The following is a 70123-nucleotide window of genomic DNA, read 5'->3' on the forward strand; positions in this document are numbered from 1 at the left end:
ATTCGTTTCGTCCATTGATTTAATCTAGTTAGATACCTTAACGATCATCAATTTGGATAAAAATTTGCAAAAATGATCTATATATTATGACCTAAAAACTAAATAGTCGAGATACCGAAATGCTATCGAAAAGTGAGTCCCACAAAATATCTCTTAAAATGGCAAAAAAATTAATCCCTTAGTGAAAAGAGCCCTATATACACACACGCGCACGCGGGTGCATACAGATACATTTACGTGGAAACACGTCTACCCTCACTCTTTTGGTTTGTGGATTATTACTTAGAAGAGATTTGAAGGTGCACGTTTACAAATTTGTGCAATTTATACCTTAATTAGTTGATTGATTCGAAGTACGGCATTGACAATCACTCAGATAATGCATCGTATTACAATTAAACTTGTATAAGATGTGAACTTAAGTTTGTTGAACAAAACCCTTGCCATCTATAAATGGAACAATTTTAGAAATGAATAGATTGAAACCGAATCTGCATTCCCCTAAAAAAGAGACAATGATATTTCATCCTTAGTATCGTAGTAGCCGGCAAGCAATTGAACGTTTTGTTTTCTATGAGGTTCTAGATTCGACTGGTACTGGCTCCTATCTCTTATAAAAAACAGAGACAATAATTTCTATACAGAGTTGAAAATAGTATTAGCAATAATAGGTGAAAAAAATCAAAATAGCTGCAGTAAATCATTTTCATATAAATCGGTGGCATACCCAACTACCAAGATTAATTGATAACTGAAATAGTAAATAACTAATTAGCAAAATTAGTAATTAAGAGCCATCAACAGTGTTTAATTGGGACAACTGATCTGCTCCCGACGTAAAGACATGTGAGTGATTTAATTAGCTCTGTCAACATTAATTTTACAGATGCATGGTTAATTAGTATTTATTCTTGGGAAAAATTTAGTTATACTGATGGGTTAAGATCCTATCTATCGATCCAAAGGTGTGAATTCCATTTGCCATCTAATCTTCGGGCAAGTTCTTCATTCTTTGGGCAAAACGTCAAAAGAAGGGCTTGACTTCTCACTCGGGTTGGTTGTGATTAAGAAAGGACGCTTTTGAATGTATATATAGACCATTTTTCAAAAAAATACTCTAAAAGTTTAACCCATAATTTCCACTCGATCAAATTTTGAATGTGAAGAAACTCGAGCTCATAATTAAGTGTCCGGCCCCTCAATCAAAATTATGTTTAATTGATCTATGTTCCGTGGCCGAGAGATTTATAACATAATTTTTAGCTTAGTTTTAGGTTTTGTTTCAAAATCTAAACTTGTCCGAAACTTATTCAGAGCCCTAAAAGTTAAACTCAAGCTCTAGCACTTCTTTACCCAAGTTCTTAACGTCAATCACATATAAATAGCAACTAATTAATTATTGCTAGATGGATCATCCAGCCAACATTATAATTTTCAGACCTCTTCAATTTTATATGAAATCTAGGGATTCTGCATAACTTGTTCCATAGTTTTATTTTTAAATTGATTATTGATCTAAATTATTGGAATTTCACTTGTGTTTAAGTTTTACTTATTGCTATGCATCTTATCAGTTCCTTCCTTGAGCTCAAGTATTTTAAGCTTTTATCATATTACTACCTACTCCACTAAGTCCATACCTATATATTCCATACCTAATTTGTTGCATGTATACTGTTTTCATGTATATCGGATCGATCCCCTTCTGTATATTCTCTTAATGTTTGGCAGCTTGTAGATTGAACTAATTCTATATAAAGGAAGAATAATTCCTACTCACCCACTGAAGCAATATAAATTATACACACCTATATAGTTTATATAAAGCTTCTTTGATTCTGAAACCCCCTTTGCTACCCATATCCATACGGCATGTGAACAGCTCAATTCTACATTCCCAATTAACCAAAAAGAACTAGCTAGGGCTAGCTAGGGTTTTACTGAAAGTTGGTAAATTATTGTGAAGCCACTGAAGCAATATAAATTATACATATATATATATATATATATATATATATATATATACACGGAGCTGTTCCAAAGAGGACATCCGCACTGTTGCTAAAGTGCGAACGTCGACGCAGCAGCCTCGATCAAGCTTTGACGGCACGACGCCACTTGCCGGACGAAGGCCAAGGATAGGATGGACTGGTCTGCAGTTGGGTGGAGTCGCCGGCGATGAGGTAGCAGCTCTGCCCAGAAAGTTGTAGTTGCAGGTCGAGTCGCTGCCCATAACCTGCAACCTCGACCTCCTCCGACATCGATCGCTGCCTAGAACCATCTGGGATGCCTTCGGCTTCCGTCCGCCAAGCTCCGAGCAACCATCGCAGACTGGAACACAACTGCTGCGTTGCAGTTCGCACTTTACATCCGCTTCAGAACCGGCCTCCATATATATATATATATATATATATATAAACTATAAAGCTTCTTCGATTTTGACCACTTTGCTGCCCATATCCATACGGCATGTGAACAGCCCAATTCTACATTCCCAAGTAACCAAAAAGCGCTAGCTACGGCTAGCTAGGGTTTTACTGAAAGTTGGTCAATTATTGTGAAGAATAATAGTTGTGTACTTGTGTTCGATCAGGTTTCTTTGACCAATTGTCGAGAGGGAATATTATTGTTGATTTGAAATCCAAACGTGTATATATTATGATATGGTTTTCACTTTTCTAGCCAGACCCAAAAATAAGAAATTACCAAATGAAGCAAAAGTAAATCACCAGGGTAGGCCTCCCACAAATGACTTTTAATATTTGTATACCAATATATTGAAAGATCGGGAAGAAAGACCCATGCCAATTTCGATGTACCCAACCACCAAAATTTCATAGATCAGTAAAGACAGCACCTCCACCCCATTGACCATTTTGAACAGAGCTCCGAAGAGGAAAGAAACCATCCATCTGAAATGGGTTGCACAAAGTTTTCTTCGATCCAGACCATGAGCTCAGTACATATGTTCACCATAGCCCAACCATGTCAAATAAAGTGAATTGGATTGGATTAGCACTGGTTTGGCATTCCAATCCTTCTTCTTTGGAATTATACAAACTAAAAATAAATAAAATAAAATTCTCCTCTGGAAAATAATCAATTTGAACTTGTCTTTCAGGGCAAGCCTCAAGAGAGACCCAGAGAAACTGAGTCCCAAGGTGCATAGTAACTCAGGCCCAATCCTCTATGTATCAGTGGTCTCATATATTTTTCTCAGGTCCACTAACTGAGCCTGAAGAAAATACTTCTGGGCCAGACCTCTTTCATATCTGTTCTTTATTTCACAAGTCATCCTCAAGCGAAAGTATACAGTCGGTCCTCCAGACCTGAGCTTGATGCTCACGAAAATAGACATTCTGATCTCACCGGCCGGCAGTACTATATTATAGTTCCCATATCCGAAGACATTTTGGTAAACAACAGAGTTTAATTTCTAAGAGAAATCATTCTCAAAACCAAAAACTATGAAAAGTCGTCCAACCAAATTCTATATTCTAAGCCAGCAGTAGCACAACCCCATTCCTTTTTCTCCAAGATAAATAGTCAAATTAATATAAATATGATTCATGCTACATCAGTAGCTAACAGATAGGGTCAAATTTCAATATAGAACAACAGTAGACTTGACAGGTTACCCCCTTTGCAAGATCAACATTTGACCAGAATCGAAGCTTGAAAGATCGAAAATTTTGTAATGGATAATGTTATGGAGCTGTCTATAAGTAGCAAAAAATTCAGTTTTTAACCATCATCAATCATCCAAGTAATCTTCTCAGTTTTCTTGAGTATGGAAGACTATGTAGTATTAAGTTCTGTTTCACTGTTCCTGCTGCTATGTGGTGGTGTTAAAGCTTTCTACTCCATTTGGTGGAAACCCAAATTGCTAGAGAGGCGATTGAAGCAACAAGGAATTAGAGGCACTCCTTACACGCCCCTCATTGGGGACATGAAAGAGTTTGTGAGGCAGATAAAGGAAGCATGGTCCAAGCCAATGAGTCTAAATCACCAGATTGTTCCACGTGTCGACCCGTTTACCCTAGATACTGTGCAGAAATATGGTATGCACCCCTTGTTACTTCCGGTTATGTTTTCTGTGTTGATATTGTGCTTGTAAAGCTTATATTTCGTGTTGTGTTTTGAAACATGTACAGGGAAGATATCGATGTGTTGGGTTGGGACTACACCAAGACTGATCATCATGGACACTGAGATAGTGAAAGAAGTTCTGTCTAACAAGCTAGGTCACTTCCATAAGCCACCCCTAAACCCTCAAATTCTGATTCTAACAAAGGGTCTGTCAACTCTACATGGTGAGAAATGGGCTAAACACAGAAGGATAATCAATCCTGCTTTCCACCTAGAAAAGCTGAAGGTTCGCTGCATCGCTAGCTAATTCCCTATATTGCTCATTTCAGTCATATATGACATTTACTTTTACTGATTTAATTCTCCACTGCTCAGTTACGTACTTATTATCAGTCTGTTTCTTATGTAGGATATGATACCTGTATTTGCAGTCAGCTGCGGTGAAATGATAGAACAGTGGAAGAGGGAGAATCCTTTTCTTCAAGGAAGTTGTGAAATGGATATCTGGCCTGAACTTCAGAAACTAACTGCAGATGTTATTTCTAGAGCAGCATTTGGAAGCACCTATGAAGAAGGGAGGAAGGTCTTCGAGCTTCAAAGAGAGCTCTTAACGCTAACCGTTGAAGCAATGCAAACCTTATATATCCCGGGTTTCAGGTACATTGCCATATTGAAAGAAAATTTAGCATATTTCATGCTTTCATATCTACTCTTGAGAGAACTACTTGATATCTTAACAACTGTTGAGTGCAGATTTATTCCAACAAAGAAGAATCAGAGGAGAAAGAAATTGCACAATGAGATCACATTGATGCTACGAAATATTATCCAGAACAAAATGAATGCCATAAGAGCCGGAGAATCAAGTGTTGATGACTTGCTAGGCCTGCTGTTGCAGTCTAATAGACAGACACATTTATCAGAAAATATAAGTAGCAGAACAACAAGCAAGGAGATGATGACAATTGAAGATGTGGTTGAGGAATGCAAGATGTTCTACCTTGCTGGCCAAGAAACAACCTCAAGCTTGTTAACATGGACCATGATTGTCTTGGCTATGCACCCAGACTGGCAAGAAAAGGCAAGAGAAGAAGTCCTAAGAGTCTGTGGAAAAAAGGAACCCAATTTTGAAGCTCTAAGCCACCTCAAGATCGTGAGTATTTCGCTCCAAGTTTTTAAAGCTAAACTATTCAAGTAGCTCGTTCCCCTGAGTAACTGAACAAATTCTCTTGCAGGTAACCATGATACTTAATGAAGTCCTAAGGTTGTATCCACCTGCAATTGCTTCATATCAACATGCTTACAAGGAAACCATAGTAGGAGACATTGTCGTTCCAGCAGGAGTTGATCTAAATCTGCCTACACTGCTCATTCACCATGATCCTGAACTTTGGGGAGATGATGCAGGAGAATTCAAACCAGAGAGATTTTCCGAAGGAGTTTCAAAGGCATCAAAGAACCAGCAGCAAGCGTTCTTTCCATTTGGGTGGGGTCCGAGGATCTGTATCGGGCAAAATATGGCCATGATAGAAGCCAAAGTTGCTTTGGCTATGATTCTACAACAATTCTCCTTCGAGCTATCACCTTCCTACACTCATGCCCCTTATACTCTAACCATTCTCCAACCACAACATGGAGCTCAAGTCACACTACACCAACTCTAGATTGCATTGGCCTGCAAGGCTGCAATGTCTAAAATTCAATCAAGAAATAATGTGATTTTGAATCACAATCTATGTTCGCTGCATTTCTGTAGTGCATTTATAATGAACAAGTCCAGTCTTTAGACACTGGGCTGGTTCGTTAAGTTCAGTGTATTTCTTCTTTAATTGGCCACTGTGTGTAGAATCAATTAAGCACCTTGAGTTATATTATTAGCAATCAGAGATGCCTTGGAATAAACAAAACATCAGTTTACCAGTGAAAACATTTCTGTAGTTCAAATGTATAAATGTCACATATCACATCATGTTGAAGCTACAATTGACATTTGTATTAAAAAATGAACATTTATTGAGTAATCTGATTTGTATCTCAGTCTGTATAAAACAGAATAGAGAATAAGTTGCAATAGGTTCATTTCACATGACTGTCAAAAAATAAACTCTTATGCAAGTTATTGGCTGGTATACTCAAAAATTTCTTATCTCGCCACTGAAATTTGTCATCTATTTCCTCTGATAGTATTAATTAAGACTCAAAATTTCCTCAAAAGCATACCGGGTTACCAGAGACCAAAACTGTATTGCAAATGAGCAGTACCATCATAAATCCTCTAAACTGTTCAAAACGGAGTCAATATCTGGGGTCACAACAGCTCGCTTATTGAGCTCCCCAATAGTGCAACACTTCTTCTCTGTGGTATTAATAGCCACAACATCCTGGGCAAAATCACAGTTCATTCCTGTAGAGACCTGCATCCATGCAAAAGGTAAGAGGTATGCTAGTTAGAAATTTGATATCTTCCTTTCGGGTGACTGAAAAGAATTTATTACAGGTGTGTAATAGTTAATGAGCCCAAGTAATTCAAAAGTAGATATAGCATCAAAAGATAAGAGGGAAAAAAAGAAAAAAAGACGACATTCCATTTTGTATCATTATTATGAAATGTACTCACATCATAGAGGGTGTCTCCTAGCTTCAGCTTGATAGCACCACTTCTGTACACCAGCATCTTACCCATGAAGCCAGCTGGTAACTCACCCAAAGAACAAGGCTTCTCTGTATTATGTGCTCCTCCTGGTGCCCCTGAGCTACTGGTTACCTGTTGGCCTGCTGGTTGCTTTAAAATAGGCAAGGTCGGTGGTAGATGAAGAAAGAACATACTTGTTGCTCTATTTTCCTCCTGCCAACAAACCCTCAAAAGTAAATCAAACTGATTTAAGCATGCATATACTGTTGGCATTTTAATCTTCAGATCAACCAACCTTTAGATCAAGATCATCTGCCGCTGGTGTTGCATTTTCATCATAAATTGATTCCTCTGAACCATCCCCAAATTCTTGCTGGTTAAGAATTGCTGCACAATGTAGAACATTAGGTGCATTCACATGTAACACAAGTCACGTTTCACCATGATAGAAGATGACACAGGACTCAGATTGCAAACAAAAATATATGAATCAAGCTACAAAGTTTCATATTAAGAAATTAGTCAAGTCACGTTTCACTCTAATATAGAGATGAGTTAACACTATCTGAAATTCATATCCTAATCTCACTGGAAAATCTATGCAACCTAATCCTCAGATTTGTTGCAAACATACCAGGATCTTCATAAGATGGCTGCCTCAGAGGAAGAGATATAGGGTAATGACCGTAGATATCCTGGAATAACATCATCCCAAATTTAAAAATAACCGAAGTCATACATAAACATACAGACCTACAAAGTAAACACAAAAAATCCAACATTTGGCTTTCATGTATAGGGTTGCAATGTAACTTACAAATGGTGACTTGTATTCTTTCTCCTCTTGAATGACCGGGTTAGAACCACCACCTGCAGAAACACCATCAAGAGTGATGTTGCTAGAAGCATCCCCATTAACAGCCATAAACTAAACTACTACACTGAAGATGATCATACCATTAGCACCCCTGGGAGCCCCATATGATCTTTTGGTCGATGATGATTGACCCCCAGAACCAAATGCAACTTCCACAGGCTTCTCTGCAAATTAACACCATTGTTGTCATTGATTGAATCACAGCTTCCATATTATCCGATTTAAGTTGGTAAATTCCACCCTATTTGATTTGAATTTGATTGGATTAAATTGCAAGAGTTGGATGACTAGTAAATTTAAATTCCAAATCGAAATCCAAGAGTCTCAAAGCAAAGTGAGAAAACCCTTTACCTTTCTTTTCGTTTTTCGGCTTTACCCTCAAAGATTGTTCCTTTTTAAGACACAACATACCAAAGATCAGATGTTGGGATCAAAACTTGAGATCATGTCAATGCAAACCAATCAATCAATCAATCAGTGTCATAATACATACATGGAAACGTCTGAGCAGCTCCCTCTCCTTTTCAGCATGACTAGCTTGCTCTTCCTCCTCCGGGTCGCTACAGAGAGATTAAGAACAACATACCAAATTAACCATAAAAGAAAAAGATAATCAATACTAAAATACATTGGTTTGAACCTACGGTTTAACTTCAGCCTTCGGGCGAGATCCTTTTGGCGTGAACCTCCTCTGCATCAAAACAAAGCAAATCAGAAATACTGTAATAAACTACAGGTTCACATTTAACAAAGGCAGTGCATCAAACCTTTCTGGGAGCAGGAGCACCAGATTGTGGCGCTTGGCTCATTATTATAGTACAATCTTCAGTGAACATAAACAAACAACAAAAATATTGTTAGCCCACGATTGCAAACTAGTTAAGAATGTAAAACCATGAAGATGATGGACGATGATGATGGTAGAGGGTAACCTGAGAGTGAGGCGGTGGAGAGGAAACAGGGAAGGACCGGGGAGGCTAGTGAACCCAAAACCCCTATGTACCTTTCAAGAAGCTGAGATTTTATACCCGGTATCAATTCAATAACATTTGAACAGTAATGCTGCCCTATATATACATATTATGCTGCTTTTGTTCTCTGTGCCTTCACGTGGACGCTATACGCACGGAAACCCTTTGGAAGCAAGGTTTTCGTAATTTATACAGCGTTTCTGTCGCAATTTCTCAACATCTAATTTAGGACACTGTAGTCATCGGCCAGTAATTTAAGAGCCCAAATGTATGAAAAGGCCCAAGTAGATTAGAATTTTACTGTTTGTTTAGTCCAAAGTATCACGTGTCTGCGATCGATCCCGGTTAAAAGTTTATCCTAAACTACAAACTAGTAGTAGTCCGAGATTGCCTGATACAGTTTTTTTAACTTCCGAGAGAAATTTCCAAACCCTGTAATTGGGATGTAAAAGAGAAGTTGTGCTATTTCACTGGTTTTCTACTAAACTTAGAAGAGAAAGGAGCACAGAAAGTAAATGCAGAAGCAGCCCTTACTTCAGAGCATGCTCTACCATATGCTTTCGGTCTTCCATCGAAAACCAAAGCGTTCTTTCAACTCTAAAGAATTCAACAAGGTGATGAGAGTAACAGGACTATGTTTTCCATTTAACAAACTACCATGTACTTTACGGAACCAAAACCTAACTTGGATGTTCATTCCTCCCCTTGGTCCCAGAGTAAACTGGGATTGAAAACATTAACACATCAAACCAGTTGTGCAAGTGGCAAACATGAAGATCTTCTTGTTCCTAATTTCTTCCTTGCACGGTCGCAATTAGTTGAGCCATAACAGCAGCATATTGGACGGCAGTGTGTTGTGAAGTATACTGGTCTCCAAGGCCAAACTCACCAAAGTTTGGTTCCATATGCACAAAGTGGCCTGGTAATGCTCTTTTCAACACAGCCTGATCCCATATAGTCATAAACTCTTCCATGATTTGCCTTGCCTTTTCCATTGAAGAAATGGGTAGGTACTCCACCTGTAGAACCGAAGTAACTTCAATCAAAAACGATTTGGCAGTATAGCACAATGACAACACATGAATATCTTCAGCGACATTAACAACTGACAGAAAGAAAAGTACGGGGACAAAAGAAAAAGGCGATATTAAGCACCGACAATCTCAAGAGTGGAAAAGTTCTTCAAATCTAATGTTGCTAGATAGAGTGGAAAGTAAATGGAATCCCATGCAAAGCCAATAATTTTGAAAGCAGAAAACATGTTTTGTTCATAAGGTTCCAGCTGGTATTCTGCAATGAGTTGGTCAATAGGGAGACTGAGAAATAGATCCAATTGGTATTCTGTGAAGTGCATGCCTAATATAATCAATAAGAAACCAACTTTCATATATTAGCTAAAATTGGTATACAAAGTCCATCAGCATGTATTCCAATCTTCAGTGCAAACTTTAACTATGTACCCCCCCACAAAGATCATCAAGCATTACTGTAAGTGCTTGACAAACATTCTGGTGAATACTGCCAATAGGTTCATTGTACTATGATAGCTCTGCTTTTGGCATATTATTCTCATCTTCTCGTGGTAAGAAATAAGAAAACATTTGTTTCAAAAAAAGAAATAAGAAAACATCCAGAGGTTCTAGAACACAGGAACAAGCACTCAAATTAAAATAATGAAGTTTGTGAATGGAGTGCATTACCTCCATAACTATTCCTCTCAAATTCTCAGACTGATTCGGAAGGACTTTCCCCACTCTCAATTGGAAGTCCCCTAGTTGATATTGAAATCCCTACACACAATTACACCATAGAATCATATAAACCAATTTTCTCTCCTTGGACGTCAACATTCAAATATCATACATTCGATTACACTAAAGCTGAAAGTGAAAAGGAGAGAACCTCAAAATTAAGCGAGACCCTCTGTTTGTAAGACTGCAGTTTCTCCATAATCATTGTAATCGTAGAATCAGCTTCAAGAACTATGCGAAGCGGTCGGATTATAAGGTAGTACTTATTTGGCTGCTCTGGCAGTGCAATCCCCAAGAAATCACGCGGGTATTCCCCACCAAAGCCTGCTCTGGTAGCATACATATACAATCGTATCAGAATCAATGTTTTACAAAGTAACAAAAGCCATATTATAAATTTGGAAAGAGAAAAAAAAAACAAAAACATCCAAGATGAGAAATCTACCTCGAAGCAGGGGTTTGTAGAAAGTGATGGTGGCTTTCCACCTGCCTTCCTTAATCCCATTGATGCTCTCCACAACCTGCGTGACTTCGTTGATGATCTGACTGTTCACCGTCGTCCCTGCATTGGGTTGCCAATGCAAAACCCTAATTGCACCATAAACCATCAAATGTTAAAAGCAACAGAGAATACTTCAGACCCTGCACTAGGGGTTTTCAAAGCTTTATTCTTTACCATTTTAGCGGCATCGTCTTCGATTTCAACTGTTCTGGCTTAGGGCTCAGATTCTCTGTGATTCATTGATAAAGACGATTAAAGATTTAGCCTTTTCACTTGATAAACTCTTAAAAATTTGAAACGAGCTAACTAATTGAATGTAAAAAATCAGCAGAAAATTACTGAAACAAAATCACATCTATTGAGAATCCAACCAGGCATCAGGTACAAACAGTTTTAACTTCGATTCAAAAAGTGTTTATATGAATTTCGATGGAGGAGAAATCCCTAAGTTAGAGCTAAGCCCTAATCTGAGTAAAAATTCCAACTTTGAAGCGAAAATCTAAGACAAATCAGAGTTATAACCAACCAGGATTTGAAAGGAGGGAAGGAGAGAGATACCTGGAGAGAGGGCAATCAACTCAGGCTCAGCTAGTGTGATTTTTAGGGGCTGTTTCGCGGCCCGAGGGAGATGCTGCTCTATGGTCTGTCCATACACAAGAGTAAACTCCCTTTAAACGGTAAAAGTGTCTTTATCAAAATAGAGAGAAATTTGGGGGACCAATGATTAGAAAACGCCAAAACAAACACGATTATTAGATAAGTAAGCTAACCAAACTATGGCCGATATTATAAATTTTAAGTTTGACCGTAAAACAATTCACTATTTTACAAAAAAAACTTTTGATTCAAAATTTATTTGATTTGAATTTTTGTTCATAACAATGACTCATATAAAGTTGTTTGTGTGTAGCCATGCAAGAATATTGAATGAATGAAACATAAATTATCACATTAAGCGTTGGTTAAAGCGATGATGAATTGGGTTAAGATTATATCAGGTTAGAAGTTCAATCGTCTTTAAATATAACAAAAGAAAACGTACAAACACAGCAACAACATATAAAATATGGTCATAAGAACATTTGTTCAATGTAATTAACCCCCTATTCCACTAATAATGTAATATAAGTTGAATATCTCTTAATAGGATATGAATATGATTTGAAATGAACATTATGTTATCAAACAAATCATTTTAAAAGTCTAGTTAACGAAATTAATGAATTAAATAAACTACTTAGATGTTTTAATGTTCGACACAAATAGCAAACGCGCGAATAAAAAAGTGTAATCATTTTCTATTCGCGCGCTTTTGAGATAATATCGAAATCTGAAAAAAATATTTCTCCTTTTTTTTGGCCAAAACAAATTGAAAATATTTCCCCAAATAATTTCTCACATTTAACTTAGAGCTTTATACCTTACCAAAGAAAAACCCCTTTTCTTTTTTGGTCGGTTGGCAAACAAAGCTTAAAAGGAAGAAACTTTAAACGGGAATGGAGGGTCTTCTTCTCTGAGAGCCTCTGCGTCTCTCTCAAACCACCACCACCACATTCTCTTCTCCGATTTCAATTTCCTACAATTCACGGCGGTCTCTCTCTATCCGGCTAGTTAACGGAGACGTAGACGGAGTTAGGGTTTCGTTTTTGAATGAGCTGTGTGCTTCGCTGATTTGGGAAATCAATGGCGTCAGTTTATATACCGGTGCAGAATTCGGAGGAGGAGGTTAGGGTTGCTCTCGATCAGCTTCCTAGGGACGCTTCGGATATCCTCGATATCCTCAAGGCCGAGCAAGCCCCTCTCGATCTCTGGCTCATTATCGCGGTTCGTGTTTTTTGTTTTTGCTTCTGTTAAATCTTAATACTCATTCTGTATGAGAAAAAATTGAAACTTCAATTCAGTGCATAATCGTTTGGTTTATGAGCAATTTCGTTTCGATTCTGGCTCGAATTGAAGTTAATGGTGATATGGAGGTGATAAGCTACTTACTTTTGAATTTGTAATGCTGCAGAGAGAGTATTTCAAGCAAGGGAAACTAGAACAGTTTCGCCAGATTTTGGAGGAGGGGTCTAGTCCTGGTAATCACACTTTTTCGACACTCTCGTATGCCTTTTTATTTATTTATTTATTTATTATTATTATTACTTGCTTTTGGTGCTCAGGTGGTGTTATTGTTTGCATTGGTGCAGAGATTGATGAGTATTATGCGGATGTTCGGTACGAGAGGATTGCTATTTTGAATGCATTGGGGGCCTATTACAGCTACCTTGGAAAGATTGAGACGAAACAGAGAGAAAAGGAGGAGCATTTCATTTTAGCCACACAGTTTTACAATAAAGCATCGAGAATAGACATTCATGAGCCTTCTACATGGGTTGGGAAAGGTAGGTATAGTTAGAGTGGTTGTTATATTTTTCTTACTGGATATGGCTCATGTCGGTAACTACAACGTCCAAAAGGAATTGTCCTCTGCTGGAGTTTGGCTTGAACTGTGTTTTGCATATGTTCTCGGGTGCCCTGAGTCGCTAGCCAAGTAGTTGATCTATAGAGTGCTTACTGTGGCAAATAAGAGTTTTCAGGGACTGGCCTTATGTTCTTGTTTTGTTGCAGTTGTGAACTATGGAATCCAAAAGATTTTGTGTCATTTTGTCTTTATGGCAAATAAAGTTGCTTCTTGTTCTCAATTTGTATTCTGAGTCTTTCTGGTGTCAGTCTCTTATACATCTATTGCTTACTTATACTATTACTTGTCAAGCATTCTCAATGAGTGCCGCAAAAGGATCTATGTTGCTGAATTCATGTGGGGAAATTGTTTGCTGTCTATGCTTTACTAGACAATACTTGTTAAGATTCTCTAAACTTTATCACTGTTTCTGCTCACAGGTCAGCTTTTACTGGCCAAGGGTGAAGTAGATCAGGCATTTAATGCGTTCAAGATTGTATTAGATGGAGACCGTGATAACGTCCCTTCCCTTTTGGGTCAGGTTTGTACTTGATCTCTCTGCTAAAGAATAGTGTAGTGCTTGCCATTTTAGGATCACATGCACGAAGATGTCATCGATATTTCAACATATGAAAAACAAAATAGACGATATTAGTTTTGTTCACGTGTTGCTCCTCTGTCTGCACAGAACCAGTATTCCTTCTGTTGAACAATTATGTCTGCTACTTATAAGAATGTTTTTTGAATCCTTTTAAATATGGGATTTTCAACGGGTGTCCAATGGGGTGATGTCCTGTATTTCTATGAGCTATGACTGTGGCAATTGGCTCTCTAAAAGTCTTTGGAAATGGAATGTTAGCAAGAGTTGAGGGAGAGTGGAAATTTAGTGGTAGGCACTATGGAAATACACTTACGGGGAACTAATTAAAATATTGCAGACCTGGTTAACTCGCCCAGAGCAAGAGAGACCAAATTGGGGTTGACTATTATTAGTTATGCTGCATTTGCTTCAAATTAGTTGCCCTTGATATCTGCAGGCATGCGTTGAGTTTAATCGTGGCCAGTATTCTGATTCATTGGAGCTGTACAAGGTTTGTATTCATCCTCCTATTTATTAACCTGTACAACCCAACAAATTCACTCTTTCTTAGCCTCAAGGTTTATTCTCTTCTAGAAAATTTTCTTTTAGTCAGATAGTTTGTTGTTTTAACTGTGAAGTTCCATGCAGAGAGCCCTGCAAGTGAATCCCAATTGTCCTGCGGCTGTGAGACTTGGCATTGGTCTCTGTCGTTACAAAATGGGTCAATTTGAAAAAGCTTGGCAGGCATTTCAGCGGGTTTTACAGGCAAGTGATAGCTCAATGATGAATCTGCATTTGTACCTGCCACAGTTCTTCTAACTTCATGAACTTATTATACTTGCAGTTAGATCCTGAAAATGTTGAGGCTCTTGTTGCTCTTGCAATTTTGGATTTGCATACTAATGCAGGTACAACTATTAAAGTCAGCATTTTATATTATACTTATCGAATTCTGTTATTTATTTTGATTATTGTTATTGTATGTCCATACTTCTGGCCCTTGGGAAGTCTAATATCTGGCTGTATTATTTGATAGCTGCTGGAATAAGGAAAGGAATGGAAAAAATGCAGAGAGCTTTTGAGCTATACCCTTATTGTGCAATGGCCTTAAACTATCTGGCAAACCATTTTTTCTACACTGGTCAGCACTTTTTAGTTGAGCAACTTACTGAGACTGCACTTGCTGTCACCAACCATGGACCAACAAAGTCGCATTCCTACTACAATTTAGCACGATCTTACCATAGCAAGGTAAAAAGATTATGCTTCTTTTATATGACGATGTCATGATAATGAAGGGTTCTTTACATTGTCTCTTTTATATTGGTAAAGAAATTTTAAAGCAGAGGAAAGAATCTTTTTTTTTTTTGGGGGACGTCAATGTGTGTGGGGGCAAATGGAGTTATATCTTATGCACCATTAGTTCTACATGTTGCTGTATCTTCTATTCTGGTGACATTAATATCGTTAATTTTAGTCTTATCTCCAGCACTTTCAGACTTTCATGCTTTGCCTATGACTCTTTTGGATTGCTAATGGTAGCAATATTTGATTGCACTGAGTTGCAGGGGGACTATGATAAGGCAGGAGTGTACTACATGGCATCTGTCAAGGAAATCAGTAAACCCCAAGAATTCATATTTCCTTATTATGGTCAGTTACTATCAGTCATAAACAATCTTTAGTGTTTAAATTTGTATGAGTCAGATATTTTGGCATAGTATTAGTAATTACTTCGATTAGTTGTTAATATTTCTAACGCAAGACTTTAACATAGCTTCACTAAGGGGTTAGTAGGAATTGCGAGGTCCATGGCTTGCTTCCATGCGGTCTGGGGTTTGAACCCCTTCACACCTACCTATTTAGCTATTCTCTACAGTTTCCTGTCTCCTAAAGGGACTAGGGTTTTGCAGGAGGCCCCAGTTTTGTGCCTGGGTCTGCCAAGCGCGTGTGGGGCATTTATAGTACCATGATAAAGAAAAAGACTTTAACATAATATATATATATATATATATATATATATATATATATATCCCCCCTGTTGGTTGCTCGCATCCTTTGGTTTCATTGTTATGCTTGTCCCTGAATTCATATTTAACCATCATTATTATATGCATGGAAGATTCAGAAAAGGTATGTCATATGTGACACGAATAGGCCCTTAATTCTCTGCACCTTGATTCTTTCCTGGTTGTGTTTGACTTGCTATGCTTGGACCATATGAATCTTGGATGGATTACGTACTAAAGAACTCTGCATATTAACGTAGTCTTCATGTTCATGTGACATGGTTTACATATATGTTTGTGCATAACTTTGGGCTCTCGGTGTCAGGTTTGGGACAAGTACAACTGAAGATGGGAGATCTTAAAAGTTCACTGTCGAACTTTGAAAAGGTCTTGGAGATTTACCCTGATAATTGCGAGACACTGAAAGTGAGTTGGATTCAAATTTTGCTGGTCTCAATGATCTTTTTCTCTTCTTCTTTCACAGCTAATAGATTCTTTTCTATAGGCTCTTGGTCACATATATGTTCAGCTTGGGCAGACAGGGAAGGCATTGGAATTTATGAGGAAGGCTACAAAAATTGACCCAAATGATGCCCAGGTAATCAACCCATTTATAACAGGAGATGTCGAGTAGGGTGCTCCATTGAATCCTCGTGTAAAGCTCTAACCTTGTAACCTCATGTTCTTATTTTGCACCTTTTATCTGACTATAATGCAGGCATTTCTTGATCTGGGAGAATTATTGATTTCATCTGATGCTGTAGCAGCTCAGGACTGCCTAAAAACTGTAAGAATTTCTTCTCAGCCAACGTTGTCTTCCTTATATTGAACTCTCTCTCTCTCTCTCTCTCTCTCTCTCTAGTAATCGTCAAATATTCTATAGGCACGTAATCTTTTGAAGAAGGGAGGTCAGGAGGTACCAATCGATGTTCTTAACAATCTTGGGGTACTTCATTTTGAAAGGGGAGAATTTGAGGTTTGTGGATTTGTTATGTTTCTTTCCTGGAATCTTATTGTAATTGCCATCCAAAGCAAACATAGATCGACTAGTGTGTATATTCTTCTATCTGTCAGCTTGCTCAACAAACTTTCAGAGAGGCACTAGGTGATGGAATATGGGTGGCCTTCATTGATGGTAAAGAAAAAGCCCCATCTGTTGATGATGATGCATCTATTTTTCAATACAAGGACATGCAAATATTCCATCAACTTGAGAAAGAAGGTCACTTAGTCGAATTACCTTGGAATAAAGTCACAACACTATTTAACCTTGCCAGACTACTTGAGCAATTACACAACACTGAAACGGCAAGCATATTTTACCGTTTGATTTTGTTCAAGGTATGTTTCTATATTTGCATGTGCATACACTTGATTGTCTTATTGCTTTATATTTAAGTCTTCTGATATGTCATGGTCCATCTCTTTTCTTTAATGTTTTTTTTTTAAAACATATGTTCTTATTTGCAGTATCCAGACTATGTAGATGCTTATCTGAGACTTGCTGGCCTTGCAAAAGCTCGAAATAATTTACAACTAAGCATTGAACTGGTATGCATATAACTCTCTCTCTCTCTCTCGCTCAAAAAACTGACTCTCTCTCTCTCTCTTGCTAAAAAAACTGACCACTCCTTTCTATAGGTTAATGATGCACTGAAGGTGAATAACAAGTCCCCAAATGCATTATTGATGCTTGGTGACTTGGAATTAAAAAATGATGACTGGGTTAAGGCAAAAGAGACCTTTCGGGCTGCTAGTGAAGCAACTGAGGGAAAGGATTCCTATGCCACTCTTTCTCTGGTGTGTATTACTTTATTGGTCGTGCTTCTCCCAATTATTTTCTGCCATCAAAATTACTCTTAAATGATAGCTTTTAGTATTTTGAAAAAAAAAAAAAACTGCCAAAGTGATATTTCCAGAAACTTTCGTTTTTTCGTAACTGTGTTTGCTGATGTTAGTTAAATACTATCTATATCTTATATGCTTGTTTGTCCCTGTATAGGGAAACTGGAACTATTTTGCTGCAATTCGCAATGAGAAAAGAAATCCCAAGTTGGAAGCTACACATCTGGAAAAATCAAAAGAACTCTACACTAAAGTACGTTGGTTTTTTACTTTTATTTTCTTTTCCTGTCCTTTTAGAGTCATTATCTTGGAATGTAATGCTAGCTTTAAGACGGAATGCACGTGCACACACAAGATCTTTCTTCATTTGTTTTGTGTTGGTAAAGATAGTTGTGATCAATATATATATATATATATATATATATATAATTCTATATTTCCATATTATTTGTTAAACTTGTATCAATCAGGTATTCATCTTGTTTTCAATCATCTATTGGGTAATGTGCCACGCACATCCAATAGTTTTTTTTTTAAAAATACTTTTTACATGCTTATAGGTCCTGGCTCAACATTCTGCTAATTTATATGCTGCCAATGGTGCTGGAGTGGTCTTTGCAGAGAAGGGTCACTTTGATGTTTCAAAAGATATTTTTACACAGGTAAGTTATATAGTAAACAATTGGAATCTATTGTGTTACTAGATCATTTGGTAGATGTAGATTTCAAAATTTAAGATTTGTTGCTGTTGCTGTTTGCCTGTGAATTTAGGTTCAAGAAGCTGCCAGTGGGAACATTTTTGTTCAGATGCCTGATGTATGGATAAATTTGGCACATGTTTATTTTGCTCAAGGAAATTTTCCCTTGGCTGTGAAAATGGTGAGTTCATCTCATCTCTTTGTCTATTCTATTATCTGACTTTAAATTTATTAGTTTTCTTGGAAATGTATGCATGTGCTGATGACTAGTAATTTTGCAGTATCAAAACTGCTTGAGGAAGTTCTTTAACAACACGGACTCTCAGATCCTACTGTATATAGCCCGTACACATTATGAAGCGGAGCAGTGGCAAGACTGCAAAAAAACTTTAATGAGAGCCATTCATTTGGCACCTTCAAACTACACATTTAGGTTTGATGCAGGTGTTGTGATGCAAAAGTTCTCAGCTTCAACCTTACAAAAACCAAAAAAATCTGTGGATGAGGTTCGAAAAACCTTCTCATTTTCTTGCCATTTATTTTTTAGTGAATATATGTTTAATTTTCTTGATTTCATTTATTCACATAACATCATATATATGTCCGTGTTTAGGTCCGGTCAACAGTTGCAGAGCTAGAAAATGCTGTTCGTTTATTTAGACAACTGTCTGCTGCTTCCAGCCTTCACTTTCATGGGTTTGATGAGAAAAAGATTGACACTCATGTTGAGTACTGCAGCCACTTGCTTGAGGCTGCAAGAGTTCATTTAACAGCAGCTGAGCATGAAGAGCAGAAGGTTCGGCAGAAACAAGAACTTGCTCGTCAGATGGCAATTGCTGAGGAAGCCCGTCGTAAGGCTGAAGAACAGAGGAAGTTCCAGGTTTGATATTCAAAAATTGCTTCATCCTCTACTACTATGGTGATGGTACATTTCTGTAAGTTTTTGCCCCTACACTAGTTAATACTTCTGTGCAACAGTTGGAGAGGAGAATGCAAGAGGACGAACTAAAGCGAGTGAGACAACAGGAGGAGCATTTTGAGCGCATAAAGGTAAATATTGATAACTGAGTTGTTTGTACATTCATGTTGCTACCCCCTACAATTGGAGTGTGGCAGCTCCTTTCACTTCATGTATGACATGCTCGACTCAGGCCACCTGGTCATGGTTTGGCTTGTATAGTTAAAATCCCTCTAACGTTGAATAAAAAGATGGATCCTGGTAGATACAGAAAATGGATAGCTTGTATATATTGACATATTTCGTGTTTCTAAGTTTTTCAATATTTTGGCATGTTCAGGAGCAATGGAAGAGTAGTACATCTGGTTCTAAGCGAAGGCCTTCAGATATGGATGATGAGGACGGCGGGCATAGTGAAAAGAGAAGGAGAAAAGGTGGAAAGAAGAGAAAGAAGGACAAATACTCAAGGTCGCGTTATGAAACGGAGGAAGCAGAAGCTGAGCAGATGGACTATCAGGAAGCACCGGAAATTGAAGATGCTAACACAAACTACCAGGAGTCCCCAGGTCATATGAATGAGCAGGATGATGAAGAGAATGCTCAAAATCCTCTTGAAGCAGCTTTTGGCATTGAAGATTCTGATGTTGAGGATGAGGTAAAAGCTTTCTATAGTCCCTTTGTTTGAGTTCTCTCAATTAGAAGCACTGATATCTTAGCTAAGAATCCTTGTAAATTAATTTCAATTTTTATGTCACTTCCTGCTGGCAGTAACGTACTTTATCTTTTTTGTTCTAGGTTGCACCTGCAGGTCGACGGAGGCGGGCATGGTCGGAATCCGATGATGATGATGAGCAGCAAGAGAGGCAGCCGGAGTCCAGTCCTAGAAGAGAAAATTCTGCAGATGTTCAGAGTGATGGAGGAGAAGGTGGTGATAAGCCGAATGGGGATTTTGATGATGAGGATTAATCTCCATCATCTTAAACTGTACTAGATCAGGAGTAAATATGTGCAATTTTGAACAACTTATTTCTTTTAACATGAGGGCCTGAGCCATTAGCTGAGAATAACTACATTATTTATAGGTGTTTGTGGTCCTCGTGTTTATATTTTGTACCCTCTAAAACTCAATAGTAATAGAAGCTGCATTTTGCTAAGCTCCCAGCACCTTCACCTCATATGCTTCTCCAAGGATTTGATTTCATCCTAAACATTGAAACGCTGGACCATGTACGTGTATTTAGCGAATCAGATCTGATTTGTTTGAATTGCTCATGAGAGCATTGGCGGGGTTGTCAGTTGTTGATGTAGAGGCGTTCAAAAAAAGGTTTCATTGTTCTATTTTTATTGGCATTACCAGTTCCTGCAGGGAGGATTTTACCGACGAATCGGTTGTAATCTCTTTGCTGAGACATCTAATTTTGAAATCCACATGTCCGGCAAAAGTAAAATGAGGAAGCAACCTTTGCCAACAAACTATTCACGAGTGTGCCGAGGGTTTTGTTAGTGCTCTGTCATGGGAGAGTAGTGTATACATCTGAAAAGTTGCTCTCGTACTATCGTCTTTTTGGGTTCAGCTCAAGTGTGCTGTTTGTGCAAAAGCTTCACTGCTTCTGCCTAGCTTGGCTGCCAAATCCATACGACTATACAGCTTTCTCACCCATACAGTCTTTTTCGTGGGAAGTGATCATTACTGTTTCAGCAAAATTCCTTAAAGAACACAGAGGTTTGTGAATTTTACAGTTTCGAAATTTCAGTAGAATTCAAGCAGAGGTAGAGGGTGTAATGTTGTAGTCCAAAGGAAACCAACCGTATGATCGTTTATGAACAATATAAAGAGTTGGGATCCAACATAAATGTAATATTTGATGAAGCATTGGGAGCTAGCTCTTTGTAGTTACTGGATAAATACAACATGTATAAGCAAGAATTGAAGCAGTAGATAGCAGAATATCTAGGTTTTGGTTCCTCTGTATCTGTATAGGGATACTATATCTATGAAACTGTCACTCCAGTCACACTCACATGCAATTTGCTGTTTGGATTTTAGATTACAAACACTTATCTATATGAAATCAAAGGACTCAAGCCAGCTCCCCAAAGAGAAAGGGAAGAGTCATATGAGATTTGTGAGGTGTCCTTTTCTCAGTATAGTGGGTGGTGGATATATTTAAAAGGGTGATCAATGCTTGCCTTTGTTTTGTAGATTTGCAAGGATTAATTGGTATGCTATTTGCCAACATAACCTGGGTGAATTCAGATTCAAAAACTGACAATTTAGCCAATCTTGGGGTCCATTGGGTCCAACCTCTTCAAGACTTCAATTATGATTTCAAACAAACAAAACATCAATATGGTACCCTAAAATATAACACAGATTTTGCCCGACTCATTTGGAACTACTAAATGAATGGCAAAAAGAGAAGGTTGGATATCAAACCAAGATGGCCAGAGACATACATAGGATCCTTCATTTAAAAACACAATAATAAAAATTATAACCCAACTCAACCACATTCAAACTAATTATAAAAAGAAAAAGAAAAAGAAAAATAGTACTCCTCCTCCCTTCACTAATTAGACATTACACAAAAAAGAGTTGACACCAAGTAAGTACAGGTTTTGGCCCTCTGATTCAGAAACCCAGTACAGGAAGCTGTTCAGTCTTCTGCAAAAGAAAACAAAATGAACTTATTATTAGACAACAATCACATCTAGGTCTCAAGAACCAACACAAATCAGTTTAACCCTAAAGGTAAAAAAGAATTACCATGATGATTTCTTGAATTGAAGATGGGGAAGTCATGAGCAGAGTTTGGTATGGAGATTGAGAGCCTGGTGGTGGAAACTGATCCACTGTTTGAAGATTTACTGTTACCATCCAAATCAAGCCAGGATGAATCTCTCTCTTTGGGAGGCCCTTCATCAAAGAAGTGATGTATGGTTCTCTGGGTTTCTTCTCTTCTCTCCATTTTGGAGTCACTGAAGTTCTGAAGCTGCAAATGAGGGTATTGCTCTGCTTGTAAAGCAGAGCACGTCCTCTGTTTTGAAGAGGAGTTGGAACAACTCATTGTGAGCTGCCAATTGGATTCATTTTGATGATGATCCAAAGATGAAGAAGAGCCAGAGAAGCCTCTAACACTCCCTGAAGGCTCTGAGAAGAATGCATGCTCATCCACGTCTTCTTTCACCCCATAACCAAACCTGTTTGATCTTCAAGAAAACAGAATCACAACCATCAAAATGTGAAATGATATATTATATATATATAAAAAAAGACTACAACTTTTTCATTTAAGACAGATTAATCACCTGTATTCTAAGTTGGGATGCAGGGGATTATTATTGTACGAAGCAGATTCCAAAAACAAGGAGGTGCCTCTTTCTTGCTGTGAAAACCCCATGTTTGGCCTTGAATAAAGGAAATGATGATCATCAAGATGGGCAGAACTACTACTATTGTAGCTACTTTCATTGGGTGAGAGTGACGATAGTGAATGGAAGGGTGTGCTTAGTGAATTGGAAGGTGAGTTGAAAATCTTGGTGATTGGTGAAGTGCTTGAGTTTGAGTTAGAGTTTGAATTTGCTGATGTTGGTGGTGTTGCTTTGAAAACTTCCACAGGCTTTCTTGAACGGTTTTTGCCTCTATGCATGTGCCTCTCACAGTACTTAGAATCAGCAAATGCCTCTTTTGAACACCTCCATTTCTTCCCATCTGTTCTTCTGCACCTTCCTGGTTCTGGGTCTATCTTCCTCCCCAGGCCCATCTGAAAACAGTTCCACCCAACTGCAACAAAACCCCATTCAAAACACTGACAAAAGTTTCAATCTTTAGAGAAGTTCAGAGAGAAAAGAGAGAGGAGAGAACTCACTGTGAGGAGAGAAGAGCTTTGAAGAGAGAGGAGGAGAGTCCAAGCAGCTTCTTTTGATGGAGAAGAGGAGATCAGGAGGAATTGGTATGCCAGAAACCATGTACTTGTAAATCAGAGCTTGGTGCTCAAGCTCTTGCCATTGAGATGGAGTAAAAGGAAACCTCATGCCTCTCACACCACTACTACTCATCATTAAAACCCCAAAAATGAAAAAACAAGCAGACTTACTCAAAGAAAATGCAACCCAAAAACTTATTCAGACAGGTTCAGAGGGAAATAGAGAGGCAGAGGAGCCAGAGAGGAGAGTGTGCATGATTTAATAGAGCAGAAAATAGAGGGTGGAGTAGAGTAGGTATATTTATTTCAGGGACCATTTAAGCTGCAGAATCTTCTGTACATGGATAAAACTAATGGTTCTGAATAACAGTGCTTAGCTCTACTGCCCTGCCACCTCCCTTCTTTAAGCTTTTCTTTCTCTCTCTCTCTCTGTTTTTGCTCTGTTTCTCTCTCTCCTCTGCACGTATTATGACTGCACCTCTGTTCCTTCTGGCTTCTGCTGTGGTGGCAGCTCTTGTCTCTGACACTCTCCGGAAACCCATAAACTAAAGAAAAGACTGAAAAAAGTGAGTAAAAAAATGAATAAAGGAGAAGTCTTTATCACAGTTTTAAACCATTAATTTTTTTTTTTTTTGGTTTCTGAGGAGTGAGGACTATGCAGAGTTGGGTGTCTGGAACAGAGATGATTGTACGGTTTTTAGGGGCTTTTACTGCTCACTACTAACACTCTTTTACTTTTCTTCTCTGTTCCTTTACCTCAGAGAAACAGACCCCCACTCCTCCAATTTCTGAAATTTAGAAATTCATTGATTCAGAGCAGGACTCTCTTTTCGGTTCTGAACCAAACAGAAACCCACTTATTACTTTGCACCCTCCTTTTTTAACTTGTTGTTCTGTTTGAAACGCTCAGGCTTCACACTATTAATGTTGGTTACCTTTGTCTTCTTTCTCAGACACTGCTGAAGAGCACCTATGACTCTTCTTCTTCATGTGAACTGTAAAAGCAGTAAGTTTTTCATGGAAATAACTATTGTCTTTTTGAAAGTGAGGAAATTCTTCACCTCTTATAAGTGGATTTCCATGATCTGTGGCAGGCCCATGATCTCAGTGGCAGGTCATTAATGTAGACCCTGAATCTGCAGAGTTAGTGTCTTAAGAGTTGGGGAGGAAGATTTCAATTTCAACATTTTATTCAATTCTTGCAACCCTCTTTCATATATACCCCGGAGTATTGTATATTGACCGAAACTGACAGTTTTTGTGAAATTCAAATGAAATGGTTCAGAAACTAAATATCGTATATTTCAAGTTTTAAGAGATGTTAAATTCAATTTTAGTAGTTGCGATAAATTTTTGTGAAGTGATTTAAAAACTCGAAATATGTGATGGTTCAAAGTGTGATAGAGTTGTCGCAACTTGTAACCTTTTTCCTCCCGTTATAACAGACTTGTATAATTGACCAAACAAATAATGTAGCAGTGGAGGTCATGCAAGTTCTAAGACTTTCAACAGTTGACCACTGCTTCTCTGATTTCAGATTACATCAGCAAGGAAAACGCCATAACGGGTCGGCTTCTAATCCCGAGTTTGAAACAGAAAACGCCATCTTTGAATTGACTAATAAGGCCGACGTGTTTGACACCATCAGAGTAAAAACCACCAAATAGAGAAGCAATTTTTACAGCAGAGTAAAAAAAACAAAAGACATAACTAGGGGTCAGTGCGGTGGGTCTTTTGAAAGTAAAACAAGGAAGCCACGAGTATTTAAGAGGTTCCTGCAGTTTGGTTGCATTTACTTCTCTCTGCATACTATTCTTGTACTCTTTCTCTCACCCTCTCTAACCTGGCAGGTCTGAGCACACATGCAACTCACCTTTTCTCTTTTGTACCAGAGAACCCACTTGAGCCAAAGCATGCCTTACAAATATCCCTAACCACTAGTTGGCAGACCAAACTGCACTTTCTCACTTCATTTCAAAGTCACATAGATAATAACGGCCTTAATAAGTAAGGTTCGGATACATCAACTATATCAGTTCAATAAAGGTAGAATAATTATTGACATAATCTCAAAGCAGCTAAGCTAGTCAAAAATAGTAGGAAATTGATCTACCGCTATAAAGAGTTGGTCTACTAGATTTTTTTCAATCAAGAAATATAAGCTTCATTTCAATCACTCCACCCTTTTAAGAGAACCTACAATGTGATACTAGCTAACACTAGGAAAGTGATGTATTTAATTTTGACTATTACCCTGCAAAAGAAACCGATAAAAGGTAAAGTAGATGACAATCTGCATGATTGATGTCTTTGACTAATAACCGACATAATCGACTCAAAACACATTCCCCTAATTCACATTTTGGTACAAACACTTTTCAAAGAGGTTCAAATTTTCCCATTAAACTATATACTCAAGTTATTTGAATATTTTCCATAAAGCCCTATATTTAGTTTGTAATGGAAGGAATCTATGGGAGCTTTGGTAAAAACCAAAATTATTTACAGTACAAGCAGGAATGCAGGAATGCAGGATGCTGGACTTCTCTCATGGATCTAAATTCTGTATTACATATATTGAAATACAAAGTCGTCATGATACAGAAGGCCAAAAAAAAGCAACCTTCATTTGCAGAAGAGAAGCATCGTTTTAAGAAACAAGATTGAGCTCATTAATCACACAATTTTACATTACTGAACTTACGTTCAGGTTACAAGGCGAAAATATAACTCAAGGCCAGACCTTTCATTGCAAAGCAGTACTATTCCTTCTGGAAGAAAGAGAGAACAAGGTCTGTATGTACAGAAAAGAGTTGGGTGTCCACGAAAAGCTGCATAGCAATATGGGAGAAAAAAATATATCAGCAAGCCTTCAGCTTTATACCATTCAATTTAAAGAGCATCCAGAATAAGCATTGAAACAAGATTACAAGTCACTGTCAAAGGTAAAGAGTACGGGAGGTTAATATCGGGTGTACTATCTACATGAATTGATTAAAAACTTATTTGTGACATCTTACTGAAGTCATTGACAAAATTATTACAGAAACCAACACCATCGATTCTGGACCCAAGGCTGTGGCCCAATTTGAGGAAGATGAACCGGGTTCTCTTTAATATTAATTTCAGAAATCACGAAAAGATGGATAGTTAAAAATAATTGTGTCTTCCGTACATGCACTTAAACAAATACATACATACATATATATATATATATATATATATATATATAGAGAGAGAGAGAGAGAGTTCAGAACAGCTAGCAAATTCTCCAACTTAAGACAATATGCAGTTAAGTTTGATCACAAAAAACAAGAGAAAATGTCAAGGAACACACCTTCATAAATGGCCGATCGCGACTAGGAAATGAGTCTATGAAACTCTCTTTCAGAAGTAGCGACACCTAATTAGAGGGAAGTGTCAGATCTGCAGCACTTAATTTGATTTTTTGCTAAATCAAGTACATGATCATAGTGTGAATATGCCTATACATACAAGTGCTCACTGCATCTACAAGTTAGCAATTTTCACATTCAATAAGAAAAGGTTATTTGATCCGCACTTTTTTCTGTACAACATTAGGATCCAAACGAATAGTATATGCAAGATGCCAAGGTTCCATAAACCGACAATCCTCCATGATTGTATATGCCTATCCCCATGAAACTTTACATCACAAAGGAAAGCATAGAAATATGCCTATCCCCATGAATTTGGAAAACTAGCATTAGCCAACTCTACTCTCTACTCCTACCCTGGAACTCGGATGGCACACTAGGCACTACAGAACATTGCAGTACTTTGCCAGAATGTCATATACAGCCTAATACAACATACGAATATCATTATTGTAGAACTCACCTTATCGTCATTCGATTGTACATTTGTAATTGTGTGTGAACGGAGATTAGAACAAAGAGAATCCAAGTAAGTTCTTAAGACTCCTAGAAAACCTTTGGCAGCTTCAACCTACACCCAACAAATAAACGCATTAATGAAAAGAAAGGGAATGAATGATTTGACTCCGACAAAAAGAAAAAAAGCAGAAAATACCTGTTCATCTGTGCACTCATACACTGGCCTTTTCCTAGCCAAAAAACTCTCTCCCACAAGCTTTGCATGATAAGGACTTAATGCTGAAAATAATTCCCGATGTTGTGGCAAATGAGGTATTGTTGGTGACTTCACCTATTGCATCATCATGCAATTGGAGAAAAATCAGATTCCAGCATAATCATTATTTTCTTTTCTGTTTGAACTGGGTATTGCTTGCATTGTAATAAAACATTAAATATATATCAGAAGCTAGAGAATCTACTAAACGCAAGATGCACTAATATAACAATGCTATACTGAGAATAAAACTTCAAAAATATGTTTCATAAACTATGCAACCTAGAAAAAAATTGCTACAAATAGTTAATATGCTTTGTTTATTGCAAGGCATATGGTCAACAATTAGCCTGAGCATATTGGAGTTGCAATAAGGTAAAATTTAAATTGCTCAAAAACAACAGACCTGGTTCTTGTTGGCATCAACCAGAATGACATTGGATAGTTTGGACTGTACTTCATGTGTTTTGTTCTTCACCCCAACCTATGGAAGAGAAGTACTATTAGTAAACAATTAAATGTCATATATAGTACTACGAGTATCTAGAAGAAAGAAAGCAGATGACAATGGATTCAGAAACCAAAATATATGGGTCATCACAGTTCCCCTGGAAAAATGAATATACAGAACATGTTTTTTAACTTTCTATGAAGGAGGGGTATTAAGCTCGGATATTTGGTACATTAATTGGAGAAGTCAAACAAATGATGATTAAAGTATATGGTAAATAGTTCAATAAATTGGCTTTCAAATAATAAGTTGAGCGTGAAAAGGTTCCCAGTACGGAGCATTTATACGAAGGATATCCCGAATCCAGATAAACCACAGTTTTTTTCAAAACAGTGTATAACAGTCAATAAATTGAGAACTCACTATGTATGGAACAGGTGCATCCAAAAAGTCCATCATGTCACTTGGTAAAACCTGGAAAATTTATGCAGATTTAGTTCTCACATGAAAATCGAGATGCAATTATTGGCTTTAAGAAGTAATTTATCATGGGAAAGTCTCATACTGGCATTAGTAGGCTTTGCCACTGGTAGGGACGAATTAGAGGGATAATGGACAACACTGAAGCAGATAAGATACCCTGGACAGTAGAAAAGATAATAGATATCGAGTCAAGAAACTAAATAATCAGAGCATATGGACAAAACAAGTATGCGGATTATGAACTTTTCATAATCACTCCAACAGTTTAGACATAAACTGAAACATAGAATGTATATTACATACCAAATTGGAACAAATAATTACAATTTGCTTCTCCAACAGTGCTCCTGCAAACATTGCTAATACCTGCACAGTGTGAAAGAATCAATAAGCTATAAGAATCAACAATATCTATGTACATACATACAACCAATAATCAACATAAGACTTCAGTAGAATACATTCTGACTGAAAAAAGCATCTGATATGCCAGATGGAATATATCATTCTGCTCTGACAACAGTAATTCATAATTAGAAATAGAGAGGAGGCTTTCAGATTGATTTCCACTTTAAACAAGGTCTGAATGTTGAGTAATTTGCTCGTGCAAAAATTCTGCTTAACAATCAGTTCATAATTGGAGAAGATATTTCAGAATCTACTACGAGCATAAGTAGATAGATATACCATCTTGTATGTAATTCAGAAAAAGAAAAGAAATCAACATAGCACCATCAACTTTTTCCATAAATGCTGTTAAAGTAGTTAACTACTTACAAGGGGAAGAGAAACCAATATAAATTTGAAATCAGATCCAAAGTAACTAACATTTTCAAGACGTAAGGAGCCACATATGCATGCAATAGCCCATACTGATAATGCAGTTGCTTCCTCCTCTGCCAGGAGTGCGCTGTGCGCCTGATAGAAACCAACAACACAATGAATTTTCAGGAACACAGAGTGGTTTATGAAGAATGACATTGTAAAGGAAAAAGTTAACCCAAATCAACCACACTTGAAGATGGAAAAGTTTGCAACACTATCTTTACAGTTTACCTCAGCAAATTCCAGACTTGTACTACAGGACCTCAAATCAATGGTTGAGCCACCAATATGTAAAACTGTTTCATCTGGTCTATAATATTCCAAGGGATGCAGGTGCTCCAAAGGATGGAATCTAATTGTGGAGCCTCTGGCAGGACAATGTAACTGGTAGTACTCACTTATTATCTGCAGTGATCCATGATCGTTTGCCTAGAAAAATGGGAAAAAAATTGACACCAGGCAATGTCAGACCAAAGATTTGCATGAAAAAGCTTATAAATCATATCAAGGTACATCCAAGGAGGAAACCGCACCTTTGCCCATTCAAGAATATCAATGAGATCAGAATCGTCTTGGCCGGAGAAAGATGCCTCTTCCGTCTCTATATCATCGACATCACTCCTAAAATTCCTGTCTTCACTAGGAGAACCCTGAAGACTGCATAAAACACTTCTAAATGGCATAAGTACAACATCAATGCTCCAAAGAATTAGTAAGGAAGAGATACACTGATAACTTCCAAAAATAAAAAATAAAAAAATAATAATATACATATAAGTAATCCTAAAGGTACAAAAGCATAACAATGTTATACCTGGAGGAAGAATCAGAACTTTCATACTGATAGTAACGCAAGAGAGGTAGAACAGCATTGGGTAATCGCCTTTCAAAAGCAGGCTTGTTTGTAGAGAAATCATCAGCATAGACCTCACAAACTTCTGTATTTGCCACACAAGATTTTATCTTGGAACTGACCATCTCGGTTTCAGGATGAATTGGAACAACGACAACTCTCTCAGGTGAATCATCTTTTAGGCTTGTCTGACAAAATTCTGCTGTGCCATTTACCATGTCTGCTGTTCTACTATTTAGTGATCCAGTGTCTGGAATTTCTTCTGTATTTTCCTCTAAATTTTCATCATTTCTATTATCCTTTGGGGATTCTAAATCCAAAAGACCAATACCTTTTGTTAATCGTTCCAACCTTTCTTCTGTGAAGATGCTGCAGGAAAACGCAAAAAGAATATGAAGTTGAGCAATGAGATGAACTAAAATCTTATTGTTTTTGATAGGAAAGATAAAAGAATCTTATTGTTGGTACGATATAGGAAAGATGGTTGTCTAATGTGACCAATGAATAAGAAAGCATATGTATTCCCTTCACCTACGGACTACCACCCAGGCACTCAACTACTTTGGAACCAAGTTTTCTGACTTTTGCTAGACAGGATACTAATCAACCGTAAATCCAGGAACCTTTAGCGACCATTTCTTTTTCCTAAATAAACCAAGATACAAATCTCATACATTTTCACATCCATATCAACAATATGTCGTACATTAAGTGCATCAATAAATAGCAGAGGGACACATCAAGTTACAAGAAGTATAGAGCGGATTGAATCTGAACTTCTAAGTCAAAAAGTAAATGCAAACCATCGATATAAATATAAGCATTGTAGGAACGTCCAATGTATACACACCTATTCAATACACCAAAATGTAACTCAAAGGCAGGAATCCTCGAAAGAATGCAATAACATCTCCGAGTGGTTAATATATGACGACTCAGAGACGAGCGAGAAGGATGTTTTTCAGAAATCATGGAAAGCAATCCAGAGGGTTTTTGCACCAATTCTTCCACTAACACGCAGCATCCATACAGAGTTGAGTCATCAGCAACCTTCAGACCAAGGATTGTATAAAATGGGTCATCGAAATAAAGAACTTGAGTCACAACTAATAATAAAATTAATTTGTTTATGTTAGAGTGGAAAGAAAAATATTCCTGGTGTCATACATTCATAGTAGAATGGGCTTGTAATACTTAAATATTGTTTGTTTATTTTTAACTGACAACCCATAAAGTCCCATCAAAATACATAAAAAATGTGATCAAACACAATGAAAACAATTAATCCTCTTATATTTGTTCTGCATCCTGTTAACAATCTCGCTTTGCATGATAATCCAACTTAAAACACATGTCAACAACTTAGTAACTTGAAGGCAATATGTTGTCAGAACTAAAATTATAGTTTCATGTGACAACAGTAATGATTTTATGCTCCAACACCAGTATGCATCAGTTTGAATGACAAAAGGCAAATTCCACAGGATGTCAAGGTTATAGAAAAAACTTGCAACAAGATTCAAGGAAATTCTAACAAAGATGAGTCATGGATACAGAACAGTTCAAATTACCTGTAACCGGAATACAAAGGACAAATCGCTTTGTTTAAAATGCTCCTGCACATAAGCACAAGATCATGATGTGTCTAAAAAGTTACAAATATTACAAATTAAACCAAATGAAAAGAAATCTACATTATAGTTTAGTTTTATAATAACAAGCTCTACAACCCTGCCACAGCTGTATTAATCAGCACTACTATCTTGTCTTTAGGAGAACAAGTTTTGAAAACCATAGAAAGAAGAGTTATGCTACGGCCAGCCTAGAAACTCAACTTACCCTTGGAAATTTGCAGGTTAATAATACTATGTTTTAAATAGAAACGCAAAGACTTAGAGGATTTATATCCACTCCAACTAAATTCTAGAGCATCACTCTCCTGAGTAGTTCCATTGAAAATTAGAAAAAGGAAAGACAAAAACACTAAGCAAGCTTGAAACAGAACTAGTTACACTTCTGGACCTATATCTACAATTCCTAAAGAAGGAAACCACAGAACTTGGTGAAGATTGATTGTTAAAACTTAAAAGATACACGATGGCAGCATAAGCATTATTCAATATAATACTGTGCAACCAAGCGTAATACCTGCCCCAGAAGAAGTTCATTCAACTCACTCATGGAAGGAGTTCTCTCAACAGCATGAACCTGAAGTGATTAGCATCCAAGGTGTCAATATTAGCATATGATCACTAACTAATATAATCTACAAATGAACCCAATAAAATATAAAAAACAAACAAACAAACAAAAAAGAAAAATCAAAGAGTACCTGGACATATCCACGTAGGACAGAAATAGACATGTATCAGAGTAAACATAATACACTACACCCTTTACATTAAGTACTACTCAATAATCATGACTCACAACCAAGTTGAATTTGAGTAATGTCGCTCTATTGCCTACAAGATTACGTAACTGAAGATCAAGAAATCAGGAACTACTTAATTAACTGTTACAATTCCAAGTTGATGCCTAATCCACTTTCCTTAAGTGGAGAAAGGTCCCCAGCTAGAAGTTCTGAACATGTTATCAAATTTACCCAGACTAATTCAGCATATCCTTATTTATTATCTGAGAAGCTTATATACAGGAACAAATATGATACATTCAAAAACTTGTCAGGAAAACAACTGCAAATGATTCAAGGCTGAGGCATGTTATTATTGTAAATATTATTCCCCAGAATCAGGTGAGGTTGTCTTGTACACATAAATAAAATCAAAAGATCAAGAACTATTTAACTTTATACATGTCCAGGATTCTGAGTAACATGGATAAACAAATAGAGGGACGTGGTTTGAAACAAACCGATCACTTCAAAAGGACAAGTGGTAAAAGATCTATCAAGAAAGTGGCTAACCTCTAGGCCTCCTGGGAAGCAAAATGAAATGAGATCCTTGTATTGAAGAGGCAGCTGTTTTTCCGGAGGGTAAACCAATAACACCTGAAGGTAGAAATGGTTAATACCATCCAGTATCAAATCACTTCCAAGCATCTATTTGCAAACCTATTAACATTTGTTGACAAAGAGACCCCACCTGAGGTTCAATATTGGGTTCTACTCGAGATTGATTCTGGTTACCAAGTGCACTTCGCAATTTTCCTGCACCTTCAGACTTTCTTGCAAAATATTGCCTTTGGAGTGCCTGGATATCACAGTTAGGGTGAAGCCCCACAACTAGCATGCTCTCGAAAAGCCTTGTTGGCTCCTTTAAAGACCTATGATCCTGCACACTCAAATAATAGAGATGCTTTGGATGAAACCTTTGCTTCTATAGTGCATGAACATGAATGGATCCTAAGCGAAACTGCATACCAAGTGCTGCAACTGAAAGTTTGCCCATTGGCGCTTCTGGCTAGTCAAAACTTCTGGATTGTAAGTTCTTCCTGTTTTCACTTCAGGAGGACTTGAGAAGCCTTTTAGCACTTTATTAAATTGGCGTTGTAGTCTTTGAAGTGGACTACCACCATCTTCTTCTTTCGAGGAATATACAACTGACGGCCGTGTGGCAGTAGCAGCAGCCGCGGCAGCAGCAACTGCTCTTGCAACATCTTCCGTTGTTTGCATGAAAAGCGAAGTGCCCCAACCAGGGCCACCCGACCCTTCACTTTTATCCATACTAAAAAGCTTCCCTCCTATCACAAAAACCAAACAGTAAGAATAACTGACGCCTTACAACTACACATCATTGCAAAATTACCTAGTCAACTAAATCATTGATCATGGTCAAGACCGTCCCACTTCAACTATACCTAACGCCCCTACGTGTTCGCTTCAATCTTCCATTACAAGAATTTCCAGCTATATCCAAATTGCACATACGAGTACACGACCAAAGAAAAACACAAACATCTGATTAATTTCACACAAGAAACTAATTCTGGAGCTACATATAAGCTCCAAAATCAAATTAAAATCCGATTCTCATGCTCATAAGCTCAATAACTTTCAACGTTTATTCATCAGTCTTAAAATCCATCACTTAACTTCTTCCTAGCTATTTCAGTTACAACAAGCTCCAAAAGCCGAAAAGAACCAGAAAAAAAAAATATATATGACAGAGAGAACAAATTCCACTTCCTGCTCACCATTTTTCATCTCAACTTTCTGCTAAACATGAATTCTGTTCACAAACCAACCGTACCACACAGCGAGAATCATCACAAACAATTGAATTCTGATCATTATCTCCAAAACCAAAACCGAAAAAAGAAAGCAAGCTCACCTCCGACTGCCAAATCCAAAGGAGGAAACGAAATTTCAGAGACCGAAGTCGTCGGCGGCGGCGGCCATAACAAAGCTGAAGATTCTTCGACGACGAGGGTTCTCAGAGCCAAATGGAGAAGAGAACGAGGAGGGCTGTAGAATCCCTCCGCGTTAAATAAATTAAATTAAATTTCAATTCCAAAGTGTTTTCGGACCAAAAATAATAACATAGAAAAATGAACTTGAGGGGGGACGGTCAGCAGCGTCAGTTTTTCTTTGTTTTGTAACGGTGTCAACTTTTCTTTCTTCCAGACTCTGTAAGACTGTGTTTGGTAACTGGGGCATCTTATGCTCTATCCATTAATGCATTTTAAGCTTAATTAAATTAATTCCGGTTTTTAATTCTTTATTTTATTTTCTGCTTTTGTTTCTTTACGTGCGGCGTTGCTCTCTCTTTCTGGTACACACGGCGCGCACTGCGCCTTTCTTTCTATGGACGGAGATGGGGATTGGTGAGGTGTAAACGCTCACACCGTTGTAATAGATTATTGGACACGTGGCGTAATGGATTTTTTTCTTGTCATTATTTTAATCACAATTTTTGACTCTATATTTTTTTGATGACAATTTTTGACTCTATATTTTTTGATGATAATTTTTGACTCTACATCCAATCCCGGCCTGAAAGAAAAAACATCTCCACATCATCGTCCGTCAAACGAGAACCGAACGTATGACATTCATATTGTTGTGTTGATTATCCCAACTAACTAACAGGACACAATTTACCAACTTTTTCACTAATCGAAACGAAACAAAGATTGGTAGAGTAAGAGTGGCATGATGAAGGTGGCAAAATTGTCCCCTTGCTACTCAATACTCATGTTGTTAGGGGAGGGACCACAAAGCACTTCACTTGTAGATTAGAGCCAAGTTGATGACTACCAACATGACAACATCATTGTTAGGGCAGTAGGGCACTGTTGGGGTATGGTGAGTTTCATTTTTGTTTATATGTTTTTGGCTTTGGGATTCTTACCTGTTTTTAGCCTTTGGAATATATTAATTGCACCTAACAAATCATAGCAGAAAAAGAAAGAGAACCCAAGAAGTAAAAAAATTGAAGGGTAGAAATGTATAATGGTGTGGAAGGTAGGGTAAAAAATGATGGTTGTATAAGATAAGAGTTTTATTAGATAAGATTGAAACCAGTATGATTTTGACATGGGATGCAATTATAGCTGTTAATGGTAAGGATGTGAGGTTAGAAATTTGTTCAATAAAGGAGAAGAAAGAAATTAAAGGCTTTCATTTTCTTTCCTTTTCATAAATCAATGCTATGGTTGGTTTGGACTTTGGACCAGTCTTTGATCTCGTATTAATTGACTTTTATGTTTCTAAGAATTTTATTAAATGGAGGAGAGCAGCATCCATTGGCATGTGGAACAGATTAATGCTTCTTCCATTTAAAGTTTTTTTTTTTTTTTTAAGTAAAAAAATCTATAGTTTTTCTTGAGTTACAAGGAAATTACGTTGATCCATTTTCTATAGTGAAACATTTTATTGGTCATCACAACGACACTTTATATAATGAAAATAGTTCATTCATAAATCACAATTCAAATGTTAGTTTGTTTTGTGGACTAGTGAATCTGATGTGTTTCATTGTCGTTGTGGTGGCGCAAGAACCTATGCTTTGGGCAAATGCCACTTTGGTTGGTGGTCTAGGCCTAATTTGGCAACAATGGCTTAATTGATGTTGGTGTTTGAGAATGTTTCTATTTCACAAAGATAGGAAAGATAGATTACGTGAGTGTCAACTTTAAAAGTTGACGTCTGGTGTGCTAGTCAGCCAATTAACACTTGATTTTTTTAGACTTTTGAGATTCGACGATGTCAGGTGTATCAACAACTTCGTGGGCGCACGTGGATATCTTAAGGAAATATGGATCATAAGTTCACTTCATTTTATGAAAATATTCTACAGATAGTTTTTTTTTTAAAGGCTACAAATAGTTCTTTTGGTCAGACAATGTTATAAATGATAGTCGAATGTAAAATTGCTTAGATAAAGACATTTTTATTATCCGTTAGAGCATATTTAGCGATACTAGCAATTCTTTTAGTTTAGCCAAAATATTTTGGCTAGCCACTTTAAAAATACGTTTGCAGCAGTTTTTTTTTAATTTTTGACGAAAATAGATTAGCCCTTTCATTAAATTCAGCAAGCAATACAAGAACGAAACACCCCTATGGGGTCGACAAAAAGCAATCGTCCCTTAGAACCATAAGAAACCCTATTCTGCACAAATAGCGCCCCACATAATCCCTATTACACCCACCTTTTGAGAAATCCACGCACCATTATTCTAACAAAAACCAGAAACCTCAAAGCAGAGAATAACATACCATCCTTCAGGCATAAAAGGTAACAACTAAGACACTGATTTTTGCGATCCAAAAAGAAATTAAATTAAAATAGCAGTAGAAGGTGGTAGACCACCTTCCACATTATCTTCTGCATCAAGAGACGCCCCAAAATGGACCCAAAACCCTGTCGAAAATGACCACATCCAAGGCCCAATTTGGGTAAACCCAAGAGCCCAACAAGCCACTTTAGGAGAAACCCTAGCCTCCCCCAACTTGTTTGCCGTCGTCATCATCCCAGCTGGCCCAATAGGGCGAAATTGCTAAGGGCACCTCAAGCACTCCATCACAGCCATGCAAGCTGCCGCCACCGCCGCCTTGGGTCACCACCCCAAAGAGATCAGATTCCAACCAGAAACCGTCGCCGCCTCCAGACAAAGAACCACCTCCACCATCGAAGACCAGATACTCCGTCGTTATGAACCAGAGGCAACCCCCTACACCACTACCATCGTCTGAATACAATGAGAAGATGGAGCAGAAGACGAAACCATCAGCTCGCCTATGTTCTTCATTTGGATTCACATAGTCCCGCCACCAAGCCTTACCACCTCCAACAGAAGCAATCTGGCCGCCGCATCGGTCGCTACCACCACCATCAATCGACGGATCAAGAGCAGATCCATCATCACTATCAACAGGACTACCAATCGTGATCTGAACGAACACAATTCCAATCCCAGTCCCACCAACATCAGCAAAATCGCCTCCCCAAACCGAAGATAGAGGAAGGCGAAGAGATTTATCGCCGCTGCCATAGAGAAGCAAGCGAGAAGGTTTGTCGCCGCCGCTCACCGAAGAGAGGAAACTACGATATTTCTCTCTCTCTCTCTCTCTCGAGAGAGAGATTTAGAGCCATCTTTTTCTATGTTCGCAGTTATCTCTATTTTATCTAGATTTGAAGTTATATTATTAATTGGATGAAGAAAAAACTGATTTAATGTAATTATAAATTATATAGAATACTCTAAAATGAATGTTTTAAATTGACAAATAATAGAGTCTTACCTCGCTTTTTATATTTAGGAGCGAGATAGCTAAAAGTTAAAATGAAGAGCAACCTATAAGTCTGGTGCAGCTGTTAAAATTGATAAAAAACTGAACATACTATCCAAAATATCTAAAGAGCCAATATAGAGAGTCTATAAAATATACTCTTATTAAATTGAGTCATGATATATAATTTTACTGCACAATAAAATTGACATTTGTTCAAGGAAAACCTAATTTATGTTTAGCCCAAACTCTAGGTTACTTGACCTGGTGGTAATATGATTTAATTAGAAGGATCTAGAATCCTAATCAATGTAGAATTACTTTCCTTGTATGATTGAGATTCTATGCATTGTAATCCTCTATATAAAGAGGCCCCTATTATTAATGAGAATACACAGCGATTATCTCTCAATTTCTGATTCTCTAAAACACGTTATCAGCACGAAGCCCTAACCCTGAAACCCTAATTTCGTAGCCCTCAAATTCCAACCTCCACCGCCTCACATATTGAAGCCCCAGCTCCAAGGAACCCAGAACCGGCGGCGGAACCACCGGAACCGGCCAGAAAACCCCTGAACCGGCCATCGGAAAAATCTGACCGGCCTCTGCCTTGTGCCTGCCTTGAGCCTGCCCTCTGACCGGCCTCTGCCTTACTGCCGACAGCCCCTGCAAGCCCCTGCCTGCCCCTACGCGCTTGCTGCCGACAGTCCCTGCAAGCCCCTGCCTGCCCCTGCGCGCTTGTTGCAGACAGTCCCTGCAAGCCCCTGCCTGCCCCTGCGTAGCAGCTGCTGACAGCCCCTGCCGACAGCCCCTGCACAGCTCCTGCAAGCCCCCTGCAGCAGCCCCGCACAAGCCCTGCAACAGCCTTGCACCACCCTGCTTAGCTCTAGCCACCACCTCCGGCCATCAACTTCAGGCAAATTTTTCCGGCGACCTCCGGCAATCCTTTTTCCGGCCACCTCCGTCAATTTTTCCTGTCAAGTTTTCCGGCCATCCTTTTAAGGTAATTTTTCTAAAAGTTCACGTTTTTGAAGTTTTTTTTTTAATTTCTTCTTCTTTTCTCGGGGACTTCCAACATCCATTCTTCTACCCCCCCCCCCTTTTTCTTATTTATAGGGGAGACCAAAAGCCGAACTGTGGGGGTTCGTGCTCACTCCAAGCTTGGAGCTTGTAGAGTCCTCCAAATTTAGAGTTTGTTGAGAAGAAAATGATCGACCACATACATCATTATTTCGATCTAATCCAAAACCCCTCTTGGAATCGGATTTTCTGGGAAGCGACTACGCTCAGAAAAATCCCTAATTTCTTGGAAGCGACTACGCTCAGAAATTTAATAGTTTTTCGTGGTTTTTCGCTTCGAAACTAACCCTAATCTTGTGTTGTTTTTCAGGATGAGTTACCTGAACAAGCTGAACTTTGTTCCACTAGAGACAACTGGCGCAGGATACCATAGGTGGGTCCGAGATGTGCGCCAACATCTTAAGGCTAATGGACTTCTGGAAGCCATCCAAGAGCCTAGTCAGAACGTGCTCTCTATTGAGCAAGCTACTGCTTTTGAAGCAAATCAAGCTAAAGCCATCATTCTCATGACAAGGCACATGAATGACGCGCTCCAAAGTGAATACCTCAATGAGGAAGACCCAAGAAAGCTATGGGTTGAACTTGAGCAGCGATTTGGCAACGTTCGTGACTCCCTGCTTCCTGATTTAGAAGTGCGATGGCATAGCCTCCGCTTCTGTGATTTCAAGTCTGTGCTTGATTATAACTTGGAAACTCTTCGTATCAAGTCCCTGATGGAGTTTTGTGGTCAAACCATAACTGATACGATGTTGATCGAGAAGACTCTCTCTACCTTCCCCTTCTCTGCCCTGATGATTTCAAAGAATTATCGGATTGATGTGAAAGCAGGATGTATCACGAGGTTTCATGAGCTTATTGGCGCCATGAACGTAGCTGAAAAGCACGACAACATACTCGTGAAGAACTATAATGCTAGACCCGTGGGAACTAAGTCTATTCCGGAGTCTAACTATAGTCGCGCCCCCAAAGGAGGACGCAAGGAGCGAAACCCTAAGAGTAGGGACAATTATGGACGCTCTGGTCCATATTCTCGCCCTAAAGAGGAAGGAAATCGCCAAGAGAGGCGTGCACGGAACCGTGGAGGTCAACGTGTGAAGAGAGAGAGAGGCGGAGCCTCCGGCTATGGTGGTGACGCCACCAAGAATAATAGTCGTCCAACACATGCACCATAAGCGTCTCGATCAAGAGAGCTTGACCATAAAGATGTTTGTCTTCGATGTGGATCAAGTGGACATTGGGCAAGGAAGTGTACTGCATCCCAGAATGTTGCCAACGCATACAAGATGTATCGTGAAGCAAGGGAGGCAAATTACATGGAACAAGAAGATCAAGATGGAGATCTCGATCTCAGGGTGGAAGACTACAAGGATCAAGACCCAGAAACTGGCGATTTTGATTAAGTCTTTTTATTTTCCAAGAGATGTAGGCAATTGCCATATTACTTTTGTAGTAGATGCCAATGATATTAGTCTTTCTTCAAAGTAGGCGTACTCAATGTAAAAGTGATGTCTAGAAAGGTTTTGAGATAAGTGGTACTTAAGCGAGCTTTGCTCCACCGACATCTCTCTACTCAGGTCACATTTACATTGGAATTACCGAAAGAAGTTAGGCGACTACCATTGTTTTGCATTAACTAGTTTATTGGATTAGATTTTCTTTGGTTAAGAGAAACGATGATGTAATTCCGTTTGGCTTATTAATAAAAGTTGAGTTCTTTTCTTTATGACTCCTTTTTAATTACGAGCTTTTCTTTTAGGAATGGATGAACTTCATTGTCTTGCGGATAGTGCGACTACGCACACCATTCTACGACATAGGCAATTATTCTTAGAGATGTTGCCTACATATTCATTTGTGACTACGATGGCTGGGCCATCAAGTTTAGTTCAAGGACATGGAATGGCCCAATTCCTTTTGCCCAATGGCACCTTGATTAAAGTCACTAAAGCTCTCTACGCTCCTAAGGCAAATCAAACCTTATTAAGCTTTAAAGATATTAAAGCCAATGGATTCCATGCGGAAACGCATAATGAGAACGGAATAGAATTCCTTTGCATTGCCTCTAATGATTGCGGACGGAAGCGCATCTTAGAGAAGCTTATGTGTCAATCTAGTGGACTTTATGTCACTACAATTCGACAAATTGAATCCAATAATGTCATGAGAGAAGATCTCTTGGATTCAGACACATATTGGCTTTGGCATGACCGACTAGGACATCCTGGTCGTGATATGATGCTCCGTATATTTAAGACTTCACACGGGCATCCCTTTTTCAGAGTGAGAAGAAGCAAGGATCAAAAATTGATTCCAAGACTTAGCAAGACCGCGAAAATTGCAGCTTCTGGCGCTGCTGCTGTCTTGGGCCGCCGAAAGGCCGCCCCTGTCCCTAGTGATGACGCCATAATGGGAGACGTAGTCACACACTTTGCTTCTAATAGCGCTACAGACGCTCTGGCCCAACCAAAATCCTCATTGGTTGCTTCTAAGGCCCCTCGCTCATTTTGCAAAGCCTGTTCCTTCGGGAAATTAGGACCAAGACCGTCCTACACAAAGGATCCAAAAATACTCATTTCGTTCTTACAGAGAATCCAAGGGGATATCTGTGGACCAATTCAACAATCATGCGGACCTTTTAAATACTTTATGGTATTGGTTGATGCGTCGACACGCTGGTCACATGTCGCGCTATTGTCCACTCGAAATGCTGCTTATGCTAAACTCCTCGCCCAGATTATCCATCTACGGGCTCACTGCCCTGATCATCCTATTAAGTCGATTCGACTTGATAATGCTGGGGAGTTTACATCAAAAACATTTGATGACTCTACATACATGTGCATTTGCAAGCATAATTAGCTATAATGAGCCACGCTCATTGTACCGCCAGGGGTACCAACGCCCACCATATTAGTGACTGGCGTAAAGACAGCTAGCCGGGTTACCGCCTGAGCCCCGGATCAACCCCAAAGCACAGCCGACGCGCCGCCACGCGCCGTGTCAAGTTAGCATCAGAAGCTACTGAAACTGGGAACTGAAGCACATCAGTCCCACATCGAAAACAAGGAGAAGATCATCCTCTTCCTCACCTATAAAAGGTCCTCTCCTCTCTCCTCATTTATTACGCATTCAACACTTACCTACTGAAACTGGGAACTGAAGCACATCAGTCCCACATCGAAAACAAGGAGAAGATCATCCTCTTCCTCACCTATAAAAGGTCCTCTCCTCTCTCCTCATTTATTACGCATTCAACACTTACCTACTGTTACTTTGTCAACATAAATACATTGACTAACTTAGGCATCGGAGAGTTGAAGACCGCCCAGCGCGGTCTCCCTCTGACGCCCATTGTATTTTACTTGACAGGTAACGGGAACTACTAACAACAGGAGTATCGATCCGCCCGCCGGATCAGCGTTAACTAAAGTCCGGCTACCGCTAGACTTTTAAACATTAACATTGGCGCCGTCTGTGGGAAACCTTGAACAAAAAGTCATCCCATCACAGTTACCATGACTAACCATAGCGGGGGAAATGTCGAGGAGCAGGCAGACCAGTCCGCCGTTCCCCAACCCGCCCACCCAGCGGTAAGCATCAACCGCGCACTATTCAGCACCCCAGTCAACCCTGGCGGTGAAACAAATCCAAGCAGCAGCCGCCCCCCAGGTCAGGACCTCACCGCCTTGTATGAGCTGGCGCTGGCGGACCTCCACAAAGCAAACAGAGAGCGCGAGCAGGAGCGCAAGGAAAAGGCTGAGGCCCAAGAGCAGGTGGCCACGCTGATGACACGTTTCGACGAGCTAAAACGGGCGCTGGACGCAAACGCCAACCCAGCACGAAGTGAGCAGTCACACAGCACCAGACACAGCCGGCCTACCGCTGGTATAGGACCCATTGTGCAAATGCAGGTACCGCTAAACCCACCTGAGCTGGCAGGAATGGGACCACCCCCTGTCCCCCAACTGTTGGAGCAGGAGGCGGAGTCATCGCTGCGCACCCACCCCTCGAGGACTAGAGCAAGGACTGAGGACAATCTACCCATTCCCGGGCGAGGGTCAGTTCCGCGGAGCGCCCGAGCAGGCCCCGCTGGCAGCGCAACCGCCCAAATTTTGGAGAGGATACAGCAGTTAGAACAGCGGCTAATCCTGGCGGAGGCAGGCACCCCGGCGCCAGCCCCAAACCCACTCTTCGCGTCCAGGCCAAGACCATTCACCGCTACAATTTTGCAAGCCGTCAGACCAGCGTTTGCAAAGACCCCAAAAATGTCACATTATAGCGGTAAGACCGATCCCTTCGTCCACATGGACACTTTCAAGAAGGTCACCAACAACAAGGGATTTGATGACGCCACCCTGTGCCACTTGTTCAGCGAAACGCTGGATAGTGAGGCAATGAGTTGGTTTTTCGAGTGTCCGCCAGGGTCCATCGGCTCATTCCAGGCGTTATCTCATGCTTTCCTCTCTCGATTCATCTTGTTGTCCGCCGGTCATCACAACACGAGCCAGTTGTTTGGCGTCCGGCAGGGAGAGGACGAATCATTGAAGGCATTCGTCACAAGATGGCGGGCGGCAGCATCTCAGTGCCGCGATCTCGACAAAACAATGGCCTTGGCGGCTTTCAAGCAGGGACTCCTCAAGGAACCATTCCTCTATCACCTCAACTACAATCATCCAAACGCGGCGTATGATCACCTTATGAGTGAGGCGGTCATTCATGCCCAGGCAGAGTTTATCACATATGGAGAAACCCCACCGCCACCAGCAACACCAACAAAATCATCTCAACCCTCCTCCAGCCATCAGGAGACCGCCAGCAAGGCCCCCACTGCACAGCCAGCTGACAAGAAGAGGGAGTGGCAACAGGGCAGTTATCAAAGCAAGAGGCAGAAAGACAACCACTACAAGGGCAACCGCCCATCCCATGGGGACAATCGCAACAAGCAGACGGAGTCCTCTCAGCGGTATGCGGCATTTACGGTCCTCACAGCCTCGTACGAGGAAATTTACAATCAGTGCAAGGATCAGATACCACCGCCACCCTCACCGATATTCCCCAAAAAGGGCAAGCCAAGAAACACCGGCATGTGGTGCAAATACCACGAGGACAGCGGTCACAATACCAACAGTTGCAACGCTCTCAAGACGGCCATTGAGACCTTGTACCGTGACGGCAAGATGGATCAATTCAAGGTGCGCCAACCGCCACCTGTAATTGCCAACATTGAGCCACTGGGCCGCATCAACACCATCGATGGCGGGGCTCTAATCACCAACATGTCTCACAGGGCAAGAAAGCGTTACGCACGCGCCAATCACCCAAAGGAAGTCTGTAACATCCGCTACGAGAGATCCGCCAAACTCCCAAAGTCTGGTTGGGAGCCCATCACCTTCTCAGAGGAGGAGGAGCGCGGAGCACATCTACCCCATGACGACCCATTTCTGATCGATGCCATTCTCGACAGATGGTCAGTGGGAAGAATCCTGGTGGATAGCGGATCTGCTGTCAATGTCATATTTAGCAGTTGTTACAACAACCTTAAGCGGAACAAGAAACTACTACAAGACCATGAGCCATTGCTTAGCTTCTCCGGCGATATCACTCAACCGCTGGGTTCTGACTACATGCGGTTAACCATCGGCTCCAGTCCATGTATGGCGGAGGTACATACTGAATTTATAATTGTGGATTGTTTCAGTTCGTATAACGCCATCATAGGACGGCCGGCACTCAACAAGCTCAAATGCATCATCGCCGGATACATGCTTCTCATGAAGTTCCCCACACCCAACGGCACAGGCTGTGTCAAGGGAAGTCAGCAATTGGCAAGAGAGTGCTACTCAACCACCATTGCGCGGTCAACCCGCCGCCACGAAATCCTAACGGTAGGAAATCAGGCACCGCCACCAGATATCTTCGAGGATCCTAGGGATGAGGAGAAGAAATATGTGAAGAAGGAACCGGTCAATCCAGAAACATCGTTGAAGGTCATCAGCATCTCCGACGAGCACCCAGAGCGGACAGTCCGCATAGGAGCTCAGCTAGACCCAGAGGTGGCGGCAGAACTCACTCAATTCCTACGGGACAACGCCGCCGTCTTCGCATGGTCATATGCAGACATGCCAGGTATCTCTCCTGAAATCATCACACACAAGCTAACCATCAAGCCATCCTTCTATCCTATCAAGCAGAAGCGAAGGGCCTTTGACGAGGAGAAATACCGCGCCATAAGGGAGGAGGTCGCCAAGCTCCAGGGCATGGGATTCATCCGCCAGGTAGTCTATCCCCAGTGGATCTCCAACCTGGTCATGGTCAAGAAACCTAGCGGCAAGTGGCGGATGTGTGTCGACTTCAAAAATCTCAACAAGGCGTGCCCAAAGGACAGTTTCCCTCTACCACGCATTGATCAGCTGGTTGACGCAACAGCCGGGCATGAACTCCTCAGCATGATGGACGCTTTCTCCGGCTACAATCAGATCAAGATGCATCCCAGCGATCAGGAGTGTACCACCTTCACCACCGACAAAGGCCTGTACTGCTACAACGTTATGCCTTTCGGTCTGAAGAACGCCGGTGCAACTTATCAGCGGTTGATGAATGCTATGTTCGCTGAACATTTGGGCAAGATAATCGAAGTCTACGTGGACGACATGTTGGTCAAGAGTATAAAGGCCAGCGGACATGTGGCAAACCTCAAGATCATAGTTACCATCCTCCTGGCCTATGGCATGCGCCTCAACCCAGAAAAATGCTTCTTTGGCGTCACCGCCAGCAAATTTCTGGGTTATATCGTCAGTGAACGAGGAATCGAGGCTAACCCGGACAAGGTACAGGCCATACTCGACCTGGCGGACCCTGAGTATAAGGTACATGTCCAGTGCCTCCAAGGCAAGTTAACCGCCCTTTCTCGATTCATCTCCAGGCTCACTGACAGGTGTGCCCCATTTTTCAAACTCCTCAAAACGACTCACAAGAAAGTCATCAACTGGAACCCAGAATGTCAGACGGCATTTCAGGGCTTGAAGGATTACCTAGCGGCAGTCCCACTACTCTCTATCCCTGTGCAAGGAGAGACACTGTTCATATACCTAGCGGTATCGATATCAGCGGTGAGCTGCGCCATTGTCCGGCGGGAGGGACAGGACGAGCTCCCAGTTTTCTACGCCGGCAGAGGCATGAACGGGGCAGAAACAAGATATCCACCCTTGGAGCAGCTAGCTCTCGCACTCATCGTTGCCGCCAGGCGCCTCCGCCAATATTTTCAAGCGCACACAATCCATGTGCTAACTAATCAACCGCTGAGACAGGTGATGCAGAACCCTGAACATTCAGGGCGCCTCAGCAAGTGGGCCATCGAGCTCAGTGAATTTGACATAGATTACAAGCCAAGAGCCGCCATGAAGGGCCAGGCAGTAGCGGATTTCATCGCTGAACTTACCGAGTGTCAGCCGGAACCCAGTACTCAAACAAAGTCCGCAACCAAAATAGTTGCCAGTGCAGAGGAAACTCCCCCACAGTCCGATTGGAACCTCCACGTGGACGGATCCGCCTGTGCCAAGGCCAGCGGCACCGGAGTCATCTTAACCGGACCCGGGGGACTGAACGCAGAGTACGCGTTGAAATTCAACTTCAAAGCTTCAAACAATATGGCGGAGTACGAGGCGCTCATAGCCGGTCTACTCCTCGCCATTGACTCCGGAGCTGACAACGTCAACATATTCAGCGACTCCCAACTAGTCGTCAATCAGGTCAACGACAGCTTCCAAGCCAAGGACCAGCAGCTAGCGGCATATTTGGGGTACGTAAGGACGTTGCTAAAAAAGTTCAAATTTCACACAATCACACAAATCCCCAGGGAAAAGAACGCCAAGGCTGATTCACTGGCGAGACTGGCAACCGCCCAACCGCATCAGAGTCCAGCGGACACAAGGGTGGAGTATCTTGACAAGCCAAGTATCACAAAGACCCTGGCGGAAATCTTCAACGTTCAGGTCAACCCCAGCTGGATGGACGAGATCATTACATATAAGCGCAACGGAACGTTGCCAGAAGACAAGGTACAGGCAAGACAGCTCCAGCGAAGAGCAACCCGCTACAACATCCAGCACGGCAAGCTCTACCGCCAGGGGTTCACCCATCCTAACCTCCGCTGTCTAACCCCAGAGGAAGGAAGGGTTGTCCTAGCAGAAATCCATGGCGGGGAATGCGGAAACCACTCGGGCGCCAGATCCCTGGCCAACAGCACAATGCGACAAGGGTACTTCTGGCCCACACTTGGTGATGACGCCCGGCGGATTTCGAGGTCTTGCCACAAATGCCAACAGTTTGCAGATCTCCCACACGCACCGGCGGAACCACTGTCAATCATCGTGGGCCCATGGATTCATTCCACGTGGGGCCTTGATCTGATGGGAAAATTCCAAACTGCCAAGGGTCAGTTCAAATACATCATTGTTGCCATCGATTACAACAGCAAGTGGATAGAGGCAGAGCCACTGACGGCAATAACTACCGCCAAGGTAATTCTCTTCCTTTGGAAGAATATCTACTGCCGCTACGGTGTCCCACACACAATCATTACAGACAACGGCACACAGTTCAACAATGACGAGCTTATCTCCTTCACCACCAACTTAGGCACCAAGTTGAGGTTTGCATCTGTCGCCCACCCCCAGACCAACGGCCAGGTCGAAGCGGCAAATAAGATAATCAAAAAGTTGTTAAAAAAGAAGCTCGACAACGCCAAGGGTTTATGGGCGGAAAGGCTCCCAGAGGTTCTGTGGGCCATACGAACAACTCCAACCTCCGCCACCAGAGAAACTCCTTTTTGTATGATGTTCGGCACAGAGGCTGTCTTACCCATTAAAGTTACTCAACCTACCGCTAGAGTCGAAGGCTACTGCCCAGAGAACAACAGCGCCGGCGTCAACTTGGACAAGGACCTCCTAGAAGAGAAAAGACGCAGGGCCCACTTACACAATCTACAAAACAAACAACGGGTATCACGTTTCTACAACGCCAGAGTCAAGGCCCGAAACCTTCAGCTGGGGGACTCGGTCATGAAGGAAGTCATTCCGCCACCGACAAAACTCCGCCCAACTTGGGAAGGCCCGTACAAAATTGTGGAAGTCGTTAGCCCAGGCACCTTCTACTTAATGGACAAGGACGGCGTCACATCGGCCCGCCCTTGGAATACTGAACACCTTCGGTATTACTACAAATAGTCAGAACGCTACCCAGGAGCATCTTGACTTAGCTAAATTTTTTGTTCAAATATTTAGCTAAGGGAAGCTACCCAACGGGTACTATCCCGCTTTTGTACACTGATCAGTCAGCTATCAATGAAACGAGGAATTATTCAAACCATTGTTACCAAGTCTGGCACTGAGGGCAACTGGCAACGCCAGCAATCGTCGGCGGACCTCGTTCGCTACGAGGTGCACTTGGACCAATTTTAATTCCTTTAATGTTTCATTGATCGACAAAAGAAAAATATAACTTAAAAACACTGCATGGCAAACCAAGTCAGAAATTTATGTTACGCCCCAAAATTCTTTAGAAACTGATATGCCTCAGCGGCTACAAAAAAAAAAAAACTATGGAAGTCTCAGCTAGCTTCAGCGGTTGGCTTCGATTTCTGCGGCTTCAACAGGCGGCGGCGCGACCGATCGGCTCGCTTGATCGGACCCTCGAGCTGTCGGACTGGGGGTCTCTATGGTACCATCCACCCGGGTGTGTGCCTCCAGAAATCCGGCACGTGACACCTCCGACGGGGTCTGCTGGGGAGTCTGCTGGGACCCTTCCGGCGGATGTGGGCCACTTTCCCCGCTGCCCGAGTGAGTACCCGCAGCTGGGGCAGGCACGACGTCTGTCTCCGGCGGGACACTCTAAGCCGCCGGCACGTCAGGGTGTGACGCCTTTGCAAAGTCAATGGCACCCTTCCGCTTCAACATGTCTATATTGGCCCGGGCCCCAGACTTCGCCGCTTCGGTCAGTGTCTTCTTAAATTCTGCCGACTGCTTGAACGCTTCGACAGCGGCGGCCGCAGCGGTACTCCCTTCAGCTCTCAGGCGGGTAACCTCACCCCCCAGCCGCTTCATTTCGGCCATCCTATCGGCAGACTCCCGCTGCACTATAATGAGTTTTTTGTCTTTAGCGGCTATCCGCTCCTGCAGCAATGCGATCTCCTGCTCCAGCTGGGAGACGCGTTCATTCCTCTCCAAGTCCCGCCTGATGGCCGCATTAAGCTTGCCGCGGGCGTCCGCATAATCACACTCCGCCTTGACCAGCCCCCGCTCAACCTCCGCCAGTCTCTCCTTTGCCTCCGCCAACTCCCTCTGGAGACCTCCGATTTCTTCCCGGAGCTCTCCCTCAATCCGGGGCTGCTTCGACGCCGCCACGAACATATCATGTAACCCCGCCGATATTTGGCCAAAGGCCGAGCTGAAGGGCGATTGGTCAATTGCCGTCGGACGCGATATGCCCGCCAGACCGCCAAACCCCAGCCGCTCGCACAGATGGAAGAGGAACTCCCGCTCCCCTTCTGTCATAAATGGCGCATACTCGGTGAACGAGTCTAGCTCACCGTCGGCGGGCGCCTCACCCTCCACCGCCGCAGTCTTTGAGGGAGCCTGTCGGGCCTTCTTCTGACGGCGGGACCCGACCACCACCTCGTCTCCCTCTTCCTCGTCAGGAGACTCAGCCGTCCGGCGCTTTCTCTCCAGCGCCCTCTGACTCCCAGCGACGGCCCTCGTCACCCTCACTGGCGGCTCCTCCCTTGTCACAGTGACATCTTCCGCCGGTTGCACAACCTTTTGAGGACCCCGCCTGTGAGCAGGCATCCGCTCCTTCTGTGGCCCGGCCGCAGCACTTCCCCTCTGATCCACGCCGACTGTCTGAGTCCCCGCCTGCACCGTAGGCAGACCATCCTCACCAAGGTGAGACTGGTGCGGCATCGGCATCACCACCGGAACATCGGACTGCCTCAGCGCCAATGTCTCCGGGTTCACCACGGTCTGCTGGGCCGCCAGCCCCTCGGCATACATGGCCTCCAAAAAATTGTCTATCTCCGCCCGATCCATCGCCTTCTCAAATGTGTCGCGACTCGATTTGTTGCCCGGCGGAGTTTCTAAAAAAAAAAAAAAAAAAGCGACAACCGTCAGTCAAACAATTCAAAAATATAGTACGATATGACAGGGTAGACTCCTCACCGATGGAGCGTGTTAGTCGCAGGTCGACCAGCAACTCCTAACCAGTCAGCAGGCGGAAATCAAGCAAGTTTCGGTTCCGCCAGCAACCCCTGATCCTCGCCACGCGACACTCTTCTTCGCGCGTTAGCGTGTACCGAAGTCCCGCTGCACAAAAAAATAAAAAAAAACACGTCGTTAGTAGGAATACAAGTGCAAGCACGTCAACACGCCAAATACTTTCAGCGGAAACCGGACACCAACCTCGAATAGGTTGGAACTCAGACTTGATCCTAAACGTCGGCCCTTCCTCATTCGATCTGGCGTGGTACTCCCAACCGTCTGTAGCGACGCAGAAGGTCCCCCGCCAGTAGGACATTGAGTCCCTTAGATTCTCAATTAGCTTGGGCGCTCCCTGCCGGCGACTCAAGTTCACTTGCCCTTTGCAGCCTCGGCGCTTCACATACACTAACTCGTAGAAGTTAAGCACTTCCGCCACAGTCGGCCCCTCGCACCCGGATAACCGCCAAAGGGAGTTCAGGGCCAACATTAACCGCCACATATTGGGGCAAATCTGACCAAACGCAAGGCCAAATTCGCACACCAATATCTGGAGGTTGGGCACCAGCGGGAATGTCAGTCCTTGACGGAATATCGCCTCGTGAACGGCAGCAAAACCCGCTGGGAGAATCGAGGCCTTTTCATCCGCTGTCAGTGGGCGCAGCTTCACCGACCCCGGCAACCGAAACGTCTGTTTCATCCGGTTAACGGAAGCGGCGGTCATCCGCCCACCTGCCTCGTCGACGGCGGTGCCATCTGAGAGAAACCACGCTGATTCGGCATTCTGCCCCGCTACTTCCTCTTCGCCAGCAGAGCCGCTAGCAGCACTATTGCTTGCCAAGCGCTCGTCGCGCCTAGTTTTGGCGGCAGCGGCCTCACCTGCCCTAGAGCTCTCTGGACGCGAACCACGGCCCATAGCTACGTCCCAGAGGATGGTCTGAAGAGGCTCAACTTCTAGCAGTTCTGGCAGTGAGGTTCCTGCATCGGCAGACGGACGCAACGAATCAATAAAAATCCTATCCGCCGCGCTGAACGACACGTCAGACCCGGAATCCTCACTGCTCGAAATCTCTATAACGTTAGCCATCCCAAACCCTAAAACCCACATCAGTTAGCACAAATACAGATCTAACCTACTCTCGCATCAGATATAGCCAAAGGTATCAACAACAAGACCCAGAAAACTCCAAAGTGCAAAACAGACTCACTCAACCCAGATTCGGCTATCTATTCCTTAACCACCAACGCTTAGCCAACCATAATCCAACCCCCCCAAAGAAATCCCATTCACACCTCAAAACACACCCAGCAAAACCAGCAGTCATCTCAGAAAGGCAAAAAACAGCAAAACCCAGAAATAAACAGACCCACTAAAACAAAAACAAAAAGGGGAAATCCAGGTACCAACCTCAGTGGTGCAATCTTCAGCACGGTCGTGCACGGTGACGATCGACGTCTCTCTGGAAACGGGATACCCACGCTCCGGTAGGCTCTCTCTCTTCGGTCTCGGACAAACAGAACTCGAAGACGACGACTAGGTTTTCAAATTTTCGCAAAGTGGCAAATCTCCCAAGGTCCCCCCCCCCTTTTTTTTATCTCGGCATCAACGCGTCCTAAGCCGTCCGCTCCATAACGGCATCACGTACCAGCCGTACACGTGTCATCAGTCTCCACTCACTCTCCGGAGTACCCGAGGCGTTACCTCGGTTATGAAACCCACAATTAATATCATTAAAAGCTAGAAGATGGACAGGCTTAGGAGACAAGCCTACGCACGCTAACCCGCTATAGGTTCGACACGTGTTAAACAGTTGGGATGACCTCGTAAGGAACCGCCTGAAGTCTCCGCTGAGCGAAACCCCGCCAGCGGTACTTCTCCCTCGTCATTTCTCGAGACCAAGTCTCCGCTGAGCGAAACCCCGCCAGCGGATCTTCACTTGTCATCCTCCAAGTGACGGAGTCTCCGCTGAGCGAAACCCCGCCAGCGGATCTTCACTTGTCATCCAAGTGACGGAGTCTCCGTTGAGCGAAACCCCGCCAGCGGATCTTCACTTGTCATCCTCCAAGTGACGGAGTCTCCGCTGAGTGAAACCCAGCCAGCGGATCTTCACTTGTCGTCCAAGTGACGGAGTCTCCGCTGAGCGAAACCCCGCCAGCGGATCTTCACTTGTCATCCGCCAAGTGACGGAGTCTTCGCTGAGCGAAACCCCGCCAGCGGATCTTCACTTGTCCGCCAAGTGACCAAGTCTCGAGCGAAACCCAGCCAGCGGATTTTCACTTGTCATCTGCCAAGTGACCAAGTCTCCACTGAGCGAAACCCCGCCAGCGGTTCTTCACTTGTCATCCTCCAAGTGACGGAGTCTCCGCTGAGCGAAACCCCGCCAGCGGATTTTCACTTGTCATCCGCCAACTGACCAAGTCTCCGCTGAGCGAAACCCCGCCAGCGGATCTTCACTTGTCATCCAAGTGACGGAGTCTCCGCTGAGCGAAACCCCGCCAGCGGATCTTCACTTGTCATCCGCCAAGCGACGGAGTCTCCGCTGAGCGAAACCCCGCCAGCGGAACTTCTTTTGTCACCATCTAAGTCTCCAACGGAACTTCTCTCATCATTCCGTAAACGGGGCGTCCTCCGCTACACAGCACACCGCTAGCGAACCCCCTTTCTCATCTGACAAACTGCGTACTTTATTCAGCGCAATACCGCTCAATAAAATACCACCAAGCACGTCTACTTGATGCTGCTTCCTGCTACATCTAGCGGGGGGACTTCCGCCAGCGGTGGATCCCGAGGCCACGCCTCTCTGACAACGCCGCCACGCGGAGTTACGGTCAGAATGTCCCTACGGGACACGGGGACTAGTCAACAGTCTACGACAGCCCTGATCAGGTACGTTGACCCCCGTCACTTGGGTGCTAAGATTGGGCTCGCAACCCAACACCCTCTGCTCCGTGCAGCGCTGCTCCGTGCAGCTCCCCCTCAACAAACAATAATAGCGACCATCCGGAGGTCCATCTTAGCCGGGGAGTGGGGGACTCCCTGGGGGGCCTAGCAGGGGCCCACCCGAAAGGGCACAAAGCGTTTGTTCAGTAAATCCATGGTTGACGACGCACTGACGCTAATTATGCTTCTGCAACGTCTAGCGGGAGAAACGCTTCAAACTGCCGATCAACTCCCCAACCAAGATTGCCCTCCTTGACTGGGGATTTGGGGGACTTGTACATACATGTGCATTTGCAAGCATAATTAGCTATAATGAGCCACGCTCATTGTACCGCCAGGGGTACCAACGCCCACCATATTAGTGACTGGCGTAAAGACAGCTAGCCGGGTTACCGCCTGAGCCCCGGATCAACCCCAAAGCACCGCCGACGCGCCGCCACGCGCCGTGTCAAGTTAGCATCAGAAGCTACTGAAACTGGGAACTGAAGCACATCAGTCCCACATCGAAAACAAGGAGAAGATCATCCTCTTCCTCACCTATAAAAGGTCCTCTCCTCTCTCCTCATTTATTACGCATTCAACACTTACCTACTGTTACTTTGTCAACATAAATACATTGACTAACTTAGGCATCGGAGAGTTGAAGACCGCCCAGCGCGGTCTCCCTCTGACGCCCATTGTATTTTACTTGACAGGTAACGGGAACTACTAACAACAGGAGTATCGATCCGCCCGCCGGATCAGCGTTAACTAAAGTCCGGCTACCGCTAGACTTTTAAACATTAACAATGACTATTGCATGTCACTGGGGATTGATGTAGAACATCCAGTTCCCCATGTTCATACCCAAAATGGTCTCGCAGAAGCCGCTATCAAACGACTACAAATGATAGCGCGGACATTGGTTATGCGCACCAATCTCTCTGTTTCTGCTTGGGGATATGCAATATTATATGCAGCGACACTCATTCGTCTACGACCCACTGCAACCCAATCCTACTCTGCGTTACAGCTAGTGACTGGATACGAGCCTGATATCTCGCATTTACGCATTTTTGGGTGTACCATCTATGTGCCTATTACGCCTCCACAGCGTACTAAGATGGGTCCACAACGACGAATGGGCATCTATGTTGGATTTGAATCTCCAACCATTGTCTGCTATCTTGAACCCTTGACAGGCGATCTCTTTACCGCTAGATTTGCGGATTGTCACTTTGATGAGACAGTTTTCCCATCGTTAGGGGGAGATAAGAACGCAGATGTTCAACAGGAACGACAGGAATTGTCATGGTCTGTCCCCACTATGTCTCATCTTGATCCCCGTACCGCACAGTCCGAACTTGAAGTGCGAAGAATAATCGAGCTCCAGAACGTAGCAGACACTCTGCCTGATGCGTTTTTTGATGTTGCCAAAGTGACGAGATCACACATGCCTGCTGCAAACGTGCCGGCAAGGATCGATGTCCCAAATACTGGACATCACGTCACCCCTATAACATCAGGGGATGGCGCCATTGCCCAACATGGCAATGATGTGGCATCTATGGCCGCAGGTCCCGCAAGAATGCATGGTAGACCAATTGGTTCGAAGGATAGTCGCCCTAGAAAGAAAGCGAATGAGGAACAGATAAATCCTTTGATCATCGATACTCAAAATCCGTCCCATGAGAATGTTCCGGATTACGGTTATGTCCAAGAGACATCATTGGGGGACGCCTCAATGTCAGAACCTATCCATGAGAACGTAGAGATCTCTGTGAATTACACTAGTGTACATGGGACGTGGGAAAGAAACTCCATCATCATTGATGATGTATTCGCGTATTCAGTGGCGCGTGAGATTATTGAGACCGATGACATCGAACCACGCTCCATTGATGAATGCCAACGTAGAGCTGATTGGCCAAAATGGAAAAATGCGATCCAGTCAGAACTTGATTCTCTAGCGAAAAGAAAGGTATTTGGCAAAATTGTACCAATACCGCCCAACACCAAACCAGTTGGTCACAAATGGGTATTCGTTAGAAAGCGTAATGAGAAAAACGAGATTGTAAGATATAAAGCTCGCCTTGTGGCGCAAGGCTTCTCACAACGCCCTGGAATCAACTACGAGGAGACCAATTCTCCCGTAATGGACGTCATTACGTTCCGCTACATTGTCAGTTTGGTAGTTTCCGAAAAACTGAACATGCAACTTATGGATGTGGTTACTGCGTATCTATATGGGGATCTAGATACGGAAATATACATGAAGATTCCAGATGGAATTCAGTTACCCAAATCAAGTGGCTCTAAACCACGGAGCGCGTTTGCGATTAGATTGAAACGCTCACTATATGGATTGAAACAATCCGGACAGATGTGGTATAACCGTCTAAGTGACTACTTGATTGGGAAGGGATATGTCAACAATGAACTATGCCCATGTGTGTTCATAAAAAGGACAAGTTCCAGATTTGCAATAGTAGCGGTTTATGTTGATGACATGAACATAATTGGCACCCTTAAAGAGTTAAGGGAAACCGCTGAACACTTGAAATCCGAGTTTGAGATGAAAGATCTTGGGAAAACACGGTTTTGCCTTGGTTTAGAACTCGAGCACCGTAGAGATGGTATTCTGATTCATCAATCAGCTTATACCCAAAAGATGCTTAGGCGTTTCAACACTGATAAGATTAAGCCTTCAAGCACCCCAATGGTCGTCCGTAGTCTTAATCCAAAGAAGGATCCATTCCGTCCAAAAGATGACGACGAAGAAGTGCTAGAGGTAGAAGTGTCATATCTAAGTGCAATAGGCGCATTGTTGTACTTAGCACAATGCACGAGACCGGATATCTCATTTGCAGTGAACTTGCTTACTATATATAGCTCTGCGCCAACACAACGCCATTGGACTGGTGTTAAAGATATCTTTCGATACCTAAGTGGTACGATTGATATGAGTTTGTTCTATCCCTACAGAGAGGTGATGGATTCGGATCCATCAAGTGCCAGGGACGCTACACATGGTGGACTGCGTTCCCTCTCCCCAACCCAAAATGATATAAGTGTTTTGGAAGGTTTTGCTGATGCTGGGTATCTCTCTGACCCGCACAAAGGTCGCTCCCAAATTGGTTATGTTTTCACCATGGGAAAAACCGCGATATCTTGGAGGTCTACAAAGCATACCTTAGTCGCTACCTCTTCAAATCATGCAGAGATTATTGCTCTTCACGAAGCAGTTCGTGAACGTATATGGCTTCGATCCATAGTTACGCATGTTCGAAGCAATTGTGGTTTGAAGTCTACCACAGATGAGTCAATGAGCATTTATGAGGATAATGCTACTTGCATTGAACAAATGAAGCAAGACTACATCAAAGGCGACAACACCAAGCATATATCGCCCAAATTCTTCTACAATCAATAACAACAGAAGTACCTCAAGATCAAAGTAAATCAGGTTAGATCTGAGGACAATGTGGCAAACTTGTTTACTAAGTCATTGCCCAAATCCACGTTCGAGAAACATGTGGCAAGAATTGGCTTGCGGAAATTATCTGAACTCCCATGATAGTAATCATCAGGGGGAGGCGCAGACATCAGGGGGAGATGTCTACATGTTCGTCTCGAATCGTGAAGGGTGTGTTGTGCTCTTTTTCCCCTTTGACCGAGGTTATTTTTGTCCTACTGGGTTTTTGTTACTCGGCAAGGTTTTTAACGAGGCAACGAGAGAAGCACCGCGTTTGGGCAACACAAGGGGGAGTGTTCAAGGAAAACCTAATTTGTGTTTAGCCCAAACTTTAGGTTACTTGACCTAGTGGTAATATGATTTAATTAGAAGGATCTAGAATCTTAATCAATGTAGAATTACTTTTCTTGTATGATTGAGATTCTATGCATTGTAATCCTCTATATAAAGAGGCCCCTGTTATTAATGAGAATACACAGCGATTATCTCTCAATTTCTGATTCCCTAAAACAACATTCTATTTCTTTTCACACAAAAAAAGAAAAAGAAAAAAGAAAGTCTTATAAACAAAAAATCAATGAAATCAGAGATCTACTCCTTCATATATATCTAATAAATCATCACGAAGATCTTAGCAATCAAAATCATTCATTTTTCTGATTCAATTAGACGACCAACTAGTTTCAATAAATTTCATTGTTATATTACCAAATACTGATTTAAACATCACGACATACACGTACAAAAGCAGTATAAAAAGAAGAAGAAGAAGATAACATAGCAAGACTATTCAAACAAAAAAGAGAAGTTAACGGTAGAAATAACAGAGTTAGCCGGCCATATATGACTTTTTATCCCACATGCATGTGTGGCTGACTTTCTTGGCACAAATCACAACAGAGGAGACCCAACCGGTCCTGCAAAACATGCAACTCTTGGGAGTCTCTAGTGGATCTCATCTCATGAGTTCATACATACATTGCATGACGATAATGATATTAACGGTTAACCAATGACTTATGATATTAGCCCGAAAGTCATTGCTTCTACGCCTCTCCCTTTTTAAAAGATCTGGACCGCAATGACATGCTTTGATTAAATATCATTATCCACCCCTCATTAGCTAGGCTAGTCACAAATCAGAACAAACGAAATATATTAAGATTAAGAGTAACTCTAACAGCTTTCCTATAATCTCAAACTCCAACAGATTCTTTATTTTACAGCAATCTCCATAATTGTTCTTTAAAATTTAGAGATTGCTGTAAATATAAGGAATTTGATTTTCTCTTTCCTCACTATCTCTAAAATTGGGGATAGTTATAGAGAATCTGTTTGAGCACAAATGCTCATTTTTCCCTAAAATAAGGAAAAATCAAAATATGGAAAACATGTTGGAGTTGCTCTAAGTAGATATTTTTCTTCAACCTACGTTTCCTTTTTCTGGAAGTGTGGATTCCCTATGTTATGAGGAACTTCATTGCAACTTCACTTAGTTTGATCGAACCCAAAGATTGGGTCGAAATTTAACCGTCCAAGCCCAACTCAGCGCCCCTCTATGTCAAAACACGATGGTCATCTTGTCTTTGCACGGGGAAAGTTCATTCCATAGCAAACGAGGTCGGATAATTTAAAAAACATTCATGGGCCAACATTCAGACCGGAAATAACATTTCCAATCTATTCACTGTGACCTGACAATATAGTCCTCGATCGCCACCGTTAGAACTCACCAGAAGAACCAATGGAAGAGTCATCGTTGACGCTTTTAGAGTGCCACTGTCTTCCTATATATATAAAAACCTCTAGCATTTCTTTCTACAACTCCAGTTCAATGATTGTACATAGCTTTATTCATCTGAGATTCTATACCTCAAATAGCAAAGAAAAGATACATAAAATGGGCGATTCTTCATCAAAAGGACTCGCTCTGTTCTCTCCTTACAAGATGGGCAACTCCAATCTCTCTCACAGGTCAGTCCAGTCCCAATTCCGAGTTTCGCACTGCGCAGTTGCATTAATTGTTTTGATGCTTTGCTCATTTACTTGGGGAGAGAAATTAATCGGTAGTTCTGAATTACCGATGTCATCCTTGCCAATATTATTATTTCATAAGTAATTATTGTATGATCCGAAATTATCACACGTTTGTGGTAAGACACATGCATTTGAAGTAAAAAAAATTAAAAAAAACAATCACTGTCAAGGTAATGGTCCAATTGATATAGGTTAATGAAAAGAGCAGATTTGCTCACCTAAGAGACAGTTTTAAGAGACTGTGAGAGACAAATGCATCTAAACCACATGTATTAAATATAAAAGCATAAATTATAACAACTGTGCATTTATTTTCAGCCGTCAGATTCACTTATCCCTCACAATCCTTTAAAAACTTTCCCTTAGGTGAGCAGGCCTTATGAAAAGAGTATACCTTTTATTAGTCTGATGAATCGGACAAAATATTATTTTGAAAAACTCGTTACCAAATACAACACATAGGGTTTCGTCATTGGCCAATTTGATACATAATTTTGTAAAAGCTGAACATGCATCTGTAATGTGTGATCTCTTTCTCAAAGAGAAACAAATTTGAACAGAAAAATATGAATGGAGTACCATTTAGCAATCAATGTATTTATATATATCAACTGGAATAATATTCATTTCTTTTAAGTACCATTTTCTTCGATACATTATACTACAGGTACGATTGAGCGAATTTAGTTTGTAATTTTCAGTCTTTGAATGTTTAGATGGGTTTATTCTTGCGTTTACAGGGTCGTGCTTGCGCCAATGGCAAGGTGTCGAGCTCCGAACGAAATTCCACAGCCAGCGATGATTGAGTATTACTCTCAGAGATCAACCCCCGGTGGCCTTTCTTATCACCGAAGCCACTCCGCTCTCCGACACGAGTGTTGGGTAATTACTCATTTCATAATTATCAATGTTTCTCAATGATATTTATTTTCAATTAATGCTTCATTGACTAGTAATGGAAGTCGTTTATTTCAAATTTGTTGGTTGGAAGAAGTAATTTGTTATGGTGGAAGCAGGTATCCACGTGTTCCTGGGATTTATAGAGATGAACAGGTTGAGGAATGGAGGAAGGTGGTCGACACCGTTCACGCCAAAGGTGCCATTATTTTCTGTCAACTTTGGCATGTAGGTCGTGCTTCTCATCAAGGTAATTTGTTATATATATAAATTGGCAGAGCTTCATATTGCATACTTCAGCAGTATAATGATCATTACTTGTTCTAGTTACCAACCTGGCGGGGGCTCGCCTGTCTCTTCAACCAACAATCCCATTTCATATAGATGGAACGTTCCGTTGCCAGATGGTTCTGAGGACACTTATCCTCAGCCTCGACGGCTCGAAACCCACGAAATATCTCAGATTGTTGAGCCCGCGCTGGCTTAAATGCTATTCGAGCAGGTCAGTTTTGTATTTGTCGCATCATTGGTTCATTTCCATAATACTTAACATTGTTACACTGCCAATTTCAATATTTTGACAACATAACGCGTCTAAGATGAGAATTTTACGTACTCTTCATCGCACATATTTACTATATACTAAAGCTCCTACACTGTTTATAAGCACTGTTCATCACTGTTCACATCGGAAAAATGGCGGTTCTGCCCTCGAGTTTCTATACAGAGATAAAAAAGGCGTGAGTTTTGTGGTGTGTTCTGGAAGCCTTCAGTCAATCGCAAACTGTTCATTCTACTTTCGGTTTTGCTCTTAGATAGAGACGCATCGTCAAAGGTAGGTATGAACTGTATTGATGAAGCTGTGAGATATAAAGGTTGGGCTAGCTTAAAGAAAATAGGAAGGGCTTGGTTTTGACAGCTTTTGAATTTTTGATTTGTTGTAGCGTTTTTGGATTGTGAATTTGGGTTTGTTTTGTGAATAGGAGAGATCCAAGATTGTGGTAGCATTTTGTTTTGTGAATTTTGATTTGGTTTCTATCAGAAGGATTGGCATGTGTGAAAATTTGGGTTGTGATTTAGTTTTTGAAATTTGAAGTGTTTTTGATTGAATTGTTCATACGTTGAATTTGCTTTCTTTATTTTTGTAGTGTGCGCTAAGTCTAGAGGTTGTACGTATTGAAGGGGTGGTGATTTATTTGGGGACACCAACTGAAACTGGCATAGCAGATTATTTATAAGCTCCATTTGCTTTTGATGAAGCTAACAGTTCAGCTAATCTCTACTCTCTAGCTTGGTGCCCACTACTCCTCAAATAATCCATTTTAGGTATGTATACAAATGCAATCGGTCACATATGTTTTCATAATTTGATCTACATAGTACATTTAGACATATATGGTTTCATGTTAAACAACATGGTATGCACTGATAGTCATTATCACCTGATATATAACTATATTTTCTTATGATAAAAGGATGATATGAGATACAAATTAGTTCATATATTAGTGTTGATCGATGAGAATCACATAGCGTTGTCTATCTCTGAGATAAAATTGTATATGCATAACATGAAACAGATTATTTTTCTTTTCTTTACTCATACACAAATGATTGATACATTACTCTCTGTTCCTGTTGTTTTTATTAATTGTCAATTTTCATTTTACAGTGGAGTTAAAAAATCAAATGACTCTCTATAGGTTGATTAATACATAACAGAACAAATGCAGAATACATAAAACACAAAATAATTTGAATGATTGAAATATAAAGATTAGGTCACTATCAATAGGACCAGCATCATTATGACCTTCCATACTGAAGCATAGTATCAATTACTGTCTACTAATTGATAGCCAACTGAAAATACATCATAATACATGCTGCATTCTAGGTATATTAACACTAGCTTTTATTATGATGCAGCATTTTAGGTATCTGATGCAACGTGCGCCCCTCTTCAATTAATTTGATTATGATGCAGCCCCAATTCAAGTTTTTATGACAGTCATGAAAAATACTCTTCAGGTTAATTCAGTTCTCTCCCTTAAATTGTTCACGTTGGTGTCATTTGTTTAGATATGTTTAAAGTCCATGACACTTCAGTGCATACATTTAAAAAAGTTTAAACAAATATAGAAGTGCCCATTTGAGTTCTTTGTCTAATCGAAAGTAGAACTTGGTGTGTTTCATATCATTGGTTCCTATGCTTAATCACTTATGTTAACGAAACAGATGTAGAAGTGCCCATTTGAGTTCTTTGTCTAATCGAAGGTAAAACTTGGTGTGTTTCATATCGTTGGTTCTGATGCTTAATCACTTATGTTACAGAGCAATTGATTCGATCCCTTCTTCAAAACAACCAAAATCTAAGGAAATGCTTAAATTGTTAAAGGAAAAACATATTGTGTGCCTTCGTCAAAGCAACTGACGGAGAGGGAATCAAGGAATCAGTGATTACCATCAATCAGCACAATTATAGATCAATCAGCATTCAATGTAATTAATGTTTCCGTTGTAACTCTATCCCTATATAAAGGGACTATGAAATGAAATGAGTAGACTAATTCCAATCTATTTTTACTTTTACACGTTATCAGCACGCTCAGAGCAAATAGCCAAGAGAAAAAAACCAAACCCTAGATTTTTTTTCTGCCGCACCAATTCCACAAAAAAAAAAAAAAAAAAAAAAATCCCCTGCAGATCGGGGACCGCCAAGACAACGTCACCGGCCTCAACCTAGCCCATCTCGATCCGGCAGCAGCTTACCCTCAACCGGCCAGCCTCAGCCTTGACCAGCGCTGCACTCTTTCCCCGACCACCGGATCGGCCCCGCCCCATCCAGCCTCCATCTCCATCGAATTGCTAAGGGCACCCAACTCATCCCAGTCTCTCACCTGCAGCACCGCCCTCTCCTCCCAGCAGCCCACCGATCCCAGCACGGACGCATCTAGCCCACAGAGCCTTCGATCTGCCCAGCGCAGCCCCTGCCACCACGTTGCTGCTCGCCTCCGCCTACAGCCCAGACCGGCCTCCACATCCAGATCGGCGCACGAACAGCAGCGCTCGCCCAACATCGCTGCAGACCGGCCTTCACATCCACGCCCGGACACCGGCGCTCGACCATAACCTGAGTCAGCCACCTACAAACCTGATCGATCACCTGTAGGAAGAAGAACCTGTAGGAAGAAGAAGACGCGAAGAGAGAGAAAGAAGAAAAAAAAACAAAGAAGGTGACTTGGCTCACAGTATAGAGCCGGCCCAAAGAATAAAAAAAAAAAAAAAAGGCCAAAGAAAAGGCCCTCGGCCCAGAAAAAAAAGAACCAGGACCCGGCCCAAGAACAAAAAAAGTGGGGTAGTTGAAAAAAAAAAAAAAAAAAACCTGCAGGCCCAGAAAAGAAAAATTGTGAGGCCCAGAAACGAAAAAAAAAAAAAAACAGGCCCTGCAGCCCAACAAATCAGCAGGCCCAACAGAACCCGAAAAAAAAAAAAAAAAAAAAACATCATTACGCACGCCTGCATCAACACACACGTGCGTTAGGATTGTTTTTCTCGAAACCAAGTATGTTCTCTTTTATTTTCATACTATGGTATATTTAATTATTTATAATTAGAATTTTTTTCTATTTTTAAGCATGCTTCATACCTTATTGTTTATACCTTTATTATATTTTGTTATTAAGCATGTTTAATTAGATAATTTTGATCATTTTAAGCATGTCTTGTTTTTATGTTTTATATAATTACCTTTAAGCATGATTATATATTTCATTGTTTATGGTTTATTTGTGAAATTTTAAGCATGTCTTTATTTTTATTTACGCTTATATAAATTATGCCTACGCATGCTTTGTATTATGCTATTGTTTATATTTTATTTTACGCATGCTATATTATTGCTATTATTATGAGTAGTATATAATTTGTTGTATATTTGTGAAATTTGAGCATGCCATGTAGTTTATTTTTATATGCTATATTTAAATGTGCTATGATTATTTTTAATGTAACATATCAATACCGTTTGGCCATGATAATGAAAATTCATGCGCATTATACACACACTTACTGTGATAAAGTATTTTCACATAGCATCGAAAAAAAAAAAAATGTGTGACCATTACGAATCTTGGTCTTGAAATCTAATTCATATTTTGGAAAATAATAATTCACGTGGATGTCTTTATGACTGTGTAATTTATATCTTCTCTCTTGTTTATGTAGATGGCTGATCCAACTCGACCTGAATTTGACATTTTGGACTCAGAAGGACTTGAGTACCACCGTTGGGTTTCCGATGTAGAAACTGCCTTTGCGGCAAGAGACTACACTGCCACCATTACCGACCCCAAAGATGATGAACTATCTAACAAGGTGAAAGCAAATGCCTTAATGTTTCTGAGGCGACATATTGATCCTATCCTACGCTGGGAGTACCTTCAGTTGAAGACACCCAAAGAACTGTGGGATGCCCTTAAGGGACGTTTTGGGAACATTCATGACACCTTGCTCCCAGAACTGACCGTTCAATGGAATGAAATCCGCTTGCTTGACTACAAAAGGGTCAATGACTTCAACAAGGACATGTTGCGCCTAAAGGCACGTCTAAATTTCTGTGGAAAGGAACTCACAGAAGATGATATGATCCAGAAGACTCTTTCCACTTTTCCTACTTCAGCAATTATACTAGCAAACCAGTATAGGCTGGAGTATGATAACAAAAGAATCACAACCTTCAACAAGCTGATCAACCTACTGCAAGTGGCTGAGAGGCATAATGAGGTTTTGTTAAACAACAATGCCAGGCCTGTTGGAACAAAGAAAATTCCTGAGGCTAATTATGGCAAAGTGAAAGGTGGAAAGAACCCCAATGCAAAGGGGGTTGGACGTGCTGATCCCTACCCACGTGGCAACAATGCACCACGTGGCAAGGGACATAGGGGTCGTGATATGGGCCATGGAGGCCCTCCCAATGTATGGCGCAGCGATGGTGGTGCTGGTCCTAGTGGTCATGGAAACAAGGTGCAAAGGGCACCTAAGAACCCTTCAGTCAAACAGAATAGAGTTGGCAATGAACCATGCTATAGGTGTGGAGTCATTGAGCATTGGTACAAGAACTGCCAAGCAAGCAACAGAGTAGCAGCCAATTACAAGAGGTATAGGGAGTCTAAAGAACAAGAGGCTCACTATATGGAAGAAGGAGGCCATGACCCAGAAGTCAACCTCACAATTGCAGACTTAAATGGCAACAAGGAACTTGCTCAGTCAACCGATACCCCAGATTTTGACTGATCTGCTTTATTTACTTTATTTTCCAAAAACAGTTGTGAAGGCATAATGCCTCATTTTTAATTAGACTATTACTTGGTCTTAAAGTTTATTTCAATAATGGTTTAATGAATTAGAATAAGACCTTGATTTGATTATCGTTGGCTTATTAATAAATCTTGAATTTTATTCTGAAGCACTGAATTTATTCAAATTTATTTCCTATACACATATTTACATGGTTTGAAATAACAATATATAGATGTAAAGCAATGCATCTAGAAAAAGAAAAATTATTAGAATGCAAAGATTATCATTCTACTAAAATAGAAATACTCTAAAGAATATGAGATATGCCCTATATGCACCAAGAGCTAATCGAACCTTGTTAAGTTTCAAAGATATTCGTGCCAACGATTATCATGTAAAAACACACTGTGAGAATGGAACTGAATACCTTCATATTACCTCTAATGAATGTGGAAGGAAATACATTTTTAGAGAAACTTATGAGTCAATCTAGTGGACTGTACCTCACTACGATTCGGATTATTGAATCCTATGTTGTCACCAACAATGAAATGTGGGACACTGACTCATACAGGCTTTGGCACGACCGTGTAGGGCACCCCGGTCGTGAGGTGATGATCCGTATTTTTTAAAGAACTCACATGGACATCCCTTCTTTCGAGTGAAAAATGGGAGAAAAATCCTCCACACTGCAAGGTGTCGGTTCTAGTATTGCTCAAATGCAGTCATTGCCTTCTGGAGTACCAGAAGCACTACCTCCCTCCCATTATGCCTCATTGACTAATTCAAAGGCACATCACTCATTTTACAAAGCTTGCTCTTTAGCAAAAACAGGATCGAGACCTTCCTATGCTGAAGATACAAAACAAAACATTCCATTCTTACAAAGGATACAAAGAGATATCTGTGGATCTATCCATCCAGAATGCGAACCATTCAAGTACTTTATGGTTCTGGTGGATGCTTCGACAATCTGGTCACATGTCGTTTTATTGTCCACAAGAAATGCTGCATTTGCAAAACTCCTAGCACAGATTATATGTTTAAGGGCTCACCACCCTGATCACCTCAAGTCTATAAGGCTTGATAAAGCTGGAGAGTTTACATCAAAAGCATTTGATGATTATTGCATGCCTATTGGGATCGATGTAGAGCATCCTGTACCCCATGTGCATACATAAAATGGTCTCGCAGAAACCACCATCAAAAGGCTACAGATGGTGGCTAGGGCATTGGTTATGCGCACCAACCTGCCTATATCTGCATGGGGTTATGCAATATTGCACGCAGCTTTACTTATTTGTTTCAGACCCACAACTAGCCAACCATTTTCTGCGTACCAGTTGGTAACTGGATATGAGCCTGACATTTCACACTTACGCATATTTGGTTTAGCAGTATATGTGCCTATTGCGCCCCCACAGCGCACTACAATGGGTCCTCAGAGACGATTAAGTATTTATGTTGGATACGAATCCTCAACAATTATCCGCTTTTTGGAAACCTTGACAGGTGATCTATTTACCGCTAAATTTGCGGACTGTCACTTTGATGAGACAGTCTTCCCGTCGTTAGGGGGAGATAGGAAAAAGGATTTTCCAAGGGAACGACAGGAACTGTCGTGGTTTGTCCCCACTCTGTCTCATTTTGATCCCCGCACTTCACAAAGTGAAAGTGAAGTGAAAAGAATAATCGATCTTCAGAACGTAGCAGATTCGATGCCTGATGCGTTTACTGATATCGAAAAAGTGACGAGATCACATATACCAGCTGCAAATGTGCCTGCAAGGTTAGAAGTCCCCAACAAGGGGCACGGTGCCGCAAATAGAGGCACTGCAACCGCACTAGTGGAGGTGTGGTTGAGGCCGTGGCTCCCCAAGGAAGAGGGGGAGGTCACTTGGTTCGATTGACACTCACCCAAGGAAGAAGAGGGCGAGTAAGGCACAAACCAATCATCAATGTATAGAATCCCTCTCATGAGATTGTCTCTGATTATAGTTATGTTCATGAATCAATACTGGAGGACGCTCCGATGTTTGAAATGATTCCAGAGAACAAAGAAATCTCAAAGGATTATGAGAGTGCGTATGAGTTGATAGAAAGATCTTCCATACACATTGATGATATATATATATACTGTTGCTCAAGGAATCATGGAGCACGATGATATCGAACCATGCTCTGTTGAAAAATGTCAACAAAGAGCAGATTGGCCTAAATGAAATGAAACAATCCAGGTAGAATTAGATTCTCTGACAAAGGGACAGGTATTTGGTCAGGTAGTGCTAACCCCACTAAGTGTAAAGCCTGTAGGACATAAATGAGTCTTTATCAGAAAGAGTAATGAGAAGAATGAAGTTCTGAGGTACAAGGCTCGCCTTGTGGCGCAAGGTTTCTCACAACGCCCTGGAATTGACTACGAGGAGACATTCTCTCCCAAAATGGACGTTATAACGTTCCGCTACTTAGTTAGCTTAGTAGTTTCCAAAGGACTGGAAATGCAGCTCATAAATGTGGTTACTGCATATCTCCATGGGGATCTAGATTCAGAGATATATAAGAAAGTGCCTGATGGCCTTACATTACCCAAGTCAAGTGACTCTAAACCACGGAGTGCGTTTGCAACTAGGTTGAAACGCTCACTTTACGGATTAAAACAATCCAGGCGGATGTGGTATACCCGTCTAAGCAACCACTTGATTGGAAAGGGATATAAGAACGATGAATTATGCCCCTGCGTATTCATAAAGAAAACAAGTTCCAGATTTGCAAATGTAGTAGTATATGTCAATGATATGAACATAACTGGTACTCTTGATGAAATAAGAGAAACCGCGAGCTACTTGAAATCCGAATTTGAGATGAAGGATCTTGGGAAAACTCGATTCTATCTAGGCCTTGAACTAGAACACCGAGTTTGTGGAATACTAATCCACCAGTCTGCATATGTCCAAAAGTCATGCGATATAACATGGACAAAGCATATCCTGCTAGCACTCCCATGATCGGTCGAAGTTTGGATGCAAGGAAAGATCCATTTCGTCTAAAGGAAGATGACGAAAAGGTGTTGGGAGCTGAAATTCCCTATCTAAGTGCAATAGGCGCATTATTGTACTTAGCCCAATTTACTCGACCAGACATTGCATTCTCAGTGAACTAGTTAGCTAGATTTAGCTCAGCGCCAACGCAGTGTCACTGGAATGGTATCAAGAACATCTTCGATACCTAAAAGGAACCATTGACTTGGGACTGTTCTTTCCCTACAGAGAGACAAGAGGGACTGCATATAGAACTGCAATCACTAAAGGAAATGTTGATGGCGAAAGCGCCACTCACTATACTGAAACACCAAATGACGTTTTGGTTGGTTTTGCTGATACTGGGTACCTCTCTGACCCACATAAAGGTCATTCCCAAAATGGTTATGTATTCACCATTGGGAACACGGTGATATCTTGGAGATCAACCAAGCAAACCCTTGTGGCTACCTCCTCAAACCACTCAGAGATCATCGCTCTACATGAGGCGGTCCGTGAGTGTGTATGGTTAAGAGCTATCATCACACATATTCGAGGGACTAGTGGTTTGAGTTCTACCACTGAAGAGCCTACTTACATTTATGAAGATAATGCAGCTTGCATCGAACAGATGAAGCTAGGATATATCAAGGGTGATAATACAAAACACATATCGCCAAAGTTTTTCTACAATCATCAACAACAGGCCCTCCTCAAGATTCAAGTGAATCAAATAAGGTCTGAGGAGAATGTGGCAGATTTGTTCACCAAATCACTACCTAAGGCCACAGTTGAGAAACATGTGAAAAGCATAGGAATGCGAAGACTTTCCAAGATCACTTGATTAATGTAAAGATCAGGGGGAGGTGTAGACATCAGGGGGAGTCTAACACACACATGTCATTCTCAAATGTAGAAGGTGAGTTGTGCTCTTTTCCTTCGACCAAGGTGTATTTTTGTCCCACAGGGTTTTTATTGTTACTTGGCAAGATTTTTAGTGAGGCAACAACTCATGCACCATTTCGTCTTTGACTTGGCACAAGGGGGAGTGTTAAAGGAAAAACATATTGTGTGCCATGGTCAAAGCAACTGACGGAGAGGGAATCAGTGATTACCATCAATCAGAACAATTATAGATCAATCAGCATTCAATGTAATTAATGTTTCCGTTGTAACTCTATCCCTATATAAAGGGACTATGAAATGAAATGAGTAGACTAATTCCAATCTATTTTTACTTTTACATAAATATATATATTGACATAGCTATTTATTCTCACCGAAATCTGCTCGGGTTCCAAGTTATCAGAAGATGTTCATAGAATAGAAAGATATAATTCAATTTATACAACGAAATAATCACTCTTTCTTATTGCAGTAGTATATATTTGACAATATTTCTGTAAAGGCATAAACGAAGACACAGAATGAAAACACATGCATATATTTAATAAAAGTTTAAAAATAGTTTGCGTAGAGCTCTCTGATCAGGAACTATTTATCTTCCTTACATGAGAAAATTTAACTACAATACGTGCAATAGGTGAGCTGAAAGTTTATACCTATGTTGTAGTATTAAGTATCTTAGCATGAAAATTATCATGCTTTTATCTTCTTTCAGAAGCACAATCTGATCCAGTGCTTGAGAGTCAATCTATAAGTGGCAAAAGGGCTCAAATGCCCATGGGTTGAGATGTTCAGTCCTTTAGGTAATCATAATTTGATTTTTTTTTTTTTTGCCTGTGTGTATTTCATGTTGCTTTCCTTATTACAATATATGACACAAATTTTTAAATACATCCCTTTCGGGTTTGTCTTTCAGAGTTTTTGTAGTAACCTGGAATGTAGGGGGAAACCTCCCTATGGTGGCCTTAATCTGGACAATTTTCTTCAGGTTAATAATCCATCAGACATATATGTCTTCGGGTATGGCTTCTCTTCTTATTTTTCGTCTTCTCTTATGATATTCTTCAGGTTAATAATCCACCTTTTCCTAAATTCCTTTTGAATTTTGATTTTTTCTTAGCTGATTTCGATAAGATTACACAAGGTAGTTTTTGGGCATACTATGCCGAGCTGGCAAACGAGGTTTGTTTCTTTTACTACCTTTTATTTTACTTGCTGAGTTTTTTTCTTATCGTCTGTTTCTGGGTTTCGATGGGTACATTTGTTTTCCACCTACTCTTGATATATAATTGTGCATACCTGCTATGAGTGTCAAGAGCAAAATATTTATCTCAGATATACTGCATGTATATCAACAATGGAAACTTGGAGCAGTGACTTCATGGAGGTATTCGTCACCATATATATCTCACTTTGCCTTTGATGCCAAGGTGTTGCTCTTATTTAACAAGAAATACTTTTTGCAGTCTTGCTTATTTACACAACACCATTGAACCAAAGTTGATACATCGAGACATTAAGCGGAAGCTTCTTCTTGGCCAC

At 41.2% G+C, this 70123-nt stretch overlaps 6 protein-coding genes and 1 pseudogene across 12 annotated transcripts; 3 read left to right on the forward strand and 4 right to left on the reverse strand.

Moving 5' to 3' along the window:
* The first annotated feature begins 3717 nt into the window (after positions 1–3717).
* LOC112186735 (cytochrome P450 72A15) lies at positions 3718–5958 on the forward strand. Its single transcript, XM_024325236.2, has 5 exons — positions 3718–4061; positions 4155–4375; positions 4499–4746; positions 4843–5242; positions 5325–5958. Exons 1-5 carry the CDS (start codon positions 3791–3793, stop codon positions 5751–5753), a joined length of 1569 nt encoding a protein of 522 aa, XP_024181004.1. The 5' UTR covers positions 3718–3790; the 3' UTR covers positions 5754–5958.
* Positions 5959–6084: 126 nt separating this feature from the next.
* Positions 6085–8950, reverse strand: LOC112186737 (DNA-directed RNA polymerase III subunit RPC4). Its single transcript, XM_024325238.2, has 11 exons — positions 8531–8950; positions 8366–8421; positions 8243–8289; positions 8092–8158; positions 7950–7989; positions 7679–7762; positions 7539–7591; positions 7356–7416; positions 7017–7108; positions 6707–6934; positions 6085–6503 (listed from the first exon to the last, which is right to left on the reverse strand). The coding sequence occupies exons 2-11, from the start codon at positions 8405–8407 to the stop codon at positions 6354–6356; spliced, it is 864 nt and encodes a 287-aa protein (XP_024181006.1). The 5' UTR covers positions 8408–8421; positions 8531–8950; the 3' UTR covers positions 6085–6353.
* Positions 8951–9117: 167 nt separating this feature from the next.
* On the reverse strand, positions 9118–11486 carry LOC112186738 (mediator of RNA polymerase II transcription subunit 20a). Of its 3 annotated transcripts, none has more exons than XM_024325241.1 (6): positions 11381–11486; positions 10997–11051; positions 10766–10908; positions 10472–10644; positions 10270–10359; positions 9118–9588 (listed from the first exon to the last, which is right to left on the reverse strand). In XM_024325241.1, exons 2-6 carry the CDS (start codon positions 11008–11010, stop codon positions 9358–9360), a joined length of 651 nt encoding a protein of 216 aa, XP_024181009.1. In that variant the 5' UTR covers positions 11011–11051; positions 11381–11486; the 3' UTR covers positions 9118–9357. The 3 variants fall into 3 exon arrangements, with proteins under 3 accessions (XP_024181009.1, XP_024181007.1, XP_024181008.1); XM_024325239.2 differs by having other exon boundaries at positions 10472–10649; XM_024325240.2 differs by lacking the exon at positions 11381–11486 and adding an exon at positions 11212–11311 and having other exon boundaries at positions 10472–10649.
* Positions 11487–12270: 784 nt separating this feature from the next.
* Positions 12271–20530, forward strand: LOC112186733 (protein CTR9 homolog). Its single transcript, XM_024325231.2, has 24 exons — positions 12271–12646; positions 12834–12900; positions 13012–13206; positions 13706–13806; positions 14303–14356; positions 14494–14610; positions 14690–14753; positions 14882–15096; positions 15414–15498; positions 16180–16280; positions 16360–16452; positions 16573–16641; positions 16738–16830; positions 16929–17195; positions 17325–17405; positions 17496–17654; positions 17857–17952; positions 18260–18361; positions 18471–18578; positions 18679–18903; positions 19011–19277; positions 19376–19447; positions 19696–20010; positions 20151–20530. Exons 1-24 carry the CDS (start codon positions 12506–12508, stop codon positions 20319–20321), a joined length of 3258 nt encoding a protein of 1085 aa, XP_024180999.1. The 5' UTR covers positions 12271–12505; the 3' UTR covers positions 20322–20530.
* A 1249-nt stretch (positions 20531–21779) lies between these two features.
* Positions 21780–24620, reverse strand: LOC112186736 (growth-regulating factor 1). Of its 2 annotated transcripts, none has more exons than XM_040513671.1 (4): positions 23225–24620; positions 22665–23139; positions 22123–22556; positions 21780–22020 (listed from the first exon to the last, which is right to left on the reverse strand). In XM_040513671.1, the coding sequence occupies exons 1-4, from the start codon at positions 23415–23417 to the stop codon at positions 22013–22015; spliced, it is 1110 nt and encodes a 369-aa protein (XP_040369605.1). In that variant the 5' UTR covers positions 23418–24620; the 3' UTR covers positions 21780–22012. The 2 variants fall into 2 exon arrangements, with proteins under 2 accessions (XP_040369605.1, XP_024181005.1); XM_024325237.2 differs by having other exon boundaries at positions 22123–22565; positions 23225–24614.
* Positions 24621–25801: 1181 nt separating this feature from the next.
* LOC112186734 lies at positions 25802–34610 on the reverse strand. 4 transcript variants are annotated; one of them, XM_024325233.2, is made up of 20 exons: positions 34299–34610; positions 34162–34196; positions 33389–33708; positions 33111–33299; positions 32933–33016; positions 32155–32214; positions 31578–31622; positions 30857–31056; positions 29968–30375; positions 29687–29822; positions 29385–29582; positions 29157–29246; positions 28632–28694; positions 28411–28485; positions 28269–28319; positions 27801–27878; positions 27335–27469; positions 27143–27250; positions 26619–26684; positions 25802–26112 (listed from the first exon to the last, which is right to left on the reverse strand). In XM_024325233.2, exons 2-20 carry the CDS (start codon positions 34169–34171, stop codon positions 26044–26046), a joined length of 2385 nt encoding a protein of 794 aa, XP_024181001.1. In that variant the 5' UTR covers positions 34172–34196; positions 34299–34610; the 3' UTR covers positions 25802–26043. The 4 variants fall into 4 exon arrangements, with proteins under 4 accessions (XP_024181001.1, XP_024181000.1, XP_024181003.1 ...); XM_024325232.2 differs by having other exon boundaries at positions 29687–29825; XM_024325234.2 differs by having other exon boundaries at positions 25810–26112; positions 29687–29810; positions 34299–34609.
* Positions 34611–58240: 23630 nt separating this feature from the next.
* Positions 58241–70123, forward strand: part of LOC112183580 — a 13548-nt pseudogene continuing 1665 nt past the window's right edge.

Source organism: Rosa chinensis, chromosome 2, assembly GCF_002994745.2.
Source record: "Rosa chinensis cultivar Old Blush chromosome 2, RchiOBHm-V2, whole genome shotgun sequence".
NCBI classification, from domain to species: Eukaryota; Viridiplantae; Streptophyta; class Magnoliopsida; order Rosales; family Rosaceae; genus Rosa; species Rosa chinensis.

What these genes read in the sequence shown, in the direction of transcription:
- LOC112186735 (XM_024325236.2), top strand. Translation starts at nt 3,791, where the DNA reads ATGGAAGACTATGTAGTATTAAGTTCTGTTTCACTGTTCCTGCTGCTA. An exon ending in AGATACTGTGCAGAAATATG is followed by an intron (nt 4,062 to 4,154) that starts GTATGCACCCCT and finishes AAACATGTACAG; the next exon opens with GGAAGATATCGATGTGTTGG. An exon ending in TCCACCTAGAAAAGCTGAAG is followed by an intron (nt 4,376 to 4,498) that starts GTTCGCTGCATC and finishes TTTCTTATGTAG; the next exon opens with GATATGATACCTGTATTTGC.
- LOC112186737 (XM_024325238.2), bottom strand. Translation starts at nt 8,407, where the DNA reads ATGAGCCAAGCGCCACAATCTGGTGCTCCTGCTCCCAGAAAG. An exon ending in AGCTGCTCAGACGTTTCCAT is followed by an intron (nt 7,990 to 8,091) that starts GTATGTATTATG and finishes TGTCTTAAAAAG; the next exon opens with GAACAATCTTTGAGGGTAAA. An exon ending in AAGAATACAAGTCACCATTT is followed by an intron (nt 7,417 to 7,538) that starts GTAAGTTACATT and finishes ATGTTATTCCAG; the next exon opens with GATATCTACGGTCATTACCC.
- LOC112186738 (XM_024325241.1), bottom strand. An exon ending in CTACAAACCCCTGCTTCGAG is followed by an intron (nt 10,645 to 10,765) that starts GTAGATTTCTCA and finishes CTACCAGAGCAG; the next exon opens with GCTTTGGTGGGGAATACCCG. An exon ending in TGAGAGGAATAGTTATGGAG is followed by an intron (nt 9,589 to 10,269) that starts GTAATGCACTCC and finishes TCGGTTCTACAG; the next exon opens with GTGGAGTACCTACCCATTTC.
- LOC112186733 (XM_024325231.2), top strand. Translation starts at nt 12,506, where the DNA reads ATGGCGTCAGTTTATATACCGGTGCAGAATTCGGAGGAGGAGGTTAGG. An exon ending in ATTCATTGGAGCTGTACAAG is followed by an intron (nt 14,357 to 14,493) that starts GTTTGTATTCAT and finishes AGTTCCATGCAG; the next exon opens with AGAGCCCTGCAAGTGAATCC. An exon ending in ATAATTGCGAGACACTGAAA is followed by an intron (nt 16,281 to 16,359) that starts GTGAGTTGGATT and finishes TCTTTTCTATAG; the next exon opens with GCTCTTGGTCACATATATGT.
- LOC112186734 (XM_024325232.2), bottom strand. An exon ending in GCTTCCCAGGAGGCCTAGAG is followed by an intron (nt 32,215 to 32,932) that starts GTTAGCCACTTT and finishes TAATCACTTCAG; the next exon opens with GTTCATGCTGTTGAGAGAAC. An exon ending in CCTTTGTATTCCGGTTACAG is followed by an intron (nt 31,057 to 31,577) that starts GTAATTTGAACT and finishes CTTGGTCTGAAG; the next exon opens with GTTGCTGATGACTCAACTCT.
- LOC112186736 (XM_024325237.2), bottom strand. Translation starts at nt 23,417, where the DNA reads ATGATGAGTAGTAGTGGTGTGAGAGGCATGAGGTTTCCTTTTACTCCA. An exon ending in AAAGCTCTTCTCTCCTCACA is followed by an intron (nt 23,140 to 23,224) that starts GTGAGTTCTCTC and finishes GTTTTGTTGCAG; the next exon opens with TTGGGTGGAACTGTTTTCAG. An exon ending in CATCCCAACTTAGAATACAG is followed by an intron (nt 22,566 to 22,664) that starts GTGATTAATCTG and finishes GTTTTCTTGAAG; the next exon opens with ATCAAACAGGTTTGGTTATG.